The sequence below is a fragment of the Lolium rigidum genome, chromosome 6 (genome assembly GCF_022539505.1).
Source record: "Lolium rigidum isolate FL_2022 chromosome 6, APGP_CSIRO_Lrig_0.1, whole genome shotgun sequence".
Taxonomy (NCBI): domain Eukaryota; kingdom Viridiplantae; phylum Streptophyta; class Magnoliopsida; order Poales; family Poaceae; genus Lolium; species Lolium rigidum.
The window spans coordinates 304,598,498-304,670,269 of NC_061513.1; the positions used below are offsets into that span (position 1 = coordinate 304,598,498).

At 44.5% G+C, this 71,772-nt stretch overlaps 4 protein-coding genes across 5 annotated transcripts; 3 read left to right on the forward strand and 1 right to left on the reverse strand.

The window, feature by feature from the left end:
- The first annotated feature begins 23,222 nt into the window (after window positions 1–23,222).
- Window positions 23,223–25,145, forward strand: LOC124661590 (protein FAM133-like). Of its 2 annotated transcripts, none has more exons than XM_047199464.1 (2): window positions 23,223–23,273; window positions 24,061–25,145. In XM_047199464.1, the coding sequence occupies exon 2, from the start codon at window positions 24,123–24,125 to the stop codon at window positions 24,906–24,908; it is 786 nt and encodes a 261-aa protein (XP_047055420.1). In that variant the 5' UTR covers window positions 23,223–23,273; window positions 24,061–24,122; the 3' UTR covers window positions 24,909–25,145. The 2 variants fall into 2 exon arrangements, with proteins under 2 accessions (XP_047055420.1, XP_047055421.1); XM_047199465.1 differs by having other exon boundaries at window positions 23,225–23,273; window positions 24,095–25,145.
- A 929-nt stretch (window positions 25,146–26,074) lies between these two features.
- On the forward strand, window positions 26,075–29,161 carry LOC124664524. Its single transcript, XM_047202026.1, has 4 exons — window positions 26,075–26,842; window positions 27,984–28,123; window positions 28,195–28,311; window positions 28,994–29,161. The coding sequence occupies exons 1-4, from the start codon at window positions 26,623–26,625 to the stop codon at window positions 29,159–29,161; spliced, it is 645 nt and encodes a 214-aa protein (XP_047057982.1). The 5' UTR covers window positions 26,075–26,622.
- A 91-nt stretch (window positions 29,162–29,252) lies between these two features.
- On the forward strand, window positions 29,253–30,322 carry LOC124664525. Its single transcript, XM_047202027.1, has 3 exons — window positions 29,253–29,299; window positions 29,756–30,173; window positions 30,275–30,322. The coding sequence occupies exons 1-3, from the start codon at window positions 29,253–29,255 to the stop codon at window positions 30,320–30,322; spliced, it is 513 nt and encodes a 170-aa protein (XP_047057983.1).
- A 3,312-nt stretch (window positions 30,323–33,634) lies between these two features.
- LOC124664526 (eudesmanediol synthase-like) lies at window positions 33,635–43,767 on the reverse strand. Its single transcript, XM_047202029.1, has 9 exons — window positions 43,710–43,767; window positions 42,991–43,073; window positions 36,102–36,158; window positions 35,684–35,972; window positions 35,191–35,581; window positions 34,874–35,092; window positions 34,612–34,747; window positions 34,010–34,258; window positions 33,635–33,928 (listed from the first exon to the last, which is right to left on the reverse strand). The coding sequence occupies exons 1-9, from the start codon at window positions 43,765–43,767 to the stop codon at window positions 33,635–33,637; spliced, it is 1,776 nt and encodes a 591-aa protein (XP_047057985.1).
- Between the last annotated feature and the right edge of the window lie 28,005 nt (window positions 43,768–71,772).

Consider the following 71,772-nt stretch of genomic DNA (forward strand, 5'->3'; position numbering starts at 1 on the left):
GCTTTACTCATAGTATTCATGGTGAAAGAATCTTCTTCGTTAAATTGTTATATGGTTGGAATTGGAAAATGATACATGTAGTAATTGCTAAAATGTCTTGGATAATGTGATACTTGGCAATTGTTGTGCTCATGTTTAAGCTCTTGCATCATATACTTTGCACCTATTAATGAAGAAATACATAGAGCATGCTAAAATTTGGTTTGCATAATTGGTCTCTCTAAGGTCTAGATAATTTCTAGTATTAAGTTTGAACAACAAGGAAGACGGTGTAGAGTCTTATAATGTTTACAATATGTCTTTTATGTGAGTTTTGCTGCACCGCTTCATCCTTGTGTTTGTTTCAAATAAACCTTGCTAGCCTAAACCTTGTATCGAGAGGGAATACTTCTCATGCATCCAAAATCCTTGAGCCAACCACTATGCCATTTGTGTCCACCATACCTACCTACTACATGGTATTTCTCCGCCATTCCAAAGTAAATTGCTTGAGTGCTACCTTTAAAATTTCCATTTCTTCACCTTTACAATATATAGCTCATGGGACAAATAGCTTAAAAACTATTGTGGTATTGAATATGTACTTATGCACTTTATCTCTTATTAAGTTGCTTGTTGTGCGATAACCATGTTCCTGGGCACGCCATCAACTACTCTTTGTTGAATATCATGTGAGTTGCTATGCATGTCCGTCTTGTCTGAAGTAAGGGAGATTTACCATTCACTAAAATGGTTAGAGCATGCATACTGTTAGAGAAGAACATTGGGCCGCTAACTAAAGCCATGATCCATGGTGGAAGTTTCAGTTTTGGACAAATATCCTCAATCTCATATGAGAAAATTAATTGTTGCTACATGCTTATGCATAAAAGAGGAGTCCATTATCTCGTTGTCTATGTTGTCCCGGTATGGATGTCTAAGTTGAGAATAATCAATAGCAAGAAATCCGATGCGAGCTTTCTCCTTAGACCTTTGTACAGGCGGCATAGAGGTACCCCTTTGTGACACTTGGTTGAAACATGTGCATTGCAATGATAATCCAGGTAATCCGAGCTAATTAGGACAAGGTGCGGGCACTATTAGTATACTATGCATGATGCTTGCAACTTGTAGGATATAATTTACATAACACATATGCTTTATTACTACCGTTGACAAAATTGTTTCTTGTTTTCAAAATCAAAGCTCTAGCACAAATATAGCAATCGATGCTTTCCTCTTTGAAGGACCTTTCTTTTACTTTTATGTTGAGTCAGTTCACCTATCTCTCTCCACCTCAAGAAGCAAACACTTGTGTGAACTGTGCATTGATTCCTACATACTTGCATATTGCACTTGTTATATTACTTTACATTGACAATTATCCATGAGATATACATGTTACAAGTTGAAAGCAACCGCTGAAACTTCATCTTCCTTTATGTTGCTTCAATACCTTTACTTTGAATTATTGCTTTATGAGTTAACTCTTATGCAAGACTTATTGATGCTTGTCTTTAAGTACTATTCATGAAAAGTCTTTGTTTTATGATTCATTTGTTTACTCATGTCATTTACATTGTTTTGATCGCTGCATTCATTACATATGCTTACAATAGTATGATCAAGGTTATGATGGCATGTCACTCCATAAATTATCTTTGTTATCGTTTACCTACTCGGGACGAGCAGGAACTAAGCTTGGGGATGCTGATACGTCTCCGACGTATCGATAATTTTCTATGTTCCATGCCACATTATTGATGATACCTACATGTTTTATACACATTATATGTCATATTTATGCATTTTCCGGCACTAACCTATTAACGAGATGCCGAAGAGCCGATTCTTTGTTTTCTGCTGTTTTTGGTTTCAGAAATCCTAGTAAGGAAATATTCTCGGAATTGGACGAAATCAATGCCCAGGGTCCTATTTTCACACGAAGCTTCTAGAAGACCGAAGAGAAGACGAAGTGGGGCCACGAGGTGGCCAAACACTAGGGCGGCGCGGCCTGGCCCTTGGCCGCGCCGGCTGTTGTGTGGGCCCTCGTGACTCTCCCGACTCGCCCTTCCGCCTACTTAAAGCCTTCGTCGCGAAACCCCCGCACCGAGAGCCACGATACGGAAAACCTTCCAGAGACGCCGCTGCCGCCAATCCCATCTCGGGGGATTCAGGAGATCGCCTCCGGCACCCTGCCGGAGAGGGGATTCATCTCCCGGAGGATTCTACACCGCCATGGTCGCCTCCGGATTGATGAGTGAGTAGTTCACCCCTGGACTATGGGTCCATAGCAGTAGCTAGATGGTCGTCTTCTCCTTATGTGCTTCATTGTCGGATCTTGTGAGCTGCCTAAAATGATCAAGATCATCTATCTGTAATGCTATATGTTGTGTTTGTTGGGTTCCGATGGATAGAGAATACTATGTTATGTTGATTATCAATCTATTACCTATGTGTTGTTTATGATCTTGCATGCTCTCCGTTATTAGTAGAGGCTCTGGCCAAGTTTTTGCTCTTAACTCCAAGAGGGAGTATTTATGCTCGATAGTGGGTTCATGCCTCCATTAAATCCGGGACGAGTGACGGAAAGTTCTAAGGTTGTGGATGTGCTCGTTGCCACTAGGGATAAAACATTGATGCTATGTCCGAGGATGTAGTTATTGATTACATTATGCACCATACTTAATGCAATTGTCTCGTTGTTTGCAACTTAATACCGGAAGGGGTTCGGATGATAACCTCGAAGGTGGACTTTTTAGGCATAGATGCATGCTTGGATAGCGGTCTATGTACTTTGTCGTAATGCCCAATTAAATCTCACAATACTCATCATATCATGTATGTGCATTGTCATGCCCTCTCTATTTGTCAATTGCCCAACCGTAATTTGTTCACCCAACATGCTATTTATCTTATGGGAGAGACACCTCTAGTGAACTGTGGACCCCGGTCCATTCTTTTAATCGAATACAATCTACTGCAATACTTGTTCTACTGTTTTCTGTAAACAATCATCATCCACACTATACATCTAATCCTTTGTTACAGCAAGCCGGTGAGATTGACAACCTCACTGTTTCGTTGGGGAAAAGTACTTTGGTTGTGTGATACGTCTCCGACGTATCGATAATTTCTTATGTTCCATGCCACATTATTGATGTTATCTACATGTTTTATGCACACTTTATGTCATATTCGTGCATTTTCTGGAACTAACCTATTAACAAGATGCCGAAGTGCCGATTCTGTTTTTCTGCTGTTTTTGGTTTCAGAAATCCTAGTAACGAAATATTCTCGGAATTGGACGAAATCAACGCCCAGGGTCCTATTTTGCCACGAAGCTTCCAGAAGTCCGAAGAGGAGACGAAGTGGGGCCACGAGGTGCCCAAACCCTAGGGCGGCGCGGCCTCCCCCTTGGCCGTGCGGCCCTGTGGTGTGGGGCCCTCGTGCCGCCTCCTGACCTGCCCTTCCGCCTACTTAAAGCCTCCGTCGTGAAACCCCCGCATCGAGAGCCATGATACGGAAAACCTTCCGAGACGCCGCCGCCGCCGATCCCATCTCGGGGATCCAGAGATCGCCTCCGGCACCCTGCCGGAGAGGGGAATCATCTCCCGGAGGACTCTACGCCGCCATGGTCGCCTCCGGAGTGATGTGTGAGTAGTCTACCCCTGGACTATGGGTCCATAGCAGTAGCTAGATGGTTGTCTTCTCCCCATTGTGCTATCATTGTCGGATCTTGTGAGCTGCCTAACATGATCAAGATCATCTATCCGTAATCCTATATGTTGCGTTTGTTGGGATCCGATGAATAGAGAATACTTGTTATGTTGATTATCAAAGTTATATCTATGTGTTGTTTATGATCTTGCATGCTCTCCGTTACTAGTAGATGCTCTGGCCAAGTAGATGCTTGTAACTCCAAGAGGGAGTATTTATGCTCGATAGTGGGTTCATGCCCGCATTGACACCTGGGACGAGTGACGAAAGTTCTAAGGTTGTGTTGTGCTTGTTGCCACTAGGGATAAAACATTGATGCTATGTCTAAGGATGTAGTTGTTGATTACATTACGCACCATACTTAATGCAATTGTCTGTTGCTTTGCAACTTAATACTCGGAGGGGTTCGGATGATAACTCTGAAGGTGGACTTTTTAGGCATAGATGCGGTTGGATGGCGGTCTATGTACTTTGTCGTAATGCCCAATTAAATCTCACTATACTCATCATAATATGTATGTGCATGGTCATGCCCTCTTTATTTGTCAATTGCCCAACCGTAATTTGTTCACCCAACATGCTCGTTTATCTTATGGGAGAGACACCTCTAGTGAACTGTGGACCCCGGTCCAATTCTCTATACTCGAAATACAATCTACTGCAATACTTGTTCTACTTGTTTTCGCAAACAATCATCTTCCACACAATACGGTTAATCCTTTGTTACAGCAAGCCGGTGAGATTGACAACCTCACTTGTTTCGTTGGGGCAAAGTACTTTGGTTGTGTTGTGCGGGTTCCACGTTGGCACCGGAATCCCTGGTGTTGCGCCGCACTACATCCCGCCGCCATCAACCTTCAACGTGCTTCTTGGCTCCTCCTGGTTCGATAAACCTTGGTTTCTTTCGAGGAAAACTTGCTGCTGTGCGCATCATACCTTCCTCTTGGGGTTCCCAACGAACGTGTGAGTTACACGCCATCAAGCTCTTTTTCAGGCGCCGTTGCCGGGGAGATCAAGACACGCTGCAAGGGAGTCTCCACTTCTCAATCTCTTTACTTTGTTTTTGTCTTGCTTAGTTTTATTTACTACTTTGTTTGCTGCACTAAATCAAAATACAAAAAAAATAGTTGCTAGTTTTACTTTATTTGCTATCTTGTTTGCTATATCAAAAACACAAAAAAATTAGTTATTTGCATTTACCTTACTTGATTCATCATGTTTCCTTTTAATTTTACCACGAAAGACATACCGGTAGGACGTGGGTCTATAATTGGGAGAAATAATATAGAAGAATTCTTCAACCATGTTAGTACCATTGACGATTTTGAGGATAGACACTTGGTAGACCTTGCCCCTACCTACGAAATTGCTGCTGCCGCTTTAGTTCGCATGTTGGAAACTAAATTTGTTAATCTCAATCCTATAATCCAACACATGTTTCTCACACTTGGTGATATGGAAGAAGGAGAAAAGAAAGATTTTGTTTTAGAAACCCTTCTTAGAGAATTTGGTGGTATAGCGAGAGAGGCTAGAAAGGTCTTTGCTAAATTTAATATGCTTGGTTCTTACACCAATTTTGTTAGTCTCTTTGAAAAGATGGATATGGATAGAATAAAGTACACTAATAATATTAATGATGGAGGGGAGATCAAAGCACCAATACCATGTAAACTCTTAGCTATGAATGATGCACTAGAAAATAACTATGCTTGGCTTGTTCTCGAAAATTTGTTTGATGAGAGTAGCACGCCTAAGACTAATGAAAAGGGAGATGCTAAAACTTATGTATCTAATATACTATGCCTGGTTGAGAAAAATCCACACCCCGCTGTAGAAGTACCACCCTTCGATAATACTTGATACACACTTTCTGCGCCTAGCTGAAAGGCGTTAAAGAAAAGCACTTATGGGAGACAACCCATGTTTTTACCTACAGTACTTTGTTTTTATTTTGTGTCTTGGAAGTTGTTTACTACTGTAGCAACCTCTCCTTATCTTAGTTTAGTGTTTTGTTGTGCCAAGTAAAGTCTTTGATAGTAAAGTAAGTACTAGATTTGGATTACTGCGCAGTTCCAGATTTCTTTGCTGTCACAAATCTGGGTCAACCTCCCTGTAGGTAGCTCAGAAAATTAAGCCAATTTACGTGCATGATCCTCAGATATGTACGCAACTTTCATTCAATTTGAGCATTTTCATTTGAGCAAGTCTGGTGGCCTAATAAAATTCGTCAATACGAACTGTTACTGTTTTTGACAGATTCTGCCTTTTATTTCGCATTGCCTCTTTTGCTATGTTGGATGAATTTCTTTGATCCACTAATGTCCAGTAGCTTTATGCAATGTCCAGAAGTGTTAAGAATGATTGTGTCACCTCTGAATATGTTAATTTTTATTGTCACTAACCCTCTAATGAGTTGTTCTAAGTTTGGTGTGGAGGAAGTTTTCAAGGATCAAGAGAGGAGTATGATGCAACATGATCAAGGAGAGTGAAAGCTCTAAGCTTGGGGATGCCCGGTGGTTCACCCCTGCATATATCAAGAAGACTCAAGCGTCTAAGCTTGGGGATGCCCAAGGCATCCCCTTCTTCATCGACAACATTATCGAGTTCCTCCCCCGAAACTATATTTTTATTCCATCACATCTTATGTGCTTTTCTTGGAGCGTCGGTTTGTTTTTGTTTTTTGTTTTGTTTGAATAAAATGGATCCTAGCATTCACTTTATGGGAGAGAGACACGCTCCGCTGTAGCATATGGACAAGTATGTCCTTAGTTTCTACTCATAGTATTCATGGCGAAGTTTCTTCTTCGTTAAATTGTTATATGGTTGGAATTGGAAAATGATACATGTAGTAATTGCTATTAATGTCTTGGGTAATGTGATACTTGGCAATTGTTGTGCTCATGTTTAAGCTCTTGCATCATATGCTTTGCACCTATTAATGAAGAAATACATAGAGCATGTTAAAATTTGGTTTGCATATTTGGTTTCTCTAAGGTCTAGATAATTTCTAGTTTTGAGTTTGAACAACAAGGAAGACGGTGTAGAGTCTTATAATGTTTTCAATATGTCTTTTATGTGAGTTTTGCTGCACCGGTTCATCCTTGTGTTTGTTTCAAATAGCCTTGCTAGCCTAAACCTTGTATCGAGAGGGAATACTTCTCATGCATCCAAAATACTTGAGCCAACCACTATGCCATTTGTGTCCACCATACCTACCTACTACATGGTATTTTCCGCCATTCCAAAGTAAATTGCTTGAGTGCTACCTTTAAAATTCCATCATTCACCTTTGCAATATATAGCTCATGGGACAAATAGCTTAAAAACTATTGTGGTATTGAATATGTAATTATGCACTCTATCTCTTATTAAGTTGCTTGTTGTGCGATAACCATGTTCACGGGGACGCCATCAACTACTCTTTGTTGAATTTCATGTGAGTTGCTATGCATGTTCGTCTTGTCTGAAGTAAGAGAGATCTACCACCTTATGGTTAAGCATGCATATTGTTAGAGAAGAACATTGGGCCGCTAACTAAAGCCATGATCCATGGTGGAAGTTTCAGTTTTGGACAAATATCCTCAATCTCATATGAGAAAAATTATTAATTGTTGTTACATGCTTATGCATAAAAGAGGAGTCCATTACCTGTTGTCTATGTTGTCCCGGTATGGATGTCTAAGTTGAGAATAATCAATAGCGAGAAATCCAATGCGAGCTTTCTCCTTAGACCTTTGTACAAGGCGGCATAGAGGTACCCCTTTGTGACACTTGGTTAAAACATGTGCATTGTGATGATCCGGTAGTCCAAGCTAATTAGGACAAGGTGCGGGCACTATTAGTATACTATGCATGAGGCTTGCAACTTATAAGATATAATTTACATGATACATATGCTTTATTACTACCGTTGACAAAATTGTTTCATGTTTTCAAAATCAAAGCTCTAGCACAAATATAGCAATCGATGCTTTTCCTCTATGGAGGACCATTCTTTTACTTTCATTGTTGAGTCAGTTCACCTATTTCTCTCCACCTCAAGAAGCAAACACTTGTGTGAACTGTGCATTGATTCCTACATACTTGCATATTGCACTTATTATACTACTCTATGTTGACAATTATCCATGAGATATACATGTTACAAGTTGAAAGCAACCGCTGAAACTTAATCTTCCTTTGTGTTGCTTCAATGCTTTTACTATGAATTATTGCTTTATGAGTTAACTCTTATGCAAGACTTATTGATGCTTGTCTTGAAGTGCTATTCATGAAAAGTCTTTGCTTTATGATTCACTTGTTTACTCATGTCATATACATTGTTTTGATCGCTGCATTCACTACATATGCTTTACAAATAGTATGATCAAGGTTATGATGGCATGTCACTCCAGAAATTATCTGTGTTATCGTTTTACCCGCTCGGGACGAGCAGAACTAAGCTTGGGGATGCTGATACGTCTCCGACGTATCGATAATTTCTTATGTTCCATGCCACATTATTGATGTTATCTACATGTTTTATGCACACTTTATGTCATATTCGTGCATTTTCCGGAACTAACCTATTAACAAGATGCCGAAGTGCCGATTGTCTGTTTTCGCTGTTTTTGGTTTCAGAAATCCTAGTAACGAAATATTCTCGGAATTGGACGAAATCAACGCCCAGGGTCCTATTTTGCCACGAAGCTTCCAGAAGTCCGAAGAGGAGACGAAGTGGGGCCACGAGGTGCCCAAACCCTAGGGCGCCCTCGTGCCGCCTCCTGACCTGCCCTTCCGCCTACTTAAAGCCTCCGTCGCGAAACCCCCAGTACCGAGAGCCACGATACGGAAAACCTTCCAGAGACGCCGCCGCCGCCGATCCCATCTCGGGGATCCAGGAGATCGCCTCCGGCACCCTGCCGGAGAGGGGAATCATCTCCCGGAGGACTCTACGCCGCCATGGTCGCCTCCGGAGTGATGTGTGAGTAGTCTCCCCCTGGACTATGGGTCCATAGCAGTAGCTAGATGGTTGTCTTCTCCCCATTGTGCTATCATTGTCGGATCTTGTGAGCTGCCTAACATGATCAAGATCATCTATCTGTAATCCTATATGTTGCGTTTGTTGGGATCCGATGAATAGAGAATACTTGTTATGTTCATTATCAAAGTTATATCTATGTGTTGTTTATGATCTTGCATGCTCTCCGTTACTAGTAGATGCTCTGGCCAAGTAGATGCTTGTAACTCCAAGAGGGAGTATTTATGCTCGATAGTGGGTTCATGCCCGCATTGACACCTGGGACAAGTGACGAAAGTTCTAAGGTTGTGTTGTGCTCGTTGCCACTAGGGATAAAACATTGATGCTATGTCTAAGGATGTAGTTGTTGATTACATTACGCACCATACTTAATGCAATTGTCCGTTGCTTTGCAACTTAATACCGGAGGGGGTTCGGATGATAACTCTGAAGGTGGACTTTTTAGGCATAGATGCGGTTGGATGGCGGTCTATGTACTTTGTCGTAATGCCCAATTAAATCTCACTATACTCATCATAATATGTATGTGCATGGTCATGCCCTCTTTATTTGTCAATTGCCCAACCGTAATTTGTTCACCCAACATGTCTGTTTATCTTATGGGAGAGACACCTCTAGTGAACTCGTGGACCCCGGTCCAATTCTCTATACTGAAATACAATCTACTGCAATACTTGTTCTACCGTTTTCTCGCAAACAATCATCTTCCACACAATACGGTTAATCCTTTGTTACAGCAAGCCGGTGAGATTGACAACCTCACCGTTTCGTTGGGGCAAAGTACTTTGGTTGTGTTGTGCGGGTTCCACGTTGGCGCCGGAATCCCTGGTGTTGCGCCGCACTACATCCCGCCGCCATCAACCTTCAACGTGCTTCTTGGCTCCTCCTGGTTCGATAAACCTTGGTTTCTTTCTGAGGGAAAACTTGCTGCTGTGCGCATCATACCTTCCTCTTGGGGTTCCCAACGAACGTGTGAGTTACACGCCATCATTGTGTTGTGCAGGTTCCACGTTGGCGCCGGAATCCCTGGTGTTGCGCCGCACTACATCCCGCCGCCATCAACCTTCAACGTGCTTCTTGGCTCCTACTGGTTCGATAAACCTTGGTTTCTTACTGAGGGAAAACTTGCCGCTGTACGCATCACACCTTCCTCTTGGGGTTCCCAACGGACGCGTGCTGTACGCGTATCAGGCATCTGCACGGTGGCCGTCGGTGTCTGCATGGTTCGGGCTCCCCTCAGCGCGCCACGTCGCGCGCTACACCGAGGGCTATACCATCGGCGTATGATGCCCGCCGTTAACGGTGACGGCCCGCCGAGGGCATCTACGCCGAGGGGCTCGCCGGCCGTCGGCGTAGGACGCGTACGCCGAGGGCCAGCCCTACGCCGACGGCACACCTAGCTATGCCGAGGGACCCAGACGTCGAGGCCATACGCCGAGGGCTGCTGTCAGCGTAGCCTACGCCGAGGGCCAGGCGTGGCTACGCCGAGGGCAGCCGGTCATCGGCGTCTCCGGCGATTCCTGTAGTGACTGTGACATTATATCAGGTGGGTACTGGTCCAAGGTGAACAAAGAAGGAAGGTTGGCATTTTCTTTTTGTAAAAATAATAAGGAAGATTGGCAATATACTTTTGCTCGAGAAAGTAATCATGAAGTTTTTAGAAAACTCCAAACTGGGAAAAAAAAACAACGGACGCAGGAGCCCACCTAATTGCTTCGGGGCCCAACAGTCAGTGCCGGCATCGGAAACGAGTTTGTCCTACGCTCCTGCTTATAAAACGTCGGGCAGGCTGTGTCGAGACTAAGTCGCATCACCGTTCCCGAGCCGGCCACCAGCCAAAGTCACACTTCCCCTTCCTCGTCAACGCGGCGACCGGCACGCTCGCCACCGCCACCTCCGCCAACCTCGCTTAACAAGTAAGGAAGGTTGGTAGTGGCTCAAGGTGAACAAGTAAGGAAGGTTGGCATTATTTTTCTGAAAAAATAAAAAGGAAGGTTGGCATGGTTCTCTTTGCTCGAGAAAGTTATCATGAAGTTTTGAAAAAACTCCAGATTGGAATGAGAACAACGGATGTATGAGCTGAAGCCCTATTCTATTTTTGAATTGAATAGCCACCTCCTCAAATGCACCCAGGGTCAAGTAGGTGTTTGGCCTATTTCCCATCCTCTTGTTGGAGATATGCCTAAGAGGCAATAATAAAAGTGGTTATTATATATCTTTGTGTTTATGATAAATGTTTATATACCATGCTATAATTGTATTAACCGAAACATTGATACATGTGTGCTATGTAAACAACAATGAGTCCCTAGTAAGCCTCTTGTATAACTAGCTTGTTGATTAATAGATGATCATAGTTTCATGATCATGAACATTGGATGTTATTAATAACAAGGTTATATCATTATATGAATGATGTAATGGACACACCCAATTAAGCGTAGCATAAGATCACGTCATTAAGTTTTTTGCTATAAGCTTTCGATACATAGTTACCTAGTCCTTTCGACCGTGAGATCATGTAAATCACTTATACCGGAAAGGTACTTTGATTACATCAAACACCACTGCGTAAATGGGTGGTTATAAAAGTGGGATTAAGTATCCGAAAAGTATGAGTTGTGGCATATGGATCAACAGTGGGATTTGTCCATCCCGATGACGGATAGATATACTCTGGGCCCTCTCGGTGGAATGTCGTCTATATTAGCTTGCAATCATATGAATGGTTCATAAGAGACCACATACCACGGTCCGAGTAAAGAGTACTTGTCAAGAGACGAGGTTGAACAAGATATAGAGATACCGATGATCAAACCTCGGATAAGTAAAATATCGCGTGACAAAGGGAATCGGTATCGTATGTGAATGGTTCATTCAATCACTAAGTTATCGTTGAATATGTGGGAGCCATTATGGATCTCCAGATCCCACTATTGGTTATTGGTCGGAGAGAGGTCTCAACCATGTCTACATAGTTCGCGAACCGTAGGGTGACACACTTAAGGTTTGATGTCGTATAAGTAGATATTGAATATGGAATGGAGTTCAAAGTTTTGTTCGGAGTCTCGGATGGGATCCAGGACATCACGAAGAGTTCCGGAATGGTCCGGAGAATAAGATTCATATATAGGAAGTCATTTTATAAGTTTGAAAATGATCCGGTGCATTTATGGAAGGTTCTAGAAGGTTCTAGAAAAGTCCGGAAGAAATCACTATGGAAGGCGGAGTCCTGGAGGGACTCCACCAAGCTTGGCTGGCCAACCCTAGGGGGTGGAGTCCCAGGTGGAATCCACCTAAGGTGGCCGGCCACCCCCTCCCAAGGAAGGGTGGGAATCCCACCTCAAGTGGGAATCCCACCTTGGGTAGGTTTCATGTCATATGGAAGGTTTTGGTTTTGGGTCTTATTCGAAGACTTGTAGACCAACTCTTGGGGGTCCCACCTATAAAAAGAGGGACAAGGGGAGGGGCCCGGCCACCTCAAGCCAAAGCCTTGGCCGCACCCCATAGTGGCCGGCCACCCCCTCTCCCAAACCCTAGCCGCCTCTCCTCCTCCACCTCTCCCGCAAACGCTTAGCGAAGCTCCACCGGAGATCTCCATCAACACCGCCACCACGCCGTCGTGCTGCCAGGATTCAAGGAGGATCTACTACTTCCGCTGCCTGCTGGAACAGGGAGAAGGACGCCGTCTTCATCAACACCGAACGTGTGACCGAGTATGGAGGTGCTGCCCGATTGTGGCACCGTCAAGATCTTCTACGCGCTTTTGAAAGCGGCAAGTGATCATCTTCTGCAACAACGAGAGCCTCCTCTCGTAGGCTTTGGAAATCTTCAAGGGTTAGTCTCGTTCATCCCCTCGTTGCTACCGTCTTCTAGATTGCATCTTGGCTTGGTGATGAAGGTCTAAGACCCCGTTTGTGGCCCGATCTCGCGGTTGACCCAAGGGAAAGGCATGGGAGAGGAAGAACGCGAAGAACACGAAGAACACGAAGAACACGAGGAACTCACGCACGCACACAAACCCGATACAATCGATACTTACCCCCGTGGCTCGATGGACCACGCCGATAGAATCTCCTACGGAAGAGACCGCTGTAGAATTCCGAGGAGAGAGAGCGGTGTTGGAGATGGAGATCGGGGAGAGAGAGAGTGCTCACACTAGAATCTCACTCACAGATCTAGATCAACAACAAGGGTTGCCTTGATTACAAAGGGATGAAACCCTAGGGAGGCAAAGCTCAAAGTCATGTTTAAGCTATCATCTTGTCTAAAGAGGTAAGGGGGCGACCTAGGTGCTTATATAGGCATACAAGGCAGCAGGGGCCGAACAGGTAAGTGGTTGGACCGACTCGGGCCGTTCCGGTCGAGTCGAACCCGCGAAATTCGGTTCAGGGGCCGGTCGGACCGGGCCATCCGGTCCAAACCGGATTCTGAGCTGGGCGGTGACCGGGCGGAGCCCCGGGACTGCTTCCGGATGGCACAAGCGAGATTTCCGGTCGAAACCGGGCAGTCCGGTCTGGGGGCCGGTCAGACCGGGCCTGGGGCCGGCCTGGCCGGTCATAGGGCCGGTCAGACCGGGCCTGGGGCCGGCCTGGCCCCCCTTCCTCTCGACGCCTCTTCTTCTTCTTCTTCTTATTCTTCTTCCTTTCTTCTTCTTCTTCTTCTTCCTTCTTCCTTGCACCATGGGAGTTCCTCCTCTCCGGTTCCTCGATGATTCTTGTACCTAATGATTTGTAGCACACCGATATGAGGTAGCATTCCATCCAAGGTATGGACGAGGTCGGGTGTCGAGAGGAAGGGGTTCACCTTGACACAAATGGTGGGGATTTGTGTTGTTGGTCCACTTGGGGGACTCCTTGGCCATGGTGTAGCGTCGATGATAGGCGGGGCTGCACTTGTTGGTCTTGAGGCAGAGGTGTCGAAAGGCCACCCCGCATCATCTCCCCCCCCCCCTTGGGGAAGAGTCGTCCTCGACTCTTGTTCCTCCTCATCGATGATGTAGTCCATGACGATTGTCCCATGTAGTGTTGGGGATTCGCGGTTGAAGAAGAACTTGGAGAAAAAGCACTTGCGAAGGGAAAACTCCAAGAGGCAATTGGCAAAATTGGGAACCAAAGTAGTGTGGGTGTATCCAAAATGTGGACGGGCAAAAATTTGTGTATGTAAGAGTTGTATGGTATGAAAGATGTGTGGTGTAGCCTTGTCCCAAACAAGTGGAACAAACAAAAGGTAAGTATCGGCGACAAAATTTGGGGCAAAATTGTTATGTGCAATGGCAAAACGATGGAGACTTCGATCTTGGGAGAGTATGGTTGGCGTGAGCCGAGTATGAGCCTCCTCAAGTGTGAAAGAATCCATTGCAAATGCCAAAGATGAAATGAAAAATCCAAAGAAGGGCAACTTTTTGTGTGACATGTGGCACAAGATGCATAAGGTATCTCTCACATGTACGACATGGTCCTTGAGATTCTCGGAGTGTATGATGAAAGCATCAAGACATACAACAATCATTGTGCCAACAAGATGTGTCAAGATATGTTGCAAAAGAGGTGACGAGGCATTGGACCAAACCGGAAACTCGACAAGGCAAGTCGGAAACACACGAGGGCGACGGCTTGTGGGAACATACCCTTTGGTGTGATTCCCGTGGGCTAGGTCCTTGTTGGGGTAGCTCTCAATTGCGCGTTTCGTCAACTCATGCTCCGTGGCGGTGGAAGTTGATGGTCGGGTACCTACACATGGAATGAGCAAAACAAAGAGCGTATGTGCATGGTAGAGGAACACATCATCCATCATGATGTTCCAAGACTTGTGCACATCACCATGAGTGTCAAGCAAAATAGGATGAAATGCATGGCGATGGTGCATATGGCAAGAAGGTGCATTCATGGCATGCGGTAACTCATGATCATCAAAAAGGGAGAAGGCTATGGGGGCCATCTCGTGGACAATGAAATAAGCATTCTTGCATACCAAGCATAAGAAAGAGCCATTGTTCACAATCTTGGATGCAAGGATCATGGAATGGTGTAAGCATTTTGGGCAAAGCATGCGGAAGCTAATGTCATCATTGTCATTGCAAGCAATACATGTGAAAGAACAATTGGTCGACATGTTGCAAGCAATGGTGGAGAAATTAAAGCTCTCATAGCATGGCATGGTCAAGGTATCACAAGCACTCAAATCCACATGATCAACCATGTTGTCAAGCAAAGCATCACATGGGAAAATGAAAGTAGCATGTGACGTAGCAAATGGATCATCAAGATCATGCATGCACTCATAGGTCATCATGTCCACTAGTGGGATCATGGCATCACCAACACCTATGTTGTTACCTTTGTAGGCCGACTCATTTGAAGTAGGTGTGGTGGAAGTAGGAGGATCCATGTGGTCGACATGTCCATCTTGGAGCAAGCATGGTGAGATATCATCGTCGTCATGCACCATGTACATCGTCTCCATGATTGGGAACGCGTCCTCCGTGGAACCTAGTGCAACATAAGGAGACACCAAAGAGGGAGAGGTTAATGTGTTAGCAAATGTGATGTCCTCCATGGACCTATCATCTACCTCTCTCAACTCACTCGGTGTATCACTCATGTCCTCCAATTGGAAGCACTCAAACTCACATGTGGAGTAGAAGTCACTCAACTCACTATCACTCTCGCTCAAGTGGGCTAGGTGGCTCTCATGCTCACATGGGTTTGGTACCAACTCATCGATAAAGCATATGGGAGTAGGCTCGACTTCCTCATCTCCATGCGCCTCCTTGGTTGAAGGGAAGTTCCCATGCTCAACCATCTCAACTCCATGCGCCTCCATAGGTGAAGGGAGAATCCCATGCTCACCATGCTCAACTCCATCGCCTCCCAAGTCATCCTCGATCGGTGGCGCCATAGTGTCGTGGAGAGCTAGGCTCGGATCCACTTCACCCTTGAGTTCACCTTGGTGATCTTCATCTTGAAGTGTGGGCGTCGAAGGCTTCTTGGTGGATTGGGATTGTAGCTCGTCGAAGTGGAGCATGTCGGTGCTCGTCGATGTGCATTGCCATGCCATGTGACCCTTGGCCTTGCATACCTCACATAGGAGATTGGGACATTCCCGTGGAGGGTGGCCTTGTTGTTTGCACTTGTAGCATCGGAGTCCATAGGCATATGACGAGCTAGAGGCCATTGTGGTGGTGGCACAAGAGGTGGAAGTCGCCTCATGAGGAAGGTATGCGCGATGTGCACTTGCCGTCCTTGGAGTGGTAGACACCGTAAGATGGTGCTTGTCATCTTCATGTCGAGGCTCTCGTCTTCGTGCATCATCACCATGGCTTGAGTGGTGTCATCGAAGATCCGTGTAAGATGTGTGTCGATGGCGCTCATGGGGTGGCTTGTGTCGGTGAAGATCACGTGGTGACATATGTCGATGGGATCCATGAGGTGGTGATGGTCGACGACGATCATGAGATGGTGTATGTCGATGACGTTCCTCGACATGCCTAGATGATGGCTCATGTGGCGTGGCATGTCGCTTGTGGCGCCTCGAGGAGCTTGGAGAAGCGGGTCTATGACGATCATGTTGGGGACGCTCTTGATGCTCCATATGATGTACTTGAGGTCGACGATCTTGTGCATAAGCACTCTCATGGTGGCGCCTCGTGGAGCTCGAAGAAATGTGTCGATGGCGATCATGTTGGGGACGCTCTTGATGATCCATATGATGGTGCCATCGTGGAGGTCCTCTATCTTCATATGTAGCTCCATTGGCCAAGTAGGTGTATGCGGGAGCATCGTCGTTGCTCCTTGTGGAGAGTAGGTGAGGCTCCGCCATGGTGTCGATGTCGTAGGCATGGCGTTGCTCCACCAAGTCGTCGATGTCGTACTCGTGGTGTTGCTCCGCCATGTCGTCGATGTCGTAGTCGTGGCGTTGCTCCACCATGTCGTCCATGAGTTGTGAGCCATTGCCGATGTAGAGCTCGTCGATGTCATCCTCAAGGTGGTGCGCCACCATGTCGTCCATGCTTGAGGAGCCATTGTCGATGTAGAGCTCCTCGATGTCGTCCTCAAGGTGGTGCTCCACCATGTCGATGATGCTTGCGGAGCTAGTGTCGGAGTAGAGCTCCATATGTTCCTCCACATCCGCGGTGCTTGAAGAGGTATCCTCCTCGAAGTGCTCCGTGTACTCCTCCGTATACTCATCTTCGCTATCCATGTTAGCACGATGGTATGTATATGGTGTATGTTAGTGGAAGAACACTACCTCGCAATCTTACCGTGGTATGATAAGTCGGGGCGATCCAACAAGCCGAGGTCAAAATCAATTGTATCGGGCACTCACACAAAAACACACGCAAAAGCTAGCAAATATGGTGTTAGGTGAGTGTGGTGGAAAGCCAAAAGACGAAATCCGAAATCAAGTGTATTGTCAAGAGTGGGTAAAATCCAAAAATCGAATGTCAAAGCGATGATCACTATAAACACGGAAAATGCATGGAACTCACACACGAGATGAACGGGGTTAGTGCGACCAAGGAATGAGCGGAAAAGGTGTAAGAAGCCCGAAAGCAAGGGTGCTCGGTGTCACACTAACACAAGGAGAGGCAAAGCTTTGGTTGCAAATGAAAAGACAACAAGATTCACACGCGGCCTCTCTTCTCTTTTCTCTCTTTTGCTTAAAAGCTTTTTCTCTTTTGTATTTGGTGGCACTTGACACTCTTTTTCTATTTGTATGTATATGGGACACTTGCACACTTTTGTATGTATGATGGCACTTGCACTCTTTTTGTGCTTTTCTTTCTTTTTCTCACTCTATGTTAGCGTTAGCTTGCTTTTGCTATTTTGCCACACGAGTTTTGCTTAGAAGCTTGACTCCACACTACACACACACCTCACAATCGGGGCCACGTGCAATGTCTCGCAACGCTAGATAAGCAATGCTCGATAGGATAGATCGCAAAAGAAGAGGGGTTACAAGGTGGGGTGCAAGTTATACCTAGATGTTAGGCGGTGTCGGAACACACAACTTGCGATGAAGGCGGTGATGTCAAGAGTACGGTTGCAAGTCCGGGGTGCTGAGGATGTCGTCGCTTGCTTCGGAGCTGCGGGTTAGTTTCACACACAAGGCACTCAAACCGAAACAAGCAAACACAAGTTAGCGGAAGATGGGTCAAAGTAGCTTGGCGGTGGTGGCGGTGGTATGCCGGTGGTGGGTGGTGTCGATGCTCTTGCGGCTGCGGCGGTGTTTATGGGGCCGCGGTGGTGTTTGCCGGTGGTTTGGGGGTGGTTGCGGTGCTTGCCGGCGGTGGAGAGGAGTGGCGGTGGTCGGCGGGGAAGGTGGTGGTGTGGCGCCCGGTCCAGGGGCCGGTCTGGCCGTGTCTGGGGCCGGCTGGGCCGGTCACACGGCCGGTCGACCGGGTTCTGGGCTGGCCCGGCCGGTCTGGGGCCCGGTCAACCGGATTTCTCAACCGGAGCAGTTTCTCTCTCCTGTTCTTGAGCGAAAATCGACCAAATTGACCAAATCGGAGGGGAAACGATGGAATTGGGGGCTAAAAGTTGGGGAGATAGTAGATCAAGCACTCCAACACCAAATCCATGGACCAAAACCACTCAAAACGCAACCAAATCACAGATCGGTCCAAAGGCAATTTAGGGCTATTTTTGGGGATTTTTTGGGAAATTTTTTAGAGGGCAAATCCGGTGGGTGGAGGGTCAAATCCGCGGAAACCAAAGGCTGCTGATACCATATGATGAAGGTCTAAGACCCCGTTTGTGGCCCGATCTCGCGGTTGAAACAAGGGAAAGGCGTGGGAGAGGAAGAACGCGAAGAACACGAAGAACACGAGGAACTCACGCACGCACACAAACCCGATACAATCGATACTTACCCCCGTGGCTCGATGGACCACGCCGATAGAATCTCCTACGGAAGAGACCGCGGTAGAATTCCGTGGAGAGAGCGGTGTTGGAGACGGAGATCGGGGAGAGAGAGAGAGTGCTCACACTAGAATCTCACTAACAGATCTAGATCAACAACAAGGGTTGCCTTGATTACAGAGGGATGAAACCCTAGGGAGACAAAGCTCAAAGTCATGTTTAAGCTATCATCTTGTCTAAAGAGGTAAGGGGGCGACCTAGGTGCTTATATAGGCATACAAGGCAGCAGGGGCCGAACAGGTTAGTGGTTGGACCGACTCGGGCCGTTCCGGTCGAGTCGAACCCGCGAAATCCGGTTCAGGGGCCGGTCGGACCGGGTCTGGGACCGGGCCATCCGGTCCAAACCGGATTCTGAGCTGGGCGGTGACCGGGCGGAGCCCCGGGACTGCGTCCGGAAGGCACAAGCGAGATTTCCGGTCGAAACCGGGCAGTCCGGTCTGGGGGCCGGTCAGACCGGGCCTGGGGCCGGCCTGGCCCCCCCTTCCTCTCGCCTCTTCTTCTTCTTCTTCTTCTTCTTCTTCTTCCTTTCTTCTTCTTCTTCTTCTTCTTCCTTCTTCCTTGCACCATGGGAGTTCCTCCTCTCCGGTTCCTCGATGATTCTTGTACCTAATGATATGTAGCACACCGATATGAGGTAGCATTCCATCCAAGGTATGGACGAGGTCGGATGTCGAGAGGAAGGGGTTCACCTTGACACAAATGGTGGGGATTTGTGTTGTTGGTCCACTTGGGGGACTCCTTGGCCATGGTGTAGCGTCGATGATAGGCGGGGCTGCACTTGTTGGTCTTGAGGCGGAGGTGTCGAAAGGCCACCCCGCATCACTTGGATTGCATTCTCGCGGTAGAATTTTTTTTGTTTTCTATGCTACGAATCCCTACACCTCTCTTAGGTGAACTCGGTGAGAATCTTAGTGAGAATCTTGGTGTTCTCATCGGTCCATTCATCAGCCATTCTTCACACTTGTCTACAAAGATGTATGTCACTTTTGTATAGGTACACTACAATAATCACGGACATAAGCATGGTAGACATCAAAGTTGCAAAAAATCAGAACAACTACCATACTACCAGACTGTCATGGTTCTTTCGGGAGGAGATGGGGGTAGAGAAGGTAAACGGTCGGAAGGAGCGAAGATACGCACTAGGAAATAGAAGTGCATGGTTCGACCTCTCACTTGGCGATGGCATACCGGCATAAGTATGAGTGATATCCACCATCTGCAGATCCACGGATGAGAAAAAAGCTAGCACCGAGTTTTATACACCGATTTTGGGCCAAATTTGAGTTAGCTTCTCAGATATGGTACGTTCAATCAACTTGTTACATAGATTTTTGGAAGCTAGAGGCTGGAGAGTTTTTTTTTTTTTTTTTGAACAGGAAGGGTCCCGAAGGACCTAGGCTTCATTTCATAAGCGGTGGAGTTACATTTTACAGATAAGGCTAGAAGGAAATAGAAAAGTACAAGCCAGCCCTTGCAAATTGCATTGAGGACCTCCAGATAAAAAAGGAAAAAGCGATCAGGTCCAGCTCCATCTTCACCGCATCGAAGCTCGCCGGAGTCAACCTCTGCGCCACCGGGGACGAGACCACTTGGGGTGCAGAAGTGGGAGCCAACTCCAACGAGCCTGTAGATCCTCCGAGTCGGCAAATACGCTTGACGGAGGTAGTTGTTGCCCTGAGGACGGCTTGAGGCCGTCACACGGGGGTGGAGGGGCCGCCCTTCGGCCATGAGGAACGGCGACAACGGCGCTGTGGAGATCCTCCAGAAGATCTGCGGGCGACCAAGATAGGTCGCCGCCACGCAAAGATGGAGGGGCTGCCTTTCAGCCATGGGGTACGGCGACAGTAGCGCCATGGAGATCCTCCGAGAAGAAGCCACCAAGCTTCGCTGCTGCAGATACGGCGACCATCTGGAAACAGCAAGCAGCACCTTCTCCCTCTCGTCACCGCGACGAGGAAGAAGAAAGAGCCTGCCGCTGCACCTCTGGCCACCAGATCCGCCAAGAACGGCCTTATTTATGGAGATCTTCGCCTCCCTCCACCACCACATCTCCGGCTCCGACCACCGAAGCTCGATGAGGGAGAAAAGAGGGGCAAGGCAGTGCCAGATCTGGCCGATGAGATCTGCCACTTCCCTCCCGGCATGAGCGCCATACGCCATAAAGGACCAAATGCTAAACCTAAAACTACACCTAGCTACTCCGGCGCCATCTCCCCTCCAACTCCGGCCAGCTACTCCGGCGGAGAAGAGAAGGGAGAGGCCCGATGAGAGAGAAGTGGGGTTCAGATACTGTAGAGAGAGAAGAGCGAGGTGGGGGGGAAATGAGTGCGTGATGCTAGTAGAGGCTGGAGAGTAACCAAACGCATCCTAATAATAAAGTAATGCACGCGGCGATTTGTCACAAAGTATGAATGTTTTCTTCAAACTAAATCAACTAGAAAAACCGTGTTTTAGTTTTGGTTGAGCGGCCGAGGGTAGTGGTGGAGGATCAGTAGCCGGTCTTGGAAAGTTGTAAGCAAATTTAATTGCATTCAAAGACAAGCTATTCATGACGTGCACAAATTCTCTGTTTTCGAAATTTGACTAGAGTACAGGCTCAAGGTGCAAAAATAAGAGCATCTCAGGCAGATTCCGGAAAACAGGCCGAGCATGGAAAACTCCGGATGTTTCCGGCGAATGACATTTTTGTGGCCCGAACAAAAACTGGAAAATGGCCCGGCCCGGATAGAAGTATCCAAGGTACCTGATAGCCGCCCACTGCGCCGCTATATATCATGTACCGAGGGCGATTAGGGTTCGTATCCCTGAGCACCCCGCCGCAATTTCTCGCTGCCACATTTCCTTTTCCACAACTCCAAGGACAAATCAACGGTGCCATGGCGTTTGGAAGTGGATCTGGTCGCCGCCCGCGAAGCCCACCCACCGACACCGAGGCGGAGAACCAGCGTCTACAACGTCCTCGCGGAGTCCTCCGCCTGAGGATGACCTCCCCGGTGCGGAACGACCTCCCAGGTGTAGAGGAAGCGGGCGCGGAGGCCACCGGTCACCTCTTACCGTTCAGAGCCAATGGCGTGGGGGCGGGGAGCTCGCGGGTGCCGCCTCCCGCTCCGCCGCCCATGCAGCTGATCTTCCGTGGTGATGATCCATGGCTCTCGCGCCAGGTGCGGGCCCGAGAAGCGCTCCCCCAAAGCAACCCACGAGCGTGGCAACGGTCGTGGGCGGACCTGGTGTATGATGTCATGTTCCCGGCGCTCAAACGCAGCTATGACGCGATGCAAGTCTTCGTCGAGGCTCGAGATATAGCGATGGCAAACCCTGGCGACACCGAGTTGCAGCGCTGGGCGGAGGAGGCGAAGGAGGAGCACGCTTTCCACCATAAGTGCCTGGAGAACCTCAACATCATGCACGGATTCACGTATCCGCCGAATCACGACAGTGGCAACTATGGCGCCTAGTTCACCTGGTCACCCCCGACATCTTCGTGTTGTCCGTCTGCCGGCCAATCATTAGGGTTAGGAGTAGGTCCGTCGACAATAAAGTTGAACTTTCCATATGTAATGGCTCTGTGATGGACTGATGCCAGCTTCTAAATTTCTAGCTCGATCGTTTGTCTTCTGCGTTTCTCGCACGAATTTTTGTTTGAATTCACAGTATGAGTTTGAGTATCTGTTTTTTTTTTATTCGCACTTCATATCTCGTATGTACTCCCCTGCTCCAAAATATTTGAATTCGGGTTATGGGGGATCAACTAGAGATGCTCTAAGGAAGGTTGGGATTTTCTAACATTATCTGAAGGAAGGTGAACAAATAAGGGAGGTTGGCATTTTCTTTTTTGAAACAATAATAAGGAAGGTTGGCATGGTCCATTTTTGCTCGAGAAAGAAATCATGAAGTTTTTGGAAAACTCCAACTGGACGAAGGAGCCGACCTAATTGCTTTGGGGCCCAACAGTCAGTGTCGCCACCGGAAACGAATTTGTCCTGCACTCCTGCTTATAAAACGTGGAGCCGGCCACCAGCACCAGCCCAACCCAAGCCAAAGTCGCACTTCTCCTTTCCCACACGCCGCCCCTTCCTCGTCGACGCGGCGACCGGCACGCTCGCCGCCGGCATCGCCATCACCACCTCTGCCGGCCTCGCGTCCTCGGTACGGTGAGTTGCGATGTTCCGCCTTGTTCGTCTCCGCCAAAATTCCTGTCAATCGTGTATATTATTGGAATTGTAGACTACCGTGGTGGTGGTGGCATGGGTAGGGCTCTAGATCGCGCCGTGCGGACGTGTAGGATCCAGATCCAGATCCAGACGGCTAGGCCTGAGACGAATGGGTTTTGGGTGCTCAATTTCGAACGCCCTGGCCGTTGGTCGAGAATTCTAGGGTTTCGTCGGCCGCGAGCTAGATCTGCCGCGATTCCTGATTTCATTCCGGGTTTGGGTGCGGAGCTTTGTGATCTGTCGTGCCGGGGGAGTTCTAGGATTCGAATTTGGGGCCCGACCATAGCTTTGGGCGTGTTTCCTGTTTGAGCTTGTTTAAAGTTGTTGGAAATTTACCTTTTGTTCTGTTACTGCAGGCGAATCTGGGGCTGAGGAGAAAGCAGCGGCCTCTCTTGTAGCTGGGAGCTTCAGGACAAGGTAAGAAAGTGTATAATTGTCTATGTTCTCCGCATCAATTTGATAGAACTGCAATTATTCATATCTGTCTCTCGGTACTCAACGCTTTTGCTTGGTGTAGTCTGTTTGAACTGCTGGGAAAAGCTTGGTTTGCTGTCTGTGTGCCCCCTTACCGTTTTTTAGCGCTGATGCATTTCATATCTGAACGAATGCCCCATTCGAAGAAACTTATTCTTTGGATGGATTAATAGTTAAAAAGCTTTGTAATACAAGGTTGTCAGAATGAGATTCAGGAAAATAACCACTGGTCTCCTTTCTTCATCACAGCTTAAGAATTGGAATTAGCATTCAAATTTAAACCCCAGTAACAGTTGGAATTGCATTTAAACTTAAGACAGGTTTTCTCACATTTCTTCCTGTATTTTGTGACTAGAGCTTCATATTGTTTTTGGTTGAAATAGATCTGTAGGCTCTGCAAGGTTAGCAGCTCTGAACCTATGAGCTACTGTTTTGATATTAAGGGGATGTGACATGGTTCACAGTTGCTACCAGTTTGGTGTTATCTTTGCTCAATAAATGATTCACGCTCTTGTCCGTCCACTTGTACTGGCTGGCTGGTTTTAAGGATTAGCTGCACTGTGCTTTTGTATGCCTGATATTAGTTGTAATTTGGTTGCCAGTTTCATTGTTGAGTTGTCTGAAGGTATTGTTCTACTTGCTGACTGAATTTAGACTTTTCATTTCCCGCTAGCATGCTAGATAATCCCTGATGTTCCATGAACTAACAGTGATTTCTCTCTTCTATGAGATGCACTTCCTTGCATCATTTCATGGCCCTGCAGGTTTTAGCTCTTTATCAGTTTCGCTGGGATGGATTCCAAGAAGTTCCTGCAGATCCTCGAGGAGAAGAAGAAGAGAGTCCTTGAGAAGAAAGAAGCCCCACTGAAATGGCAGCAGAAACTGGAAGCAGCAATTAAAGCCACTGAAGAAAAGGAGAAGAAGCTCAAGTCAAGAAAGCACAGGAGGAGGAGCTATTCTTCCTCGGAGTCTGACAGTGAGTCCGAGAGTGACAGTGATCGGAAGCACAGGAAGAGAAAGGAGCGCAGAAGGCACAGGAAGCATGGCCACTCTGATTCTGACGGTGCTAGGAGGCGCAAGCGCAGGTCAAAGAGGAGGAGCTTAGGCTCTAGTGATGAGAGTGATAGCGATGAACACGATAGTGGTTCTGAGGAAGAATGTCGCAGGAAGAGGCACTCACACAAGAGAAAGCATCGCCGGCACTCCACAAGGTCAGACTCTGATGGTTCAGACTACAGTAGTGATGACGAAGAGCGGAGGTCAACCAAGAAGGACCACCATTCCAGGAGTCGCAGACGCCGCCACAGGTCATCAGAGGATGACCCCGAGGAGAAGAGCAGGTCCAGACACAGGAAGCGTCATAGGTCAAGTGATGAGGACACGCCTTCAGATTCCGGCAACCACAGGCACCACAGGAGCCGCCCCATAGGAGAGTCCTCAGATGATGGAGCAGCTACTGGTGAACGAGGTAAGATGAATGGTAAATGGTCTCACAAAAGCAAACACCATCACGGTCACCACCATCACCACAATCGTGATGACCAGCACCATAGCAACTCTGTTGGAGGAATGACATGAAGGAAGTGTAGAGAGTTAACTCCCTAGGAGTCGGTGAGAGATAAAAACAGCCCCAGAAATCAATTGGCTGGTGGGTTACCGTCGTGAGGGATGAAGGTGATTTGTCTTCCATAATGTTACCATCTCGGCGGTGATTTGTTTTCCATAATGTTACTCTCTCGGCTTAGTTGTGAGATCTGAAGCCTGTATCTTGTTGTACTGATACATTTGGTGACATTAGATGATGTTTGTTTCCCACAATTTGCTTTCTTGGGATATGTTTACTTGGCTAGTTTGATGGTTAAACAAACTGGTTTGATATGATGCAGCGTCTTGTTTGTTGAGCTACGTTGATGGGCCTTTTTTTTATTTGAATGTCAGAAGCAATCTGCTGTGGGCTATGCGATGGAATTCAGATTGACGGCAACCAACCATGATTTGATTTCCATCTCTGTCCTCAAATAAGTGCACTTCTAGTATTTGCTGTAAGTCAAGTTTTCTTCAGTTAAAGTTGGTACCACTTGATTTGTTTTAAAATGTAGTTTCATAATATAACAATATTATGCTATATATGTTACTACTTTTTAAATATTTGGTTAAATTTTAAAAATTTGAAGGCAAAAGCTAGAAGCAAACTTTTGAAGATGGAGGAGTATAGTGTTTAGCATAAGAAAAAGGTTTATTCTCTTTAAAATAAAGCAATTAGTTGGATCAAGTCCCGTTAAATGCCACTAACTCAACGTCGTAAAATATTACTATGTACTAGTAACAAATCTGAGTCATCTAATTAGTGGATGGAGAGACCAAAGTTATTACAAATTCAGAATATTTGGAGAAGTCCACATAAACTTAGGACTTCTCTTATTGTCGGGAGAAGCAAAGAAATATTAGACGTATGTCATGTGTGCATGTACGTTACTTGACTCAGTTTCTTTCTAAATGTATGCCTGGAACAAGAGAATAGAAGGTTAATGTTAAAAACCAAAAAGAAGTTTAAAGTTAACAACTTTGGTTGGATAGTTAGGAGGACACTTGGAGCCCCAACCCATCAGAATACAATCCTTAGATTTAATATTTTGGTATCTTATAAAAGCGGAATATTCTTTCAGCCCATCGATAGCGAGCCCTTTGAGGTGCTTATAGAAGTAAGGTGTGCGTACTTATAGAAGTAAGGTGTGCGTACGTTATAGAGGTGAATGTATGTGTTTATTTGTGAGCGTCTTCATTTGTTTCGCAAAAGATGAAAAGTCAGAGTTGATATAGTTTCTTCCTAAATTCAACATATTCCATGCACTTGACATGTACATGTACACACATATTCCCGTCTGTCTTGTATGCCTGGAATGCGTTGGATCCAGAGAGGCCACGTCAATAGTGTTCGAATTGGCAGATGCATTTGTAAACAGCAATAAGCTAATCATCATGCGGTATAGCTATCGCCTTTCGACATCATGCTCCTCGATATAGAGTTGAAACTTTGACATAAATTAGTTACGCCAACTCGCTACACGAAGACTTTGTATTTTACAAGAATACTAATATAATAATAGAAGGTCAATCCATTTTTTCTAAAAAATGGCCAAGACATGTCTCCTTTATATTCGCTGATTAGCCACAATGGCAATGACTAGACATGTCTCCAGAATTTTCCTAGCGCACCATCATCCCCATTTGTTCCCGTTTCCTTTCACGGTTTCATTCGGCCTCCTCTAGCCTCAGCCTTCTCTCCTCAACCATGAACACGCCTACGTGGAGGGCCTGCGACCGTTGCACTCTCTGCAAACCTGGGAGCTCTGCTGCCAGAGACGAATGTTGCGCCGCGCGTTCTCCTCAAGCTCCCGATGAAGGCAATCTGTCTGCCATCACCGGTGCCGTGTTTTTCCCGCACCGTGGGAGCTCCAGGGAGATTGCGCTCACGGCATCCGTCGTCCATGAGGACAGTGGCTCGAACCAATGTGAGGACACAACTGCAAAAAAGCTTTATTTATGGTAATGTAAAAAATTCAGTATTTATATTTTGTATGTGCTGTATTAAAAATTGATGAAGCACTAGAATTTTTATACCAGCGTTGTTTGAATGTGCCAAAGATTGGCTTCGCTATTAGGCTTCTCCTGTTTGATGTGTTGTCTTTTTCATCTGAATCTTGTCAAATGTCATTTTACACGCCGTCTTGATTTGTGGATAAATCATGACGAGCCATCTTTGCTTAGTGAGATTAATGCCCTCGATTTTCATGCAATTGTTTGATGAAGTACTAGGTAAAACTATATGAAATCAACCTGAGTAATTGGGAATGAGTAATAATGTTAATGACCTCAGGCAAGTGGCTTAAGTTCCAGTGTCAGATGGGAATTTCACTACAATGTGAACTACATATGAAACTGATGTACTATAACAAAGGATATATTTTGTGTTCTTTCTTTGTGAACTAGTACAACATAGAGCCGTTTCTTTCTAAATGTATTGCCTTTTTTCTGTGCAATTTTTTTTTTTGTGTTATCTTCATTGTGTCTAAGACTTTACCATGGTTGCTAATAAGTACAACATAGAGTCTACAGTTTCTTCCTAAATCAAATGTATTACCTTTTTTTATGCAACAAAATTTTCAGTTCGTTTTGTCAATTTTCCTCTATGGTATGACTTTATCTATGCAATATTTTTTTTGGTTTGTCTATCCACTCTAGTAAATGTCTTTACAGCCATGGATTATCCTTTTTTTATTGTTGAAAACATTTTGAGTGTGAAGCTTAAAGATGTTAAGGTAACTCTATACGATATCAATTTCTTATACAGAAATCTTACACCATATGTCCATTATTGCTGTCATCCTTCATTTGCCTTGTTTTTTTTTTTTTGCGAGGATGCTCATTTGCCTCGTTGACCTAGCTAGGAGCAAGATATCAACCTTTGTTTCCTGTTATCTTGAATATAACTAACATATTTTTCTTAGTTTGTCTTGAAATTTAGCATGATCTTACCTTAAAATTATTAAACGTTCTTTTTGTCTAAACTGATGTTATAGCTACTTATAGGCAGGTTAGAAGCTTCTAGTTTTGTGTGGTCTAGCTGAAAGTTTATATAATTCCTATCCGCAGTAAATTCTGTGATGGATAACAAGATTATTAAAGTCATGACATACAATGTATGGTTTCGGGAGGATCTGGAACTGAGCAGAAGGATGGAAGCTCTTGGAGATCTTATTCACCACCACAACCCAGATCTTATATGTTTCCAGGTCCAGAATTTGTCACATTGAACTTTGTGTTATTTCTTTTCCCCTTCTCAACTTCTCCTTCGTAACTCCAGGAGATTACACCAAACATATATCAGCTTCTCCAAAAATCTGGTTGGTGGCAAGACTACAAGTGCTCGCTATCAGATAAGATAGACATGTACATGAAGAGGCGATATTTCTGCATGCAAGTATTAACCTTCAAACTTCATAGGTGGCATAAGTGCAAGCATCCCCCAAGTTTGATGTACTGATCTTTTGCTAAGGTTTACAAGAAATTGTTAATTTCATATATCCATTAATATAAATTAGTAAGCCTTTATTTTCATGGTCGTGCCTGGATGATACTTTGCAATAATACATGCATGTGTGCACCGATCGCTGCAAGGCCACAGGCCAGGGGTCTTCCCTCCTTTTAAAATAAATGAATAGAATCACATGGTCACCAAGATGCACAATGGCCAATCTGTTTATATATGATGCCATAGAAAAGAATATGTATGATCAAGCAATTATTTCCAAACGAAAAGAAATCAGCATATTTCGCAAATGGCCAAACCCAAATGATTTTGCATATGTCTGTGTGGAGTTATCTAGGTTTTACATATGTCCGACATCACTTCACTTGTTACCTAATATACAGTATGTAAACAGTTGGATTTTCATGTCATGTTTTTTCTAGATATAGTTTGCATATCTACTTTATGCGGCTGTGTGTGTATCCTACCTATGCAGAGGCCGGGTGTAAGATTGTTTAAATTGTATCTTTGTGATGACTAATAAATCGAAAAATTGCATGTCAACTTTGTCCCATAGTCTTTTTTTTTCGTATTCATGATGTCCAGTAATGTGATTCGATTGCAATAAGTGCAGCTGAGCAAATTGGATGTGAATTCTTTTGACTCCATCCCATTTGGTAACTCAGTAATGGATAGGGAGCTGTGCACGGCAGACTCCAACGTTGGAGGCGTGACAAAGCTGATGTTGGCTACAAGCCACCTAGAGAGCCCATGTGGTCGAGATCAGATGTACAGCAAGTAGGGTTGTAAATGGTACGGATAATTTCCGCTCCGAATCCACATCCGTATCCGTTTTTGAGGATATGGTATGCACTTTTAGAAATCCGACGGATATGGATGCGGATGCGGATAGTGGTCAAGAGGATATCCGGCGGATACGGTAGCGGATATGGTATTGATACTATCCGACGGATACGGATTATCCGCCATTTTTTGCGGATTATTCGAGGTTCACAAAGAGGATAATCCGAGAAAACGAGCCCAACTCTAAATATTTATACAATATAGTTAGTTCATCGGCTAAAATATGTATGTTATTAGCATGTAATTCTGTTTTATTGTACGAACAAGTGTGTATATTTAACTATAGTCTATAATTACAAACATATTTTACATAAAAAGCATATTTCTATTTTTTATATGTATATTTGCTTAATAATCCGCTTCCGATCCGAGTCCGGTCCGAATCCGTACCATATCTGTAATCCGATATAATCTGCATCCGAATCCGCATCCGACCATTATCCGATCCGATCCGAATCCGTTACAAAAATACGATAAAGGATAAGGTAATAGCAGTATCCGATCCGATCCGATCCGTTTACATCTCTAACAGCAAGGAGCGAGCAGCCCAGGAGTCTGTGAGGTTTTTAGACAGCTTCCGCAATGTAATATTCTGCGGAGATATGAACTGGGTCGCCGGGGATGGGCAGTTCCCTCTGCCAGGCGGCTGGGTTGATGCTTGGGATGAGTTGAAGCCAAGTGAAGATGGCTGGACGTACGACACAAAATCTAACGGCATGATATCAGGCGACCCCAGGATGCAGGGGAGAGTAGATCGGTTCGTGTGTAAGCTGCTAGATTTCAAGATCCACGCCATCGAGATGATTGGGAAGGAGGCCATACCTGGACTATCGTACTCGATAGAGAAGAGACTCCGCAAGGGAATCCGCAAGCTGGAATTACCTGTATTACCTAGTGACCACTTCGGGCTTGTTTTGAGCATTACCTACGCTGAACCATCGGGTAGAAGTGTACTCGTAGTCCAGGGGAAAGTATCTAACCCTGGTAGTATGAAGAAGAAAAGTGTGCTACACTATTTCACTACATTATTTTGTGGTCGTGCACTATGAAGAATGTATTACTGATTTATTCTAGAGGTGATGGTACTGATTTATTCTAGAATTCTTGTGGCCTTCCAACCCCTTGAAGAATGTATTACACTATTTTATTCCGCTACCATCTACTTTCAGCTTATATTTTTGCCGTCCTTGCCAATTCCATATAAATCCGGCAGAAATGAGTTCCTTTTTCCAACTGCTCATCCATTTCTCCAAATGGATCTCAACATTTTTTCACTAGACATTTAAGAGTCGATAACATGCAGGTATTTTCAGGTATCTAATAGGGAACCGGCACTGCTCGCAGCCGAACAGTTCGTATTGAATGGAAAATTCATGAGCTTCTCCGAAACAAAATAACAAACTCTTACAAAAATTAATATTTAGACAAGAAAGTTGTTCAAATGTTTAAATGTTGCAAGTATTAAGTTGTGGCTTTTTAGCCTTTTCGAGGACATGCTCCACAAAGTAGATTGTATCATCGGCATATTGCAAGATAGAAAGCCCGTCAGCAACTAGATGAGGCATCGCTCCCGCAATTTATCCCGAGTTCTTCGCACATATCAGGTACAATGTTAAGTAAAATTGGCGATAGAGGGTCATTCTGACAGTTTTTTAAGAGCTTACCACTTTATTAGTGTCCATGTAAGGATGCACGCTTAAATTTAATGCACATATTTATTCCATTGAAAACATGTTAACATTGCCAACATGCTGAAAAATCCCAAATGTATATACAATATAATTTCGATGCCCAACAACCAAGCAACAAACAGAAACATATCAATCCACCAGGACCTCTTTTGACTCCAAAGTAAGAATTTAATTTTTGAGATTTTTCAGTAAATCAAGTTTGTGTTATAAGTTCGTACCATAAAAACAGACCGCTGATTAATCCGAACAAAACTACTTCACACAACATAACAGCTGATATACAAATAGTTGGAACATACATACACGAATACTTGCATAGCTACTTGTGACATGAAAATACCAAGATACTTCAACAAACTTAGCACACAAAGCAAGCAACGCTAGTGTTGCCCTCATTTTCTCGTGCCTTCTTCATCAGGCACCCATCCATATACCGCAACATCATCCTTGTCTGTGACAAGAAGGGACCAAGCAACAATTATTGCTACCTCGGTGTTACCAAGGTCAATTCTAGCTAACTGGCGTTGCAACGTTTGGGAACGAAGGAGACATGGCCTCGTGCCATGGTACCTCCAGAAGTCGGCACATATGCCTCTACGAAAACGTCAAGCCTTCCTTCAGCTTCAACAGAAACAACTTATCTCGACAGATCAAGGTAACCCTTTGAATCCTTGGACATTGCTTCGCCACGATACTTGAGCAACACAACTTGGTCAGATGAGAAACTAGTAGCACACACTGCTTCCCTGTCAGGTGGTGACCACGGCTGTTCAAGACGGCGAAGAGCAAGCAACTCTACCGCCAAATTCAAAAGACCATGAACCAACAACATGGACACCCGCTCTCAAAAAACAACTTGCTCCAAGCATATACTACCTTTGATTATATTTTTTAAAGTAGTGACAAAACATATTGCGTCTAATCAATATCTTGAACACCAAAGGTGAATGGATTTCGTGAGAACTTACAAGTAATTGGAGTGTTCCCGTTCGAGGCAAGCATGGTGAAAGCCCATGTCAATGGAGGTTTAACATCTTGATTAGCTTAGGTGTGTTGGGGCTGCGCCTCGCAGCCCCTCTTCTTCTACCTTTAGCTACCTCTGAACTCACATAGAAATAGCAATGGAGATACAAGTGTTTTGGGCGTTGGCTGCCTCTCACAACCAACCTTTTTCTTACATGACCTTTTATAGGCTCACACACATGGCCGTGAGACACTTAATCTCTTTGGTACAATCACAAATTACCACCTATTTAACTAAGCTAAGCACTCGATATCTTCATACAACTACTGATGTAGGAGAATATCTGTTCAGGAATCCATGCTACATCTGTCCGCACCTTGAAGATCCTAAGGTTCAGTTTGGCTGCGCGCTCGCAAGTGCGTTACCCGCATGCGTTGGGTTAAGTTTGACTCGTTCATGCATCACACGGTTCTTAAAGCAGCTCAAAAGGCACGCTCAATTTCGGCTTTTCCAATGAGCTATGTTCGACGATGACGAAAAGAGGAAAAGCTGTGCTCTCCCTGTGCAAGCGAGCTGATGGCGCGTGCACGCGTGTGTCACCAAAAATACCGCACAAATCTTCACATTTGTTGTTACTATAGACGATGCTACATCATCAAGGTCTACATTAAAATGGTCTTCATCAACATGCTCGATCGCCATCACCTCCATCGCCACATCGTCCTTCCTTATGGACGCACATCATCAACGTCTTGCGATAGTATTACTACAAGACATAACACCGGTGGCAACATTGACCACGACCAACATAATCGACTACATTGATGCACCATCATAACTATACATTTGTGATGATCCCTACAATCGCAATGGTCGTAGCAAAATTGGCGTGCTCAGTGAAATTCTTTTAGGCCCTAGCAATATTGTAATCTCATACGACCGTGTCCTCGGACATCAATATGACACCCATGAAAACACCTTTAGAAGGTGCAAAACGTATACAATGGTAGCTCCTCCACATACACACGAAGCATTTGTTTGATCCTTTGGCTATTTGTGGCTACACCGACTATGATGACGACATCATTGACCACGGCTAGTACATCAAGATCAGCTAGCTCGACATCGAGAACAAGGCCTAATTCTACATCTACCAATCGAAGATAGCTGCAAACCAAAATTGTGTGTCATTATTAGCGCCCACAATACCGTGTTGTGACTGCGAGGGGAAATAAAAGGAAGATGTGGAATACACCACAAGGGGATCTAGTCACCGTCCTTGGTTGCCGCCATGAGATAAATTGTTGATGATGGTGAAGTGGTGAAGACGACGGAAGCACAAGACCTAAATCTAGTAACCCTGGCCCGCTTTTCTCCCACGATGACAAAGGGGGAATGCTTGAATTTAAAGACAAACTTAGATTATAGAGGTAGCATTGTCTTATATTCCAAGTCATTAGCTTTCCTGTCCTCTAAATCTTGTACATTTATATATACCATCACAAGGGTCATCCAAATAGTTCAATAGTTCACACTAATAAAAGCCGTGTCAGCTAACTTGTTTTACTACTTTTCTTAACAAGGCTTTTGTACGAAGGAAGGTGACCATGTGACCGATGAGGGGAGCAAAGTGAAGTCAATGGAGCGTTACGGCCAAATAAACATGTACAGGCCCGCATACACATACTTATTCCATTTAAAAACTTCGAACTTCAGGATAAATAAAGTAATTGAAATATGGTGACGAAATGGCAGCTTAAAGGGGGATGGGATCAAGGAAGAGCTCCGTCACGAGGTCCTTGACGTGGCTGCCGAAGGTATAGCCATCCCTGCCGTGGAGGTAGATTACTTCGTTCGATCTCGCAATGTTCGCCACTAGCTGCGCCACAGGCAGGAGCGCGCGGTCCATCTCTATGCACGCCTTGTTCATTGTCCTCCACCTATCCTCGGTCATGGCGGCGATTGCCGCCACGGCCTCCTCCCCTGTCACGCCCTTCTCCATCATGTAGCACTCAACGCCGCTAGGGAGGTCCTTCTTGTTCTTCCCCAGCTGCATATATACACGTTGGCGACGTCGGTGGTTATATATTCTTCCTGGTTTTTCCTTTTCTACAACAGAAATGCAATGTACCTTGTAAGAAGAGATGTCGTTGAGGAAGCGGCCGATCTGCGTGCCGGCACGGACCACATCAGGGATGGCAAACGCCCACTCGAACAACTCCTTGGTTGCGCTGGCGCCGTAGCCCATGAGGGCCACCAGATTAAGCATTATCAGACCACAAGACTTGCCACACAGCTCCTCGTGTTCCTTGAAGCTTGGCCGATACTTGTCGCTCGACCACTGGGCCTCTTGCATATAATATTCCGCCTGCAGCTGGTACTGCATGCACAATGGTTTAAATAACACAATTAGTTTAGGAATATTATAACGGACGGGACGACTAGCTAGCCGGCCGTTCGATCTATTCTCTGTCATCAAAGTAAGATAAACTGTTTTATTGGTACCTCCTACTCTGAAATACACCCGCTCAATTTTTGATGGCCAGTTTTAAAATATTTGGTAGACTAATTTCTTTTTCTTATAGGTACGCCGATTTCATTCATTTTATCGTCCTAAACTATACTCCGTACGTACTTTAAGTGAAACCACAAAGTTCTGTTTCGGAGAGACTAGATGAGAACAAATAAAAACTACTATTTATTTGTTAGTGCATTTACAGTGAGGCTACATACCGCTTTTTTGGCATATGACATTCGGTACTTCTCGTGTGGTTCTAACAGATCCTCAAACTCTTTGAAGGTGCTTAGTGTTTTGATGTATAGGACGCGTAGGTATTCAGGTAGAACAGGAACCGCACTTTCATCCCATCTGCATACAAAATGAGACGTGCGGCCTTAATAAGAATTGAACGAAACTTAAATTTGAACAGTTAAAGCACGCTTGCAATTACGCAAACTGAATTTCTCATAGTAGGTATCAAATGGATGTTCGCACCTCTGCATGGCTTGGGTAAGACTAAGACACTCCTCTGCAGTTGCATGGACATCGTAGGTATCATCTAGAATAGACACAAGTCCAAACGTCTTGGCGAACATCAAACGTGCACGCGAGAACTCCTCCTCGGGGATCATTCCGCAGCTCCAAAAGTAGATCTCCACCATACGGTCCCGAGCATACCTTAGATTCACGGTGTCGTATAGGTCCCTCCACCATCTACAGGTTAATCGAGATAACCGATATCGAGTTTATTCTCTTATAAAGTCAACTGATGCAGATCGAAACATTATGGCAAAGGCAAAAATTAGACTTACATGCTAAGGGCCTTTAGCTCCCTGAGGTGAAGGCACCTCATGAGGTTAGAATTGAGCCGAGCAAGTTCTAGGATTGTGCCGTCGTGCGTCACCTCCTGCGCATACTCGGCAACGTAACGCATGGTCTCCAGCAGCCCCGTGAACCGCGGGAGAGGGTGATCAAGGGCGCGGGCGACTTGCTCCGCCGCCGGTGACCGCAGCTCGCCTCTTGCCATGGCTTCCAGGTGGCGCCGTGCGAAGACCCCAGCGTTGTCGAGGACGGCGTCCACGTCGCCCGGCACCGCCATGTGAGCCGCATTGTACAAGCTCAGTAGAATTCTCGGGTCATCAATGTTGCTGCTTAGGCTCGCGTTGAAATTGCCGTCGCCATCCCTGAACCTATCGAACACATCTGTAATACACATATACGCAATTACGCGGACAGATCATACTATATCTATTGCTAATATCTGAGGATATTGATTAGAGATTAGCTTTTACTACTACAAGCTACCTGTGGACACCCATAGCCCGTGTTGCCGGAGCAGACGGAACCGAGTAGCAGTGACGCCAAGATCATGGGCATCGGAGCCGCCAACGAAACCGGGGCATTCCAGCCCAACGAGGTGGATACGGGTTATGGCCGCGGTGATCTCCTCGCGGAAGTGGCTGTCTAGGCCGAGACGCTCGAGCGTGTCCACAAGTGCCACCGCGCCGGCCACGCTGCCGTCCTCGAAGACGAACATCTTCCGCACTCGCTGCTTCAGCTCCTCTGCCCTGTCCCTCATCCACTCCTCGGACCTCTGCGTACACGGAGACGCACACACACAGAAACATGCCAGTAAGGTAACTGGAGAACTCGTAGAATCGATCGTTACGCATTTGCACTGAACAATGTGAAGCACTACGGAGCTAGATGTATGTGTCTGCACCTGCGCGAGAGGAGGGTCGTAGGTGATGAAATAGTCGCCCCACTCTGACGGGGCAAAGGCGGCGCGTGTGGCGGCCGCCGTAGTGCCGTTGCTGTCGGCGGCGTCGGTAGCCATCTTTGGGATGACCATCACAACGGCGGCATAGACAGTACTCGCGGCCATTTTGATGGTAATAATGTAGTACGTGTCGAATTGTTTGTTGGCTGGTTGTAGTAGTCTGTAAGATTTGTGGTCACGGGGTCTCTATTAATAGACCCACAACCAAGCTTTCCTACATTTTTCAAAACATATAAATGTGCGGGTTTCCAAAAGAGATTATCAAGTGGAAAAATAATTTACATTAGGAAGATATAAATCAACATTTCTCTCACCTTTAATTCTATTATCGCCAATAAGCTAAGCGCATGTACAAAATTAAGATGACATGTGATGAATATCATTGGTTTTGATTTTCGTCTGATAAAAGAGAATTAATTTTTTCTATTTTTAAATACATTATAGATATAGAAATAAATTTTTTTGGCAAAAAGAACCACCTTCACAAGTGAATTGTCAAAAAAGGACAATGAAATTGACAAAAAAGACCACCTGTGCCGTGGCGACAAGCTCCCCTAAGCGACACGTAGCACCTGCCGCCATAGCCTGTGGCGGTATGTACTGTTCACTCACCGACAAGCGACACGTGACACCTGCCGCCACCACCCGTGGCAGCATGCACTGCTCATAGGCTTGCTCATAGGCTGTGGGTGAACAATACGTGCCGCCACAATATGTGGCGGCAGGAGCCACGTGTCGCTTGGGGGAGCTTGCCGCCAGTAGCTGTGGCGGCAAGTGCCACGTGTCGCTTGGCGAGCTTGCCACCACGGCGTAGGTGGTTCTTTTTGACAATTTCACTCGGAGGTGATCCTTTTTGATAATTCACTCGCGGAGGTCGCGGAGGTGATCCTCCTTTTTGCCAAAAATTTAGAAATGCACTCTTTCATGACAAAGTTTAAGATTAAACATCTACTTATTCAAGGATAGATGGAGTATGGTTGTGGCCCAGCCTTAAATTAACTAGCAGACCAAAACCAAGACGCCCAAAAGTCAAAATAAGAAGTCTGGTGGCTCAGAGTCAGAGGTAGCAGCAGACACAGTCGATCCACTAAAATCAGATGCAGAGAGGAAACATGGAGCGGATTTCCAGCCGGCCGGACCTCAACTAACCAGATTAAGAGCATCTCTAGCAGACTCCGTAAATCACGTCGGAACCGTATTTTTCCGGCCGATTTACGGGTTCAGATCGAAAGTGGCGCATAACAGAAACTAAACTCGCTGTCCGGTCCGAAATTTTTTTCAGAGCCCGAAAAGTTTAACACTAGACCCCTACTAATACAGACCCAATATCAGTTTACAGATCCAAAACTAAACGGATTTCTCACCGCTTCTCCAGCGGCGCCATCCGTACAACCACCTCCAGCTGACGATTTCTGGCTGCTTTGTTAAAATTATACACCGCTTACCAAGCTTATGGCTGTAGGCAGGGCGCGCGGCGGACGCGCGGCCGGAGCTATTAACAGCACCTAGCAGCGGCGGCCAAGCAACAACGATTGATTAGTATTCACGTTTAATTGGGTAAGAGCTGGCCTCTTGCGATGTGCATAGTGTGCCCAGGCTACGTCCGCGCGGGCGAAGCAATCGATCATGGTGATTAGTTCTTTCGTGTGCCAGGCTACGTCCGCGCGGGCGAAGCAAGCAATCAATCCATGGTCGGCTCTTTCGTGTGCGCGGCCGTCCTCCAAGCTCGCGGCTGCAACCAGGGGCACGAGAGACGACCCACGCGGGGAGATTTAGGCAGCGTCGGGGACAGTTTTTATGAAGAAGATGATGATTTTTGGAACATTCCGTTTTTCAGTTTCAGTTTACAGGGTCTGTTCTGCACCAGCCGTTTTGCGACCCGTAAACATATTTTCGGAAGACTGAACTCGAGTTTTTCGGTTTGGACTTTTACAGACTCTACGCTCTACAAAGTGTATCGAGCTATCAAAAATCCAATTACGCGATTGAAAAAAAAACATAGAAGGAATGAGAATGAGGAGCGGGTAGCATGGAGGCAGGTGGCAGCGGTGGTGGCCTTAAGCTCGAGACAGAATCGGCAGATGAAGAGTTTCATCTAGCAGTTTCCAGTCGCCCTAGTCCGTCCGTCTGCCATCGACCTCTCATTACAGGAATGGATCGCTACACCGACGATTGGAAACCCTCAGCGCGCGTAGCTATATTAGGTCAGCGTAGCTCGTGGTTGTCGGTGTAGACTCAGCCCTCGGTGTAGCTGTGATACGCGGACGGTGGCTGGCGTCTAGACCCTCGGAGCAGGATATGTTGTCCCATCCGTTAACTTAAGAAAATTAAAAAAAATCAATTTTTTAAATGTCTCACATACATCATTTTAATTGTAACTACACTTAATCTTAGATCAAATTACCCATCATAGTTAAACTTCCCATCCCGATCACCCATCATCCACCTTTAGCACGCTTAACATCTTTGTTCCTTTCAGTTGAGTTTCCATCTTCTTCATGAAACATTGCTAAAAATACTACCACATCAATCCTATTAACCCTTAGATCATGATATCACAATTTTTTATTATTTTAAATTTTAAATAATTATATAAATAAAAAATTAATGGTTAAGTAATAATAATCTCTATCGAGGATGCAATTATTTATTTTTTTTAAAAAATAAAAACATAAAAATCTGAATTTTTGTCAAAAACTAAAATCCTCATGCTTTCATATTTTTAATTGAAATTTTGGGAATTTAAAAATTTGCTAACTGGGTAAACCCGAGGGCAGCCGTCGGCGTAGCCTTGACGCCGTGATAGCGCCGCGACGGCCTAATTTTGCTGGGCCGCATGCACATGCCTATGCCGACGGTCGGCGATGTGCCGATGGCAGCCGTCGGCATAGCGTTTCCTACGCTGAGGGCACCGTTAATCCGATGGCCTTGTTGGCGGGATGGCCTGGAGGCCCATAAGCCGAGGGCCCTGACTTTTGGCCGTCGGCGTTTCGAGCCATTCCTGTAGTGTCTCCGAGTTTGAGTTCCACTTTCATCCACTTGGGCATGTACTGGGATAGGTTGCGCCTTTCTAGATGTTCATGTCAATCGTCGATGGGCAAGAGCCCCACGAGATCGTACTAGGGTGTTGTGGTTTGACTGTGGTTCGTGGAGGTGTTGTTTGGCCGCCTATGCCAGATATACCTCCGCAGCGACTTGACACGGTTCGCTCGCGCGCATGACATTGAAGCCAGGCAATTCGTTGTGTGCAAGTACGATGGCCACGACATGCTCACCATCAAGATCTTAGACGAGACCATGCGCCGCCGCCACTACCACTTCGACGAGGATGACCAGGAAAGGGCAAGAGGAATACAATACGATCTTTTACTATATTCTATTGATTTCTAGTTTATTGTTTGCAATCTATTTGCTTCAAGCAAATTGACTTCCGATTTAGTCAACCGCAGATCGAATGGGCTACGCCGTTGGGCGTAGTGGCCTAGCCGGCTGTACCGCGATCCAAATTTTATCCGCGTGCCGATCCAAACGAACAGAATTGGACCATTTGGGTCACCGGCCGGTTTGGGTTACCCGCTGGATATGCCCTTACGTCGTGGTTCTAACATATGTGGCTGGAAAATTGGTGGGGAGGAGGAAGGACGTCGCTGCCTCTTATGCCCTCCACAATGTTGCCGGTGCTCAATTCCTCAAAAAGTTAACACGTCATCATCGATGCCAAATACAATTTTTGGGGCACCAGCTGCACAGCATAGGGCACCGCATACACTGATGCCAAATTGGGATGCTGGAAAGGCAAATTACGGTCCTATGGGGATAGACTTGTCCTTATCAATTCAATTTTAACAAGCTTACCTATGTTTATGCTATCTTTTCTAGAGATACCTGTTGGGGTAAGAAAAATTTTGGATTTTTATAGGTCTAGATTTTTTTGGCAATCTGATGAAAATAAAAGAAAATATAGACTTACAAAATGGAATATTGTATGTCGGCGCAAAGATCAAGGGGGTTTAGGTATTGAGGTTCTTGAACTCAAGAATAGATGTTTATTGAGTAAGTGGCTTTAGAAACTTCTTAATAAGGATGGGGTGTGGCAAGAATTGCTACATAATAAATATCTAAGACAAAAGATCTTATCCGGGGTACAAGTTAAGCCCACAAATTCTTCCTTTTGGAAGGGATTGATAGGGGTGAAGGATGATTTTTTTAGTAGAGGGTTTTTCAAGGTTGGTAATGGAGAAGCTACTCATTTTTGGGAAGATACTTGGTTAGGAACAAAACCACTAGCCGAACAATACCCACCCTTATATAATATTGTGCATCATAAGAATGTAACGGTAGCTCATGTGTTAGCCCAAACGCCTATGAATATCAGTTTCAGAAGGTTATTGGTGGGAAATAAATGGACTTTGTGGTTACAGTTATGCCAAAAACATATGAGGATTAATTTGAATGATGAGAATGATCGTTTTGTTTGAAATTTAACAGCCAATGGTTTGTTTACAGTGAAATCTATGTATGAGGATCTTATAAATAACCACACACCTTTTCTGCCAAAATACCTATAGAAAGTTAAAGTTCCTCTTAAGATTAAAATATTTATGTGGTTTCTGAGTAATAAGATTTTACTTACGAAAAAAATTTGAGCTAAAAGACGGTGGAATGGGTGTACAAAATGTGTTTTTTTTAGAACATGAGACTATTGAACACCTCTTCATAACTTGTCCTTTAGCTAAATTACTTTGGCGCACAATTAATTTCACCTTTAACCTTCCACCTCCGACCAATATTACAAATATGTTTGGTAAATGGTTAACTGGAGTTGATAGACAATCTAAGAATTTCATCCGTGTTGGAGTATATGCCTTATGTTGGTCTATATGGAGGGCGAGGAGTGATATTATTTTTAATAAAAAACAATTTTTTCACTTTTTGCAGGTTATCCATATAGTGGCACATTAGGTTCAGTTATGGGCTCTACTGTCACCGGAGGGACAGTGGGATGCTATTGCTATTAGATGCACACGGCTCCAGACGGTCACTCAAGATATCTTGTGCCAGGCTGGCTGGCGGCACAATAGACTGCTGTTGATTCTTGTATCAATTCTGGGCGATGCCTGAGATGTGCTAAACTCTGTACTACTCGTAACTTTTATAATTAAAGACCGTGTGCATCATCATGATGCAGAAGCCGGGGTTTTATTCCCCATTTTTTTTTTGAGAACACAGTACAACGCAGACGCTCACAAACACGCACGTACAAACACCTCTATGAACGCACGCACGCACACCCTACCCCTATGAGCACCTCCGAGGGACTGAGCCGGCATATCTTGAGGTTGACGAAGTCACCACTGGCGCCTCGCCGTTGACGGGCACGTCACCTACCACTGAAAGCATAGCGCCGGTTAAATCCTGGAATAAATCCAGGTAAATGCAAACACCCATGTCAAGTCTAGGACTTGAACCTGGGTGGGCTGGTTCCACCACAAGGGACCCCATTTCGAAAAAAAACGTTGATAAAATATACATTGAACCGAACTGATCATGGGAAAAAGTTGTACTGGTTGCATGCATAGAGGGACCGGTTGTGAGATGCGCGAATCAGCGCAGTGGCTTGGCATGGCAGTGGCCAGCCAGCCCGCCTGGGATCGATCCCCACAGGGGACAATTTTTCAGGTGTCTCACCGGGGCTTTGCTCCAGAATAAAATCCCCTCCACACATATGTGCCACAACTACTAGCTCCTAGGGACACCCAAATTATGTGTGCTGTGTGTGTATAGTTCTAGAGTCTAACTTGTGCACTAGTGGTGTGCGTGTGTGTGGTGTGAGTGTGGTGTTGAGTTAGTGCATAAGTTCAGATACTACAACATGTAACACGCATCGAGGGGTCTCAAAAAAAAAAAAAAAAAAAAAAAAAAAAAAAAGAGGGACCGGTTGTGATGTTGGCAGGGGAAAGAACAATTTTTTACTAGTCACTGAGTTTGGGCATCGGAGCAACTAGAAGAACCGATTCCCTGAGGAAATTTTGTGGCACCGGCTGGGCAATGGAGGGCATCGGTGCCGGGTCCCTCAAAAGTGGTATGGGCACCGACTTTTTTTTTTCATACATTGTGGAGGGCCTTAGGAAGAGGAACATCGGTTTTACGACATATATTTTCAAGAATAAGCTGACATCAAGCCAAGTGAGGTAGCGAGCCCACGAACGGATTGTCAGCCCACGTCAGTCCAGCCCCAATACGTACATGCTACGGACGATGCGAGGAAAGCTACACGCCACAATGAAGCGACGAAGCTCTGTGCTACCACATGGGGTGGGACAAATAGGGAGTAACGTGGCTTCACCAGAAGCCAGAAAATTAGGTAATGGGGTGTTTCTATTTAATGATAAAAGATAACGTTAAATCGGTAAAGGATAGAAGATACTCAAACCAGCTTACAACAGATATCTACACACACGAGATTGGGGCTACAAAAGAAGCTAAGAGCATGTCTAACAGGCCCGTATTTCGCTGCCCCGTATAACGCTCGTATTTCGTCCCGTATCGAAAAATTACTAACGGAAGAGCCATTCCGTCTAGCAGACCCCGTATTTCGTCCCGTATTTTCAAAAATAAAAACCCCGGGAAGTTCATCTTCATTGATCATACTACGGATCATACATACGGATCAACGATTCTACATCTAGAATGCGCGATCCTACTCGGGGAGGTCGACTAGGTACGAGTCCGCCTCCGCCTCCCGCAACACCGCCACCTCTTCCTCCTCCGCCCTCTTCCTCTTGGCGTCGTCCTTGAGGAACTGTCGTAGCGCCTTCAACAAGTCGGGGGCCTCCTCCTCCTCGCCGGCGAGCGGAGCTCCTCCAGCGCTGGTGCTCCCGCTCGCTCCAAGCCTCCTTCGCCCGGCCGGCGGCGCTCCCAGTCGGCGCGCCACTCGTCGAACTTGGGCCCGCTCATCGGCTTCATCGGCGGATCCTCGTTGTACCAGCGCCCGCCCGCCGCGAAGTCAACGAGCTTCGGCGGGACGTACGCGGCGCCGGCGTACCTGCAGGCCGCACGCCGGCTCTCGGCGGCGGATCTCTTGCATTGCCGCCGCCACGCATCCTCCACGTTGTCCGTCGAGCGGGATCGCTTCGATCCGCTCGCCGGTGAGGCGGTACTGCGGCGGCGGGCGTCCATTACGGATCTGGGGTGGAATGCGGCGCGGGGGAGTGAGGAATTGCTCGCCGGAGCTAAGTACGGAGGCGGCGGCGCACGGCGGAGCTAGGGTTGCGAGTGAGGGGTTAACCCCTCACTCGCACCTGCGCCCAGTATAAGTACGGGGCGACGGGGCCGATTTCCTGGGCCCCGTATTCCGCCGAAACGGGCCGGCCCGAATACGGGGCCTGCTAGACGCCCCAAATCGGCGCCTGCCCCGTATCCCGCCGGAATTTTACGGGGTGGGCGGGTTATACGGGGCCTGTTAGACATGCTCTAAGAAGCTTCCAACAAGCAGACCCACTAAAAGAAAGCCTAGTGGGCATAGAGAAATTGGACCAAGAAATCACAAACACAATGTGACACCATATGTATAAATTGACCCGTCGATGAAGAAGGAAGGAACATCCATGCTGGCACTTGAACGCCACCAGGACTACACAAGGAGACCACTATCCCCACTTCGAGAGGTGCCAATTCTGGCAGGCAGACGCTCTCCCTAGAGCTCATACTTGTGTGTTTACATGCGAATTAGCCAACCATAAAAAGCCTCACCGCCTGAACCCACCTCTTGAAGAACCAAGCCACAACCTCCGCCACACAAACTTTGATGAGCCATGCACCGCATGCTCCAAGGCTACATCTTTAAAAAGAACACGATGCCACCGCCACCGCCCCATCCAAAGGATAATGTATTCTCACCTGGAGCACCAAGGGAAGAGAGAGAGAGAGGTTGCATTCTCGGGTTTAAAAATCAACTATCACAAAAGCGAGTTATATTGTTTTGGTAAAGCTGTAGAGGTGCGAGACCAATACCGAAATATTTTCGGGTGCGAAATTGGTTCACTCCCATTTAAATACCTGGGTATACCTATTCACTATAGGAAATTACTCAATAAAGAATGGAAAACAGTAGAGGATCGATTCGACGGGAAATTGGGAGCATGGGTAGCCAAGATGTTATCATACGGTGATCGTCTGGTGCTCATTAATTCAGTGTTGACTAGCTTGCCGATGTTTCTGTTGTCTTTCTTCGAAATACCCAAGGGGGTTCGTAAAAGATTAGATTATTATCGGTCAAGATTTTTCTGGCAAAGTAATCAGCAAAAGAGAAAATATAGACTAACTAAATGGAATATTGTGTGTAGACCAAAAGATCAAGGGGGGCTCGGTATTGAAGTGCTTGAGATTAAAAATAAATGTCTTTTGAGTAAATGGATATTTAAGTTACTTACGGAGGAGGGGGTGTGGAAGGAATTACTTACAAATAAATATTTGGGAGAAATGACGTTGTCCCAAGTTCAACTTAAACCTACAGATTCACCTTTTTGGAAAGGAATAATGAAAGTTAAAGACGATTTTCTCAAATTTGGGTCTTTCAAAATCGGGGATGGGAATCAAACTCGTTTTTGGGAGGACAATTGGTTGGGTAACAACTCGATTGCGGATGAATACCCATCCTTGTATGCGATTGCTTCTCATAAAAATATAACAGTGGCGTCTGTTTTTGGGAGTAACCCGATCAATCTTCGGTTTAGAAGGAGCTTGATTGGGAATAATAGAGAGGTTTGGTTTCATCTAGTTGAAAGACTAATGCATGTCCAAATTGTAGATGAACCGGACAGATTTTTTTGGGCTCTTACACCGACGGGTGTATACTCCACTAAATCCTACTACGTTGAACTTTTGAATGGCCATACACAGTATCTGCGGAAATACTTATGGAAGCTGAAAGTTCCTTTAAAGATTCGTATTTTCCTGTGGTTCTTACATAGGAAGGAGCTTTTAACTAAGGATAATTTGATTAAACGTAAATGGATTGGGTGTAAAAAATGTGTTTTTTGTGATGCAGATGAGTCTGTACAACATCTGTTCATTTCATGTCCTTTTGCTCGTGATATTTGGAGGATCATACATTTTACTTTGAACATTAAACCACCCTCTAGTGTTGGTAATTTATTTGGGAGCTGGCTGAATGGGGTGGATAAGAGATCCAAAGAGCTTATTAGAGTAGGCACTGCGGCTGTGCTATGGGCTATTTGGAATTGTAGAAATGACATAATTTTTAAGAAGACAACACCATCCTATTATTTGCAGGTTATCAACAAGACGACTTACTGGATCCATATGTGGTCATTTCTTCTTCCTGTGGAACGCCGTGGACTCATGGATTCCGCCTGTACTCGAATGACGATGGTCGTACGGGCTATCTTCTGCCAGGGTGGGTGGCGACAAGCATAAGCGAATCGATGGATAGATCTTTTTTTAGGTGGCTGATTTTTGTATCCACTTTGAGTGACCCTTAAATTGTAAACTTTGAGATACTATTCTTTAATAATTGCGGTGGCTGTGTGCATCACTTTGATGCAGAGGCCGGGGATCCGCACCCTATTATCTAAAAAAAATTGACGCCTTCAAAACTGGGAAGCCATGCATGACATCGCCGTAGCTTGCCCATGAGTTGGCAAGGGTTTCCCTTTAGCATGAACTCTCTGCCTCTAAATCAATATACAAAACACCGTTGGGCCCCGGCTCCATTCCATGGACTCAACATGGCCAAGGAGTAACGAATGCGGCCGCTCGTCTCTTCAGGCCTCGTCAAGGCCCCTCACCGTCAGCAAGGACCTCGGGGCAATGCGCCACCACCATCCAACAACATTGTCATGGTCATGTCGATGTGCATGCGCATAGGGTGCCCCCCATTCACCAGACCATGTGCGTGCGCATCGAAGGAGGCCTCGCTGTGGCCGTCAACAGTATGGTCTCCTCTGGTCCAGAAGGTTTAACAAACATATGCCTTAGAGAGTAATCCTTGATTCTGTTTAGGAATGCAATTTTCATTCGCAAAAATAAAGAGACTGCATAATGGTCGGATAATACTTTATTTTGTCATGCATTCTATGTCACTTAGAGAAGATATAGACATATGTTATACAATAGATTATTCCTCACTAGTACCTCTAATAATTAATGTTTGTAATATGAAAAATATTGGGTGACTGAAATCAAATAAGAAAACATGTGACTAAGAGGAGACATCTCATATAATGGTGAAAAATGCCTGGTTCGTTTTCGTCATTTGCTAAAGGGCCAAAACCCTTTTTTTTCATTTCCATTCTTTCCATTTTCCTAATTATCCTACATAACATTGTTAAGATAAATCATTTTATGACTATTGTTTTCACATCATGCATCTGAAGGTCAGCACTATACTTGTAATCCCTGAAAACGAGCACAATACGTGTTTCCCGTGAGTTAGCTGGTGCTAATAAACATATTAGAGTTGGAAATAGCTATAAATTATAACTATATGCCTTTTGTCTTGTATTCATAGTTTGTTTATTCTACCAGCAGGAAAATTGATTGATGGTTCTAAACATACTACAGCTGACATGTTGATTCCCCTTGACCCTAGTAGTTGATAAATCGATCTCTACCTGCCATAGTGATTAGTCGTTGTTGTCTTGCTGATTTGAAAAGTACTTATCTGTTGATGCCTACTCGCGGTTTACTTCAGTATTTAACGATGCAATTGCCAAATTATATGAACCTCTCGTTTGAAACGTGTGCAGGGTGATGTAAGGTCAACTCTGGCACCACCGTATGAAATATTCTTAACATGTGGGCTTTTATTTTTTGAACCCATGTGCTTTATTAAATGCCGAGACATAATATCAATACGAATTGTTTCTGGGTACAACACACCACGCCACACAGATCCAGTGGATAATTCAAGAGATCGAGCTAGCTAAGCACATGACCAAGACAACCACATAGTTCGCCGCATGACCAAGACCCGGCAGCGACTCGCTGCCGCAGGAACTCCCTCCCTCATCTCCTATGGCTTATGATCATCCGCTAGAAGAAAAGTTGTTTCCGGTGATGAACTTGGCCGACAACCGTGGTAGATGGTGAGCCACATCTACGATGTTTTGCGTTAATGGAAGACTGCACAACTTTATTTCTTGTTTTGGAGGCCTTATACCACCATGGATTTGGAAAAAATGTCACAGATGGCCAGCCTGACGCGTGGTAGATGCATTTTTTCGATTCCGCGTGCGAAGTCGGCGCCCCTAGGTGCTTTGAAGAATGTGGGGCTGCAATGGCATATATTGTGTTTGATGAGGCTGAGTTACCGACATGAAGTTGATGGAGTCCATGGCTGCAGCGTTGAGGCTTTGGTGGAGATGACTGACTATGGCGGCAGAATGACGTTTCTCTCTCTGTGTGTCTCTCAAACGTCACGGGTCTCTTCATGTTTTCCGAAAATCTGGCTGGTGGCAAGAGTACAAGTGCTCACTATCAGATAAGATCGACATGTACATGGAGAGGTGATATTTCTGCATGCAGGTATTAACTGATTCTTCCCTCAAACTTCATAGGTAGCATAAGTGCAAGCATCCCCGAAGTTTGATGTACTGATCTTTTGCTAAGGTGTACATTTTTTTTTTCAAAATGGGATGTGCCCCGGTCTCTGCATCGGTTGATGCACACATACTTTTATTAATAAAACGATCATTCAAACTTTACAATTCAAAGATCAACGAGGATCGATACAAAAATCAACCATCAAAAATAAAGAAAAAGCAAGGGAAAGCTGCTACGGAGATGATGCATCATGTAATCTCTTAACAGGCCGCCAAGTAGCCTGATAGAAAATATCCTTGGCAACCATTCGAAGGCGGTTGTATCCAGAAACCATGAACTCCCGCTGATCCTCCAGGAGTAAGAAACGCCAAAAATGGATCCAGTGAACCATAGTGTGAATAACCTGCAAAAAAATAGTAGTATATCCTTTTTGTTAAAAACAATATCATTTCTGCAATTCCAAATTGACCAACATAAAGCTGAAACACCAATGCGAATCCTACCTTTATCAGTTTTGTTAGTTCCATTAACCAATTCCCAAACATATTTGTGACATTGGATGAAGGTGGAATGTTATATGCAGCAAAAACCACCCTCCAAATAAGCCTAGCAAAAGGACGTGAAATAAACAAATGTTCCATTGATTCCTCGGCGTCACAGAAGGAGCATTTTGTATTATCATTCCAATTCTGCTTTGCTAGATTATCACGGGTCAAAAGGACTTTCTTACTAAGGAACCACATACAGATTTTTATTTTCAGTGGGATTTTTATTTTCCAAAGATACTTACGAAGATATCCTGTATGTCCATTCAACATATCACCATACATAGATTTAACAGTGAACTTTTCTGAAGATGTTAGACCCCAAAGGAACCTATCTTGGTCATCATTTAGATTTATCTCCATTAATCTCTGGCATAGGTGAACCCATTGATCCCATTTATTGCCAATCAGCCTTCTCCGAAAGCCAATATTTAACGGATTTGAACTCATAACATTTTCCACCGTATCATGTTTCGATGGACAATATTATATAATTGGGGGTCCTGAGATGCAAGGGTCTGCTCACCTAACCATATATCTTTCCAAAAACGCACTCCTTCTCCCGAACCAACTTCAAATTTACCTCTGCTAAAGAATTCCCCTTTAACTTTCATTAAACCCTTCCAGAAAGGCGAATCGGTAGGCTTATATTGAACTTGAGCCAAGGTCTTCTGAGAAAGGTACTTGTTTTTTAAAAGTTGTTGCCATAGCCCTTCTTCAGTAAGGAGCTTCTAAAGCCATTTGTTAAGTAGGCAAGAATTTTTAATTTCCAGTACTTCAATTTCTAGACCACCTTGGTCTTCGGGTCTGCAAATTAAGTTCCACTTAGTTAACCGATATTTCTTTTTATTTTCCTCACATTGCCAAAAGAGGCGTGATCTGAAAAAATCTAATCTCTTTCTTACCCCTTTAGGTATATCAAAGAAAGATTGCATAAACGTCGGCAAGCTAGTAAGAACTGAGTTAATTAATACAAGATGATCCCCATATGATAACATCTTTCCAGCCCAACACCCAAGCTTTTTCTCAAAACGACTCTCAACTGGGTTTCATTCAGAGTTTTTCAATTTTTTTATAATGAATTGGAATACCCAAATACATGAATCGTAAAGAACCAGACTCACAACCAAAAAGTTGTTTATACTATTCCTCCTCTTCCTTAGCCTTACCAAAATAGAAAATCTCACTTTTGTGGAAATTGATTTTTAGTTCTGACAATTCTTCAAAAAAACACAATATAAGTTTCATATTTACGGCTTTTTCAAAGTCATGCTCCATAAAAAGTATCATATCATCAACATATTGTAGTATAGAATTTCCTCCCCCAACTAGATGAGGAATAAAACTTGTCCATCCTCCTTCGCCCTTGCTATTAGGATGGCCAACATATCTGCAATAATGTTGAATAATAATGGTGACAGTGGATCTCCCTATCTAACACCCTTTCTGGTTTGAAAGTAGTGTCCAATGTCATCATTGACCTTGATCCCACTACAAGAAAAGTTGCCATGGCCGACCAAGTTGAAGTCGCGTCGTGGTTGCTGGTGTACCATGGCCGACGATTTTGGGTCTGTCCGTTGTGCATGTCAAAACGTTTTTTTCTCGTTTTTGAGGCCACCTAGCCCGACGAAACCGGCCAAAACGTTGCGTATGGTGGCCCGGGACGTGGTGCATCTCGAATTCTCGGGTTCGCCGGCCGAGTCAACGCAAATCCGCACCGCCGAGGGATGTAGGGCCCAGATGGCAGCCTCTCTAGCATTGTTTTTTTTCTCGATCGCGCCATCTCGTTCAACGCTCTCCGATCGAGCCGTTTACGATGCAGGATCATGCGTCCCGCATGTCATCCTCTATGAACCAAAATTCTTTCTATTCTTGGATTTTTTTGACCCCCTGATTTCTGGCTACTTCCTTTTTCTTTTGATCCCTTGCCGCCTTGGAAACGTTGAGACCGCTGCTGCTAAATGGGACCCGCATGTTATCCTCTATGTACTATAAAACTTTCTTTTCTTGGAGTTTTTTTTTGGCACCTCAAATTTCGTCACTTGCCTTTTTCTTTCGATCCCCTGCCGCCTCTCAAACGGTGATACCGCTGCTGCTAAATGGGACCCGCATGTCATCCTCTATGTACTAGAAAACTTTCTTTTCTTGGAGTTTTTTTTGGCACCTCAAATTTGGTCACTTGCCTTTTCTTTCGATCCCCTGCCGCCTCTCAAACGGTGATAGCGCTGCTGCTAAATGGGACCCGCATGTCATCCTCTATGTACTATAAAACTTTCTTTTCTTGGATTTTTTTGGCACCTCATATTTGGTCACTTACCTTTTTCTTTCGATCCCCTGCCGCCTCTCAAACGGTGATACCGCTGCTGCTAAATGGGACCCGCATGTCATCCTCTATGTACTATAAAACTTTCTTTTCTTGGAGTTTTTTTTGGCACCTCAAATTTGGTCACTTGCCTTTTTCTTTCGATCCCGTGCCGCCTCTCAAACGGTGATACTGCTGCTGCTAAATAGGACCCGCATGTCATCCTCTATGTACTATAAAACTTTCTTTTCTTGGAGTTTTTTTTGGCACCTCATATTTGGTCACTTACCTTTTTCTTTCGTTCCCCTGCCGCCTCTCAAACGGTGATACCGCTGCTGCTAAATGGGACCCGCATGTCATCCTCTATGTACTATAAAACTTTCTTTTCTTTGATTTTTTTTGGCACCTCATATTTGGTCACTTACCTTTTTCTTTCGATCCCATGCCGCCTCTCAAACGGTGAGACCGCTGCTGCTAAATGGGACCCGCATGTCATCCTCTTTGTACTATAAAACTTTTTTTTCTTGAATTATTTTTGGATCTTGATATTTGGTCACTTGCCTTTTTCTTTCGATCCCGTGCAGCCTCTCAAACGGTGATACCGCTGCTGCTAAATGGGACCAGCATGTCATCCTCTATGTACAATCAAGTTTCTTCTCTTGAATTATTTTTGGATCCTGATATTTGGTCACTTACCTTTTTCTTTCGATCTTATGCCACGTTTGAAACGTTTAGGAACCTGCAGGCTCATGGGACCCGCATGTCATCCTCTATGTACTATAAAAGTTCATTTTCTTGGTTTTTTTTCACCCTCTGATTTTTGGCTATTTCCTTTTTCTTTTGATCCCCGCCGCCTTTGAAACGTTGAGGACTCTGCCGGCTCATAGGTCCCACATGTCGACTCGTATGAACGATAAAACTTTCCTTTCTTGGAGTTTTTTTACCCCCTAATTTCCGGCTACTTTCTTTTTTCTTTTGATCTCAAGCCGCATTTGAAACGTTGGGACCGCTGCTGCAAAATGGGACCCGCATGTCATTCTCTATGTACAATAAAGTTTCTTTTCTTGGATTATCTTTGGCTCCTGATATTTTGTCACATGTCTTTTTCTTTCGATCTCATGCCGCCTTTGAAACGTTGACTAAGCTGCTGGCTCATGGGTCCCGCATGTCATCCTCTACGAACAATAAAAGTTTCCTTTATTGGAGTTATTTTTTGACCCCTAATTTCTGGCTATTTGCCTTTTTTCTTTTGATCCCCTGCTCCTTTGAAACGATGAGGACGCTGTTGGCAGGTCGGTCCCACATGTCATCCTCTATGAACAACAAAAGTTTCCTTTGCTGGATTTATTTTTGACCCCTAATTAATTTCTGGCTATTTCCTTTTTTTTCTTTTGATCCCCTGCCGCCTTTTTTTGCGATTTTTCTTTGCGAACTATCCCCTGCCGCCTTAGAATCGTCGAGGATGCTGCTGCCTCATGGGTCCCGCATGTCATCCTCTCAGAACGGTAAATATTTCATTACTTGGATTTCGTTTACCAACTGATTTTTATCTTATTTTTCCTTTCGATCTCCTGCCGCCTTTAAAATGTTGTCGAGAGGCTGCTGGCTCACGGGTCCCACATGTCAGCCTCTATAAACAATAAATGTTGAGGATGCTGCCTCATGGGTCCCGCATGCCATCCTCTCAGAACGATAAATGTTTTCTTTTCTTCGATTTTTTTACCAACTGATTTTTTTTTTCATCCCCTGCCGCCTTTAAAACGTTGACGACGCTGCTGGCTCATGGGTCCCCGATGTCAGCCTCCCCGTACAAGAAACATGTGATATCTTGATTATTTTGCAGACAATAAACATTGTATTTCGCTCTGAGCTATTGCAAATGGATAAATTAAATATTTATTTTTACATAAACAAACTTATATGTTGAATCTCCTTGTTTTGTGTTTTTGTGAAGCATAGGACTTTCCTATTTTTTTAGATAAATCCGAACTTTCCTGTTTTGGAGTGGGCTGAAATTGTACGAGTCAAAAGGCCCAGCGGGATAGTTCGAAGGCCCAGATGTCCAGATGCAGCCCAATTGAAATCTTTATTTTCTTGGATTTTTTTCACCCCTGATTTCTGGCTACTTCATTTTTCTTTTGGTCCTCGTGCCGCCTTGGAAACGTTGAGACCGTCGCTGCAAAATGGGACCCGCATGTCATCCTCTATGTACAATAAAATTTCTTTTCTTGGATTATTTTTTGCTCCCGATATTTGGTCACTTGCCTTTTTATTTCAATCTCATGCCGAGTTTGAAACGTTGAGGAACCTCGCTGGCTCATGGGTCCCGCATGTCATCCTCTATGAACAATAAAAGTTTCCTTTGTTGGATTTATTTTTTACCCCTAATTTCTCGGCTATTTGCCTTTTTCTTTTGATCCCCGCCCCCTTTGAAACGATGACGACGCAGCTGGCGGGTCGGTCCCACATGTCATCCTCTATGAACAATAAAGGTTACCTTTGATAGATTTATTTTTTACCCTAATTAATTTCTGGCTATTTCCTTTTTTTTTTGATCCCCGCCGCCTTGGAATAGTTGAGGATGCTGCTGCCTCATGGGTCCCGCATGTCATCCTCTCGAAAGGTAAATGTTTTATTTCTTGGATTTTGTTTACCAACTGATTTTTGGCTTATTTTTTTGTTTCGATCTCCTGCCGCCTTTAAAACGTTGACGATGCTGCTGGCTCATGGGTCCCCAATGTCAGCCTCCCCGTATCGCAAATCCTCTTTTCGCAAAGGTTGTATTTCTAGCTAGATAGCTAAGGTGGATTCGAATCGCCGTGGTTCAGAGCAGCTCAGGTAAGCCTTCTTGCACCGATTAATGGAACTAGTGTATAGCAAGGTCAAGACATGTGGCTCGGTGTAATGAATCTATTTGAATCATGTTGTGGATTCAATCTGATAGTTCTCTAACAGGTCAGCCAAAATAGAAATTAAGTTTTTTTCTAAAATGGAAATGCAAATTAAGATGAACACAAACATTAGTTATTATAATAGCCGATCATACATACATACTTGCTAAGAGCAAAAGCTTGCCGAGTTTTACCACCCATACAATTAATTAGCGAGTTCGGATAAGATAACCTTATATAAGTATAACTACAAATGCATTTGCTAAGGGCTCATGGGACAACAGAACTAGACAACCGCAAACTTTATGACCAGCATGTCACAGTGGCATCGAAAGATCTTGACCTTGAACTTTGATCCAATGCGAAGTTTGGCACCGCCAATGAACTTTTTCCACCTGGAAGTAACAGCCTAAGCGGCCATCTCGTGGGACCGACGGAGTACCGTCCCTCCACGGTGAGACCTTCACTCTCCATGACGAGGGAAATCTTGCCCCTTCGGCCAGCATTGAGATCCTTGTAGATACTTTTAGGCAATTTCGATTCAAAGCAAGAGATACCACCAAAAATTAGTCAATGGCACCAATGCACTAAAGACTGAACCATGTGAGACTTTGAGCAGAGAAGACATCAAGATAAGAGCAGTTATGCTGTCATATACTCACGAACATAGCCTTCAGATGCGTCCTGGTCACCACACGGGTGGCCACAGCAATGAGCTGAGACCTCGGTGATCTGGCTGGGGTAGGTGCGGGAGCAAGGGCTGGTACATGAGCTGGTGCTGATGCAGGAGACTGCTGGGCAGGTGCAATAAACGGTGCCTCTAGAGGAACCGGTGCTGATGCAGGAGACTGTTGGGTAGGTGCAGTAAACGGTGCAGCTAGAGGAACCAGTGCTGATGCAGGAGCCTGCTGGGCAGGTGTAGTATATGGGGCCTCGACAGGAACCAATGCTGATGTAGGGGCCTGCTGGGTAGATGCAGTAAACGGAGCTGGTACAGGAACCGGTGCTGATGCAGGAGAGTGGGAAGCCGGTGCCGGTGCTGGTGTGGGTGTTCTTTGTGACATCCGCTCCTGTTCCATCAGGGGATCTGCAACTTTGATCATGTTAAACCCAGCAAGCTAGAACAGAGGGAATGGTTTAGAACAACTGCTCAGAATGCAGTAATCAAAGGATATGAGTACAAAAAAGTTACATATTATATATTTGGAAGTGTCTCCAACTCTGTAGCGATTACGTATATCCGCCCGTTTGAGATTCTCGATCCTCAGCTCGTCGCCCTTCTTCGGACCGTAGTCAAAAGCAAACTTTCTCCAATCATGTCCATACAAATATGTGATGGCCTCGCGTCTTGTAGACATACACCTCATAGACCGTGTAGGTGTTCATCAATTTGCCATTGCCATGCATAGTGAAAGACCCTTCATGCGGACACATCTCGGTTAATCATTGGACGAAGTTCACAAGGTACGATCAGTAGGTGAAAATTCATACTAATGTAAGAAGCGGGAAGACTAAAAACAAGACTTTACTATATGTCAATTCATGCTAAACCACCGAGAATACATACCCGTAACTCTGTGAAGGAGTTATTAGAAAGGTAGATAGAGCCATAGGAGGTGTTATATGCGGGGTATATACATGGGCCCGCCATATTCCCGCAAGCTCGGCATCAGGATGGTGAAGGAAACATGGGAGGTACTACTGGTGCGTAGCGCTGAATGTAAGTGGAAGAATTAGGTTGTGTAAAGTGCATAGTTCAGAGCAATGCAAATGTTGACAAGCGAGTGCATAACACTATGTTACAAACTAAACAGTCAAAATTTAGTGTATGATGAATATAAGCATGCTAATTTGGCGTTTCCGAATTCCAAAAAGCATTAGACAGAGCCGGTGATAATATCAGACATAAATCATGGCATGTATATGTGGCTTAAGAAAATATACCCGAACCCTTGGATGGTTACGGCCCGGCTGGTCCTTGGACTTGAGCTTATATAAGCATCCAGGAGAGGTGGTGACAAGTAACTTGGTGGCAGCCTCTGCGGATGCCTCATCGGCAGCATTTGCAATCCTTTTGACCAATGAAGGCTTAGCAGCTTCGATCGCATATGAAAATTGAAGAGCAACAGACATCAGCAGTGATATATAAAATGAATCTATGATACACTGATGCATATAGTGCTGGATGTAAGTGGAAGAATAGGGTTGTGTGTGTTTATGAACTATTGGTAAGCATTAGACAAAGCCGGCAATAAACAGACAAATCAAATCATGTATGAGGATTAAGAAAATATACTCGCTACTCGAAAAGGATACCACCCAGCTGGCCCGTGGCCTTGTGCTTGAGGAGGTTTTCGGAAGATGGTGGCGGCACCATCGTCTTCACAAGCAGCCTCATCAGGATCATTTTTTTCCATTTGAGTAGAGGCACAGAAGCTTCATCCTGCATATGAATAGCAACAGAACTCATCATTGATATTTAATAAATCTATGAGATACACTGATGCAAGTAGTGCGGGATGTAAGCGGAAGAATAGGGTTGTGCATAGACAACAGTTGACAACAATGCAAATGATTACAAAAGAAGCCAACGGAACTCAACAGTTTATATACTGGATGAGACAGACTAAAAAGTGAAAAATTAGTGTATGATGATTGTAAGCAAACGCAGTGTTTCTGAACCTTTGCTAAGCATTAGGCAAAGCCAACAATAATTAAACAGATAATAATAAAATCATGTATGTGGATTAAGAAAATATACCAGATTCATTAAAAGGTCACCACCCAGCTGGCCCATGGCCTCGTGCTTGTAGAGGTTTTCGGATGATGGTGCCGGCACCATCGTCCTCACAGAAGCCTCATCAGCCTCATTTTGCATCCACTTGAGTAAAGGCGCAACGGTTTCAGCCTGCATAAGAATGGGAACAGATCTCAAGCAGTGATATTGAATGACTCTGAGACAGACTGATGCATATAGTGCTGGATGTAAGTGGAAGGGTATGGCTGTGTATGGACAACAGTTCACAACAATGCAAGGGTGTGTTCGGTTCTGAAACAGCGTGGAATGGAATGGAATGGTTCCATTTCAGAGGAATGGAATGGTTACATTTTTTTCGGTTGGGAAAAATGGAGAGCAGAACAGATCGAGGTTAAACTAATCATTTGTCTCAAAATTGTAATTAGCAATTGCAAATGACATTTTAATCTCAAAGTCGTAATTAACAGCGCCTAATGGTGCTCTTTTAATCTAAAAATCGTAATTAACATCATTTTTTGTTGGGTTAGGGAACTGGAGAGTAGATGAACATTACTGTATGATGATTGTAAGCAAACGAATTTGGTGTTTCTAAACTTTTGGCTTCAAGATCTTATGGGCTTCAACTCTAGCCTACCCCAGCTTGTTTGGGACTGAAAGGCTTGGTTGTTGTTGTTGTTGTAAACTTTTGGCAAGCATTAGAAAAAACCGACAATAAACAGACAAAAATCAAGGCATGTTTTGTGGATTAAGAAAATATACCATATTCATTAAAAGATCACCACCCAGCGGACACGTGGCCTTGTGCTTGTAGAGGCATTTATAAGATGGGGGCGGCATAACCATACTGGCAGCCTGATTAGCCGTAGTTTTGATCTTCCTTTTGAGTAAAGGCCCTAAAGTTTGAGTCTGCATATGAATAGCAAAACAAAAGGCAGACCTCAGCAGTGATATTGAATTACTGTATGAGATAGACTGATGCATATAGTGGATGCTCTTAGCTTTTTGCACCATGAACACTAGCTATGGACGAGACAAAAAAACTAGTTGACTCAGCTTTGTCTAGATACCTCCATCCCAAAGCTTAAGGCTTATTTATTTTTGAGAAATCAAAACAAGTAAAGTTTGACCAAAATTTTAGAATATTCTATCAACAAATATAATATTGTGTAGATACCGCAGGAAAATATATTTCACAACCTATTTAATGATATTAATTTTGTATTTTGCATGTTAATGATTTTTGGTAAAAGCTTAGTCAAATATGGTATAGTTTGACTTTCTAAAAATAATATAAGCCCTAAGCTTTGGGATGGAGGTAGTAGTATCTAGAGCTAAAACACGTCTAGATACATCCGTATCTACAGTATAGTTGAGTCAATTAATTTGGATCCGAGGGAGTATCGATTCGAGACTACATCATGGTAAGTTGGTTAAAAAAATTACCCTCGGGCGGTCCCCGCCCGAGCTCGGCAGTGGCATTTCGCTTCTTGTGCTGCAGATCCGGCCATGCTCCTGCAGCAGGTGGGGCGCTATCGTTCCCCATAGCCTCAGCACGGAACCTGGAGGTACCAACCTGATACAGAGAATATAGAGCATGGTGTCACAGAGGCTTTACGCACAAACAGCTGAAGACATGTGCTACTTTAAGCATTTTTCCAGAACAGGAACAGATTGAGGATGCAGACAGACAGAGTGGATAAGCAAACGGAGTACCTGCTTTCCGGGGCTGGGGACGCAGCTCAGGCTCAGCCAACTGCCCACATGCGTGGTGGCCTTACGCTCCATTGCCCCCCACCACCACCACTGAGGTCTTCCCTTTCCTGTACAAGCTGACAAAAGATACAGTGAGGATCAGCAAAAACTACAAAGGTTGCAAATGTCGACAAATAAAGGAAGAACACCCCAATCCAAGCAAAGGTAGCCCCCGCCCCCCCTGATACGTCTCCAACGTATCTATAATTTCTGATGTTCCATGCTTGTTTTATGACAATACCTACATGTTTTGTTCACACTTTATGATGATTTTATGCATTTTCCGGAACTAACCTATTGACGAGATGCCGAAGTGCCAGTTCCTGTTTTCTGCTGTTTTTGGTTTCAGAAATCCTAGTAAGGAAATATTCTCGGAATTGGATGAAATCAACGCTCAGCATCTTATAATTTCACGAAGCTTCCAGAACACCCGAGAGGGACCAGAGGAGAGCCACAGGCGGCCCACACAGGGTGGCGGCGCGGCCCAAGGGGGGCGCCCCCTATTGTGTGGAGCCACCGCAGCCCTTCCGACTCCGCCTCTTCGCCTATAAGAAGCCCCCTGACCTAAATCTTCGAGAAGAAAAAGCCACGGTACGAGAAACCTTCCAGAGCCGCCGCCATCGCGAAGCCAAGATCTGGGGGACAGAAGTCTCTGTTCCGGCACGCCGCCGGGACGGGGAAGTGCCCCCGGAAGGCATCTCCATCGACACCACCGCCATCTTCATCACCACTCGCTGTCTCCCATGAGGAGGGAGTAGTTCTCCATCGAGGCTAAGGGCTGTACCGGTAGCTATGTCGTTAATCTCTCTCCTATGTACTTCAATACAATGATCTCATGAGCTGCCTTACATGATTGAGATTCATATGAGCTTTGTATCACTATTAATTCATGTGCTACTCTAGTGATGTTATTAAAGTACTCTATTCCTCCTCCATGATGTAATGGTGATAGTGTGTGCATCATGTAGTACTTGGCGTAGTTTATGATTGTGATCTCTTGTAGATTATGGAGTTAACTATTACTATGATGGTATTGATGTGATCTATTCCTCCTTTCATAGTATGATGGTGACAGTGTGCATGCTATGTTAGTACTTGGTATAATTGCGTTGGTCTATCATGCACTCTAAGCTTATTTAAATATGAACATCGAATGTTGTGGAGCTTGTTAACTCCGGCATTGAGGTGCTCTTGTAGCCCTACACAATTAGTGGTGTTCATCATCCAACAAGAGAGTGTAGAGTAGTTTTATTATGTGATCAATGTTGAGAGTGTCCACTAGTGAAAGTATGATCCCTAGGCCTTGTTCCCGAATAGAAAAGTCTCACCACAAAGATTCCTATCTCCCACGTCAACTGCACACCAGCAAGCATTTTCTGGCGCCGTTGTCACTGTTTGTTTACTGTTCCACTGCATGTTTACTCGCTGCCATATTTTATTCAGATTGCTATTACCACTCATATACATTCATACTACTTGTATTTTACTATCTCTTCGCCGAACTAGTGCACCTATACATCTGACAAGTGTATTAGGTGTGTTGGGGACACAAGAGACTTCTTGCATTGTGATCGCAGGGTTACTTGAGAGGGATATCTTTGACCTCTTCCTCCGTGAGTTCGATAAACCTTGGGTGATCCACTTAAGGGAAAACTTGCTGCTGTTCTACAAACCTCTGCTCTTGGAGGCCCAACACTGTCTACAGGAATAGAAGCGTGCGTAGACATCAAGCTATTTTCTGGCGCCGTTGCCGGGGAGGAAAGGTAAAAGGCATTCACACTCCGGTCCCAGGTAACTAAGTTATTTTCTTGTGCCGTTGTAAGTGCTCGAAGCTATTTCCTTTAGATCCTACAATTGCATTTTTTGTTTCTTGTTTTTATTTCACTAGTTAGGCATAATGGAAAGCAACATGGAGCTTTTTAATCTATTTCCTGAGTTAAGACATGGATTGTTTGCTGCCAAAATTAAAAAACCTATGGAACATATTAGTATGACCGCTTTGAACACCATTGTTGCTAATGATATGGAAAATTCTAAGCTTGGGGAAGCTGGTTTTGATGAGCATGATATTTTTAGTCCCCCAAGAATTGAGGAGAAAATTTTCTTTGATGATACTTTGCCTCCTATTTATGATGATTATAATGATAGTGGTCTTTTGGTGCCGCCTACTATGGAGAGTAAATTTTATTATGATTATACCATGCCTCCTACACTTGATGAGAATAATAATGATAGCTACTTTGTTGAATTTGCTCCCACTACAATTAATAAGAATGACTATGCTTATGTTGGGAGTAGTAATTATTTTATGCATGAGACTCATGATAAGAATGCTTTATGTGATAGTTATATTGTTGAGTTTGCTCATGATGCTACTGGATATTATTATGAGAGAGTAAAATATGGTTGTAGAAATTTTCATGTTACTAAAATACCTCTCTTTTTGCTGAAAATCTTGAAGCTGCACTTGTTTTATCTTTCTATGCTTGTTGCATTATGCTTCATGAATTTGTTTATTTACAAGATTCATTTCCATAGGAAGTGGGTTAGACTTAAATGTGATTTAAATTAGCCTTCTGATGCTCTCTTTTGCTTCAACTCTTATTTCTTGCGAGTGCATCATTAAAATTGCTGAGCCCATCTTAATGGCTATAAAGAAAGCACTTCTTGGGAGATAACCCATGTGTTATTTTGCTACAGTACTTTTGTTTTATATTTGTGTCTTGGAAGTTGTTACTACTGTAGCAACCTCTCCTTATCTTTATTTTATTGCATTGTTGTGCCAAGTAAAGTCTTTGATAGTAAGGTTCATACTAGATTTGGATTACTCGCGTGAAACAGATTTCTTGCTGTCACGAATTTGGGTTGAATTCTCTGTAGGTAACTCAGAAAATTCTGCCAATTTACGTGAGTGATCCTCAGATATGTACGCAAATTTTATTCAATTTGATCATTTTCATTTGAGCAAGTATGGTGCCTCTTAAAAATTCGTCTTTACGGACTGTTCTGTTTTGACAGATTCTGCCTTCTATTTCACATTGCCTGTTTTGCTATGCTTGATGGATTTCTTTATTCCATTAACTTTCAGTAGCTTTGTGCAATGTCCAGAAGTGTTAAGAATGATTATGTCACCTCTGAACATGTGAATTTTGATTATGCACTAACCCTCTAATGAGTTGTTTTGAGTTTGGTGTGGAGGAAGTTTTCAAGGATCAAGAGAGGAAGATGATACAATATGATCAACGAGAGTGAAAGCTCTAAGCTTGGGGATGCCCTGGTGGTTCATCCCTGCATATTTCAAGAAGACTCAAGCATCTAAGCTTGGGTATGCCCAAGGCATCCCCTTCTTCATCGACAACATTATCAGGTTCCTCTAGTGAAACTATATTTTTATTCCATCACATCTTATGTGCTTTACTTGGAGCGTCTGTATGTTTTTGTTTTGTTTTATTTGAATAAAGTTGGACCCTAGCATTCATTGTGTGGGCGCTGTTGCATATGGACAAATATGTCCTTAGGCTTTACTCATAATGTTCATGGCGAAGGTTGAATCTGCTTCGTTAATTGTTATATGGCTGGAAACGGGAAATGCTACATGTGGTAATTGGTAGAATGTCTTGAATAATTTGATACTTGGAAATTGTTGTGCTCATAAGGATCATGTTTAAGCTCTTGCATCCTATACTTTGCACCTATTAATGAAGAAATACATAGAGCTTGCTAAAATTTGGTTTGCATGATTGGTCTCTCTAAAGTCTAGATATTTTCTAGTAAGGGTTTGAGCAACAAGGAAGACAGTGTAGAGTCTTATAATGCTTGCAATATGTTTTTTATGTGAGTTTTGCTGTACCGGTTCATACTTGTGTTTGCTTCAAACAACCTTGCTAGCCTAAGCCTTGTATTGAGAGGGAATACTTCTCGTGCATCCAAATCCTTGAGCCAAAAACTATGCCATTTGTGTCCACCATACCTACCTACTACATGGTATTTCTCCGCCATTCCAAAGTAAATTGCTTGAGTGCTACCTTTAAACAATTCAAAATTTATCATCTCTGATTTGTGTCAATGTTTTATAGCTCATGAGGAAGTATGTGGTGTTTATCTTTCAATTTTGTTGGGCAACTTTCACCAATGGACTAGTGGCTTCATCCGCTTATCCAATAATTTTGCAAAAAGAGTCTGGCAATGGGATTCCCAGTCCCAAATTAATTAACCTTCATAATTTTACCAAAAATAGACACTCCTCCATGGTATGTGATTGTTGGACGGCACCCGAGGATTCGGTTAGCCATGGCTTGAGAAAGCAAAGGTGGGGAGGAGTGTCATCTAAATAAAACTAAAATAAAAAGGCACTCCTTCATGGTATGAGATTGTTGGCAGGCACCCGAGGATTCGGTTAGCCATGGTTTGTGAAAGCAAGGTTGGAAGGAGTGTCACCCAAAAATAAAAATGTTTCATGGGAGCCGCTCTTCGAAGGTTTGTCTGGCAAGGGGGTTAGAGTGCCCATTACCATTCGTTGACAACAACAAACACCTCCCAAAACTTTACTTTTATGCTCTCTCTATGTTTTCAAAATAAAAGCTCTAGCACAAATATAGCAATCGATGCTTCCCTCTTCGAAGGGCCTTTCTTTTACTTTAATGTTGAGTCAGTTTACCTATTTCCTTCCACCTTAGAAGCAAACACTTGTGTTAACTGTGCATTGATTCTTACATTCTTGCTTATTGCACTTATTATTTTACTTTATTTTGACAATTATCCATGAGATATACATGTTACGAAAGCAACCGCTGAAACTTATATCTTCCTTTGTGTTGCTCCAATGCCTTTATTTTGAATCTATTGCTTTATGAGTTAACTCTTATGCAAGACTTATTGATGCTTGTCTTGAAAGTACTATTCATGAAAAGTTTTTGCTATATGATTCAGTTGTTTAACCATTGTCTTTACCATTGCTTTGAATCGCTGCATTCATCTCATATGATTTACAATAGTATGATCAAGATTATGTTGGTAGCATGTCACTTCAGAAATTATTCTTTTATCGTTTACCTACTCGAGGACGAGTAGGAACTAAGCTTGGGGATGCTGATACGGCTCCAACGTATCTATAATTTCTGATGTTCCATGCTTGTTTTATGACAATACCTACATGTTTTGTTCACACTTTATGATGATTTTATGTGTTTTCCGGAACTAACCTATTGACGAGATGCCGAAGTGCCAGTTCATGTTTTCTGCTGTTTTTGGTTTCAGAAATCCTAGTAAGGAAATATTCTCGGAATTGGACGAAATCAACGCCCAGCATCTTATAATTCCACGAAGCTTCCAGAACACCCGAGAGGGACCAGAGGAGAGCCACAGGGGGCCCACACAGGGTGGCGGCGCGGCCAAGGGCGGGGCGCCCCCTATTGTGTGGAGCCACCGCAGCCCTTCCGACTCCACCTCTTCGCCTATAAGAAGCCCCCTGACCTAAATCTTCGAGAAGAAAAAGCCACGGTACGAGAAACCTTCCAGAGTCGCCGCCATCGCGAAGCCAAGATCTGGGGAACAGAAGTCTCTGTTCCGGCACGCCGCCGGGATGGGGAAGTGCCCCCGGAAGGCATCTCCATCGACACCACCGCCATCTTCATCACCACTGCTGTCTCCCATGAGGAGGGAGTAGTTCTCCATCGAGGCTAAGGGCTGTACCGGTAGCTATGTGGTTAATCTCTCTCCTATGTACTTCAATACAATGATCTCATGAGCTGCCTTACATGATTGAGATTCATATGAGCTTTGTATCACTATTAATTCATGTGCTACTCTAGTGATGTTATTAAAGTACTCTATTCCTCCTCCATGATGTAATGGTGACAGTGTGTGCATCATATAGTACTTGGCATAGTTTATGATTGTGATCTCTTGTAGATTATGGAGTTAACTATTACTATGATGGTATTGATGTGATCTATTCCTCCTTTCATAGTATGATGGTGACAGTGTGCATGCTATGTTAGTACTTGGTATAATTGCGTTGGTCTATCATGCACTCTAAGGTTATTTAAATATGAACATCGAATGTTGTGGAGCTTGTTAACTCCGGCATTGAGGTGCTCTTGTAGCCCTACACAATTAGTGGTGTTCATCATCCAACAAGAGAGTGTAGAGTAGTTTTATTATGAGATCAATGTTGAGAGTGTCCACTAGTGAAAGTATGATCCCTAGGCCTTGTTCCCGAATAGAAAAGTCTCACCACAAAGATTCCTATCTCCCACGTCAACTGCACGCCAGCAAGCATTTTCTGGCGCCGTTGTCACTGTTTGTTTACTGTTCCACTGCATGTTTACTCGCTGCCATATTTTATTCAGATTGCTATTACCACTCATATACATTCATACTACTTGTATTTTACTATCTCTTCGCCGAACTAGTGCACCTATACATCTGACAAGTGTATTAGGTGTGTTGGGGACACTAAGAGACTTCTTGCATTGTGATCGCAGGGTTGCTTGAGAGGGATATCTTTGACCTCTTCCTCCCTGAGTTCGATAAACCTTGGGTGATCCACTTAAGGGAAAACTTGCTGCTGTTCTACAAACCTCTGCTCTTGGAGGCCCAACACTGTCTACAGGAATAGAAGGGTGCGTAGACATTACCGCCATCCCCATCAATCACTCCCAGCGCGAGGGTGACCAGAAAGACACCCCTTCGCCCAGAATAGGAAATAGATGCGCAAGATATCGAGGTGAGGAAAAAAGAACCGATCTCGAGAAAGGAAAGAACATTACTAGTACTACCTAATCCGCTTGGTCTAGATGCAGCTTGCCCCTCCAAGCTGGATGCCTGGACGGTGGAGGCGAAAGGAGGGGATCGAGCTAGCGGCTTGCATCCGTCGGCTGTCGGCACTCGATCGGGAGAGACAAGGGGGGCTACATAAAGGGGAGGGGTAACATATTTTATTACACAGTGAACTTACTGATGTGACTAGTCATTACATGTCTCATTGAAACCAGGGCCCATAGTGTGGCACCCCAAATTCACTTGAACCTGCCCGCGAGACGCATTGGCGCGTCAAGAAAACCCCCGAATTGTAGCGGGGAAATGAAACATTTCACAAAAATTCGAAATTCAAGCACACTGCCACGCACCAAGCACGCGGGTTGTTCATTCCTCTTCCTCGGTATGTCCTCCCCTATCCGAAAAAACCCCAAATCCCAATCTCAAAGAACAACAAAAAAAAAACCAAATCCCCCGGCCACCATGCATGTCCTCGTTAACCCGCTGGAGATCGTTCCCGGACGAGGCGGACCCCCCGCCCTGAGATCCCGAGTTCGTCCGTTCCATCCACCTCGAGGCACTGCGTGCTGTCTCGCAGCGGCGGCTTGAGGGCGCTGCAGAGGAAGTTCCGCCGGAAAGTGCTCATGGCAACCATGCAAGCTCACCGGCGTGCTGTATCCCGAGAGGAACTGGTCAAAGCTTTGCTATTCGCAAAAAAAGCGGGCCAAGATCTGGTCAAAGCTTCGTCGATGGCTTGCCGCGAGAGGCTTGGAGTCCAGAGTCAATAAACTAGTCTGCTCGAGGACTTGGGCGGTTTACACCGATTCATATTAACTGACTCAAGTTTGTTAGTCTAGTTAACAAATGCATCTAGATACATCCATATCTAGACAAAATTGAGTCAATTAATATGAATCAGAGGGGAGTGCCTGAAAGTGTTTCATGCTACCAATTAATGTGCTGGCAGGACTGGCTGTAGAAGTAATTGTGCTACTACTCATACGATGAACTGATTGTGTGGGTGTCAAATTTTGCAACGCGATCATCCACTGAATGCTTAATTATAGTTCTAGCGCCAAAGGGGTACAAATCATAACAAAGATAGTACATACTACAACACCAGAACATAAGAGTACGAATCATAAAGTAGGTCAACATTTTGCATCAGGGCTGGGTGGTCCTGAGACTACCGGGACGCCCCTGATGATCTCCGGGTGTGCATCCACTTCAACGCAAAGTTGTGTACTCGGTCCACGGCCTCCTTCTGTAGGCTGGATAATCTCAGGTGCAGGACCTTCGTCTATGAAAGGCTCGTCATCGCTACCATCCACAGTGCATCGGGGCTGGGTGGTCTTGAGACTACCGGACGCCCCCGATGATCTCTGGGCGTGCATCAACTTCAACGCAAAGCTGTGTACTCGGTCCACGACCTCCTTCTGTAGGCTGGATAATCTCAGGTGCAGGACCTTCGTCTATGAAAGGCTTGTCATCAGTACCATCCACAGGTGCATCAAACTGAGATTCGTCTTAAAATCTCCCATCAAACTGAGAGACCTCTTCAACTCTATGCTTCTGCAATTAGTACATCAACAGATTAGACAAACATCTAAGGGATGCAACCTGAACAAATGCCGTTTTACATATTTACCTTCTCATCTGGCACAGCACATGTCCCAGAGTTGAAACCCGTTTCCTGAAGCAAGCTCTTTTTCTCTCCTTCCCGTCCATCCATCTGCAACAAGTTAAATTTGAGTACAGAACCTTGCACAGCAATGCAAACTATTGATCGAAACAGCGGCATCATCAATATAAATAATTAACTACATATGCCAGCACACATACAGTGTGAGCAAGATCTGCTTCTCCCGCTGAAGGATCATTATATGGTTCACTATGATAAACCCACCTAACATATGTGCGGTCCATCCCAAAAATGTGTAAATGATCTTCCACTACATGGTGAGGCCTCTTCTCACCATTCATACATGTGCAGCGCGGGCAATACACGTCCAGGTTGTGACCTTCATGAGCTCTAATAAACCCCATAAAGGCTTGAACACCATTTATATATGAAGCGGAACATAAGTGTACATGCAGTATCCAAGTTCTCTCCATCTATTTAATTATGAGATACAATGGTTGGTGATTAATTTAAGGCGAAGTAGGAAATATATATCCATCGAGTACAAAACTATACTAGTACATGATTATGCATTTCAGCAATCATGTCGAGTACAAAACAAAAATTGCCCATCGAAATTTTAGCAAATAGATCATGTACAAAACTCTGCCATGGCATTTCAGCAAATTAACGGATCGAGTGCAGAACTGACTCTATATGCCCACGCAAATGAACAAATTGATCGAGGACAAATCGAGCGGAAAACTATAAAGTGCCAATTAGTTCGAGCATACTGACGATTATTTTAAGCAGCATCAAGAAAATATAAATCGTTAGGCCGTCTTGCCCGGTGCATGATTGAGCTAGAGATAGCAGCCCTACCGTGGATCAACTTGACCGCCGGTGCGTCTCAAGAAGAACGACGGGGAGGGGAAGCTTCTTCTTCGCACGGACGGGACGGGGAGGGGAAGCTCTTCGCACGGATGGGGATAAGTTGTGTAGCGGTGGGTGGGGGTTCATGCGGCCGGGCCGCTGATACGTCTCCGACGTATTGATAATTTCTTATGTTCCATGCCACATTATTGATGATATCTACATGTTTTATGCATACTTTATATCATTTTTATGCGTTTTCCGGAACTAACCTATTAACGAGATGCCGAAGTGCCAGTTCCTGTTTTCTGCTGTTTTTGGTTTCAGAAATCCTAGTAAGGAAATATTCTCGGAATTGGATGAAATCAACGCCCAGAGTCTTAGGATTGCATGAAGCTTCCAGAACACCCGAGAGCCGCCAGAGGAGGGCCTTGTGGGCCCCAGACGCCAGGGTGGCGTGGCCCAGGCCTTGGCCGCGCCCCCCTATTGTGTCACCGCCTCGTCGACCCTCCGACTCCGCCTCTTCGCCTATTTAAAGGTCCCTGACCTAAATCTTCGATACGAAAAAGCCACGGTACGAGAAACCTTCCAGAGCCGCCGCCATCACGAAGCCAAGATCTGGGGGACAGGAGTCTCTGTTCCGGCACGCCGCCGGGACGGGGAAGTGCCCCGGAAGGCTTCTCCATCGACACCGCTGCCATCTCCACCACCATCTTCATCAACGGCTAGCTGTCTCCCATGAGGAGGGAGTAGTTCTCCATCGGAGGCTAAGGGACTGTACTTCGGTAGCTATGTGGTTAATCTCTCTCCTATGTACTTCAATACAATGATCTCATGAGCTGCCTTACATGATTGAGATTCATATGAGTTTTGTATCACTATTAATCTATGTGCTACTATAGTGATGTTATTAAAGTACTCTATTCCTCCTGCACGGTGTAATGGTGACAGTGTGTGCATCGTGTAGTACTTGGCGTAGGTTATGATTATGATCTCTTGTAGATTATGAAGTTAATTATTGCTATGATAGTATTGATGTGATCTATGCCTCCTTCATAGTGTGATGGTGACGAGTGTGCATGCTATGTTAGTACTTGGTGTAATTGCAATGATCTATCATGCACTCTAAGGTTATTTAAATATGAATATCGAATATTGTGGAGCTTGTTAACTCCGGCATTGAGTGTTCGTGTAATCCTACACAATTAGTGGTGTTCATCATCCAACAAGAGAGTGTAGAGTATAGCATTTATCTATTTATTCTGTTATGTGATCAATGTTGAGAGTGTCCACTAGTGAAAGTATAATCCCTAGGCCTTGTTTCAAATACTGCTATCGCTTGCTTGTTTACTTGTTCTATCGCATGCTGTACTATCCGCAATATTACCACCATCAACCACACGCCAGTCCCGGACAGCAAAGCACTTTTCACGCGTGCTGTTACTACTGCTCATACTTATTCATACCACCTGTATTTCACTATCTCTTCGCCGAACTAGTGCACCTATTAGGTGTGTTGGGGACACAAGAGACTTCTTGCTTTGTGGTTGCAGGGTTGCATGAGAGGGATATCTTTGACCTCTTCCTCCCTGGGTTCGATAAACCTTGGGTGATCCACTTAAGGGAAACTTGCTGCTATTCTACAAACCTTTGCTCTTGGAGGCCCAACACTGTCTACAAGAATAGAAGCACCCGTAGACATCAAGCACTTTTCTGGCGCCGTTGCCGGGGAACGAAGGAAAGCTACACCATTTCCTCTCTCGTCAACCACGCGCCAACAAGCACTTTTCTGGCGCCGTTGCCGGGGAGGAAAGGTAAAAGGTACTCACACTCCGGATCTCGGCTACTAAGCTATTTTCCGGCGCCGTTGTAAGTACTCGAAGCTATTTCCTTTAGATCCTGCAATTGCATCTTTTTGTTTCTTGTTTTACACTAGTTAGGCATAATGGAAAGCAACAAAAATATGAGAGATCTTTATGAACTTTATCTTCAATTAGGACATGATGTGTTTGAAGAGAGAATTAAAAAACCCATGGAACTTTATATGCATGCTAATGGGAATGTTATTAATATGAATGCTTTCAACACTATTGTTGCTAATGCTATGGAAAATTCTAAGCTTGGGGAGGTCGGTTTTGATGAAAATGATCTCTTTAGCCCTCCGGGCATTGAGGAGAAAATTTACTTTGATGATACTTTGCCTCCTATTTATGATGATTATAATGATAGTAGTCTTTTGGTGCCGCTTGTTATGGAGGATAAATTTGATTATGATTACAATATGCCTCCTATATTTGATAATGAGAATAATAATGATAGCTACTTTGTTGAATTTGCTCCCACTACAACTAATAAAATTGACTATGCTTATGTGGAGAGTAATAATTTTATGCATGAGACTCATGATAAGAATGCTTTATGTGATAGTTATATTGTTGAGTTTGCTCATGATGCTACTGGACATTATTATGAGAGAGGAAAATATGGTTGTAGAAATTTTCATGTTACTAAAACACCTCTCTATGTGCTGAAATTTTTGAAGCTACACTTGTTCTATCTTCCTATGCTTGTTACTTTGCTCTTCATGAACTTGTTTATTTACAAGATTCCTATGCATAGGAAGCATGTTAGGCTTAAATTTATTTCATACTTGCCTCTTGATGCTCTCTTTTGCTTCAAATACTATTTCTTGCGAGTGCATCATTAAAATGCTGAGCCCATCTTAATGGCTATAAAGAAAGCACTTCTTGGGAGATAACCCATGTGTTTATTTTGCTACAGTACTTTTATTTTATATTTGTGTCTTGGAAGTTGTTTACTACTGTAGCAACCTCTCCTTATCTTAGTTTTGTTGCATTGTTGTGCCAAGTAAAGTCTTTGATAGTAAGGTTCATACTAGATTTGGATTACTCGCGCGTAAACAGATTTCTTGTCTGTCAAGAATCTGGGCCTAATTCTCTCGTAGGTAACTCGGAAAATTATGCCAATTTACGTGAGTGATCCTCGGATATGTACGCAACTTTCATTCAATTTGAGAATTTTCATTTGAGCAAGTCTCGGTGCCTCTATAAAATTCGTCTTTACGGACTGTTCTGTTTTGACAGATTCTGCCTTTTATTTCGCATTGCTTCTTTTGCTATGTTGGATGGATTTCTTTGTTCCATTGACTTCCAGTAGCTTTGGGCAATGTCCAGAAGTGTTAAGAATGATTGTGTCACCTCTCGAACATGTGAGTTTTTGATTATGCACTAACCCTCTAATGAGTTTGTTTTGAGTTTGGTGTGGAGGAAGTTTTCAAGGGTCAAGAGAGGAGGATGATACAATATGATCAAGAAGAGTGAAAAGTCTAAGCTTGGGGATGCCCCGGTGGTTCATCCTTGCATATTTCAAGAAGACTCAAGCATCTAAGCTTGGGGATGCCCAAGGCATCCCCTTCTTCATCGACAAATTATCAGGTTCCTCCGTTGAAACTATATTTTTATTCGGTCACATCTTATGTACTTTACTTGGAGCGTCTGTGTGTTTTTGTTTTTGTTTTGTTTTGTTTGAATAAATGCTTGTGTGGGAGAGAGACACGCTCCGTTGGTTCATATGAACACATGTGTTCTTAGCTTTTAATTTTCATGGCGAAGGTTGAAACTGCTTCGTTAATTGTTATATGGTTGGAAACGGGAAATGCTACATGTAGTAATTGGTAAAATGTCTTGGATAATGTGATACTTGGCAATTGTTGTGCTCATGTTTAAGCTCTTGCATCATATACTTTGCACCTATTAATGAAGAAATACATAGAGCTTGCTAAAATTTGGTTTGCATAATTGGTGTCGTGGATATGACCACGGCAGATGCTACAGGGGGTAGCACTTCGTTGATGCGAGGGCAAGGGAACATCGCCATCTACGGGTCGAGGTGCAAGAGACGCAAGGGTTTTACCCGAGTTCGGCCCCTCCGGAGAGTAAAATGCCTACGTCCCTGCTAGATCTTATTGCTCAGTGGAGAATTACAATGGGGGGGCTCAGTCGGCGAGAAGCCAAGAGCTTACAATGAGGAGATTGGATCTCTGATGGTGTCTCCTCTAAGGGTTAGCCCGGGGGTTTATATATCCACCCCCGGCCTAGGGTTACAAGGGGATAACTCCGAATCATATTAGTTACTATTAATCCAGGGATACCACACCCTTCTTCAAGTAATCTCTATCTCGAACCGAGCAGATCATCTCCTTGAAACTTTGGCCTGGTCGCTCGGGCCCAGTCGGCTAGGCGACTGGCGGCCCTTCCTGGACCTCCATCCTGGTGGCGAGTGGGACTGGCGACCCACCCCCTATGGGCATATCCCCATCAGTAGTCCCCGAGCGCGGTGGTGATGAAGCGTGGATCCGGCGCGGGTCGCGAAGAGACACAGGGGCGGGTTGAGATGAATCGCCGCCGCGCTCTCGAAGTTAACATCAGCTGGTTGCCAGTCTTCACTCGCCTGAATCTGTTGAGCCACTCGGCGCATGACAGTCGGCGTTATGCCAGTCGTCGTATGGTGGTCAGCGCACGCCGGTCA

Coding starts and splice junctions, on each gene's coding strand:
- LOC124664524 (XM_047202026.1), top strand. CDS start 26,623: ATGAACACGCCTACGTGGAGGGCCTGCGACCGTTGCACTCTCTGCAAA. Junction 26,843..27,983: donor GGACAGTGGCTCGAACCAAT/GTGAGGACACAA, acceptor TCCTATCCGCAG/TAAATTCTGTGATGGATAAC. Junction 28,124..28,194: donor CAGATCTTATATGTTTCCAG/GTCCAGAATTTG, acceptor TCGTAACTCCAG/GAGATTACACCAAACATATA.
- LOC124664525 (XM_047202027.1), top strand. CDS start 29,253: ATGGATGCGGATGCGGATAGTGGTCAAGAGGATATCCGGCGGATACG. Junction 29,300..29,755: donor GAGGATATCCGGCGGATACG/GTAGCGGATATG, acceptor CATCTCTAACAG/CAAGGAGCGAGCAGCCCAGG. Junction 30,174..30,274: donor CTGAACCATCGGGTAGAAGT/GTACTCGTAGTC, acceptor TGCACTATGAAG/AATGTATTACTGATTTATTC.
- LOC124661590 (XM_047199464.1), top strand. CDS start 24,123: ATGGATTCCAAGAAGTTCCTGCAGATCCTCGAGGAGAAGAAGAAGAGA.
- LOC124664526 (XM_047202029.1), bottom strand. CDS start 43,767: ATGGATGTTCCTTCCTTCTTCATCGACGGGTCAATTTATACATATGGT. Junction 35,093..35,190: donor GAGCTAAAGGCCCTTAGCAT/GTAAGTCTAATT, acceptor ATTAACCTGTAG/ATGGTGGAGGGACCTATACG. Junction 34,748..34,873: donor CTTACCCAAGCCATGCAGAG/GTGCGAACATCC, acceptor TTTTGTATGCAG/ATGGGATGAAAGTGCGGTTC.